Raw genomic sequence first — 72,089 nt, forward strand, 5'->3', positions numbered from 1 at the left:
AATAATTCATTCATGTCATGCTCTATGCTCGTTTTAACATGGATAGGCATTACATTTGTCGATATTTTACACTGAGTGTTAGCGAGGTATAAAATGCGGTCAATTATAATGCCTGCCCATGTTAAAATGAGCATAGAGCATGACATCAAGGAATTATTTCGTTTATAATAGGACAGTATTTTCAAAGGTCGAAGCGAACGAAAAAAGGTTAAATTGTTTGCCTGTTCCCGTTTCCTCTTCTAGGAGTCCGTACATTACATTTCATATTTGAAAACTACGAGCAGGGTAAATACATGTTATTCGATAAAAAATATATAATTAGAGTTTATGTTAGCTGCTTAAATGTTTATATTTTAAAAGATAACGATGGAAATAACGTTAATATAAACAGTAAGTTCCTGCGCATGTGTCAAACATATGTTGTGCTCCTTATAACACGGCTTTGTTTACAACGCGTAAAAAGGTCGTCATATTAGAATACAATACACTTCCATTTTAAAACACATGAGCGAATTAGAAACGAAAACAACAAACGAAAAATATTCGAGATTATTATGAAAGATTATATTCTTAGTTTTAACTTATTATAATAATGAATTGTCTTCCTTAAAACTTTGTATGAAACAGTTATTATCTCCCATGTCCGTTTTAACACGAAGCGTCCAAAACAGAAAAACTCCACTTTGATCCAATATATCACTTAAATTATAAAATTTCCTAATATTATGGTATATCCCATTTTTATAGCTGTTTCTATATATCTATATATTTTTATCATAAGTGTTGAGTAGTCCTATGCATTAACCACTACCTACACCACGGCTCTCTTTATAAAAATTATATTTAACTTTTTTATATATCTAAAAACATTTATAACTTCCCAAACCGCACAGGAAAGTCGGTACACAGTAGATTTTTTTAGGTGAAAATACGACTGTAATAGCCGATTTGTTATGATTAAATTTTGACTAAATGATTTTAATTGATAGCGCTGAAGGTCTTCGGTGAAAGAAATCTGACTCGAACGAACCATTTGTATTCCTGATCATCTACATCAATTTCATGTACTAATTCAGGGTCAGTTTTATGTCATTTTTTGCATATATTTTCTTTTCTGATCTTACTTTTCAAGTTTTTATATAACAGCAATATAAAATGAAGAATGAAAATGGGAAATGCATGTCAAAAATTTGCTTTCGAGTAATGCTTAATCATGACATAGTTGTTTTCACTGAGAAGACACATTTGGTTTCCAGACAATGACTTTAGTATACATGAATGGATCTCTGTGAAATTGTACTAGAAGGTTTAAAACACAAAAGGAAGATTAGAACTGATTTTGGGGTTATGGTCCAAAATTTCTGGGGGTGTTTTTTTTCTACAAAATATTGGGTTTTTCTTCAAAAATATACGATATTTACATTGATAATTACTCATCTAGTATATATATATGCACCAAATACTGATTTGGCAGGAGATGCACACAAAATAAGGTGTTTTAATTATGTTATCTGTTTATTTGTGCATAATTCCTACGTTGTGAACTCCTTGATAATGTCGACGTCAGTATCATGATAAAACAAAGGTACATTTGGTAGGTATATTCACAATTGGCATGCCCCAGCTGGCCGGAAAAGTATCTTATATCCCTTTAATTCCCAAAATTGATCATGATTTTTTTTCTCTAACAGAAACACATGAGTTATTTGGTAAATAAAACACTTGTCATTGTTTGAAACTTTCAGTAATAAAAATCAGTCTATGGAAGAAATGATTCGATTGAAAATTGTCTTATATCAATGAGCGATATTGTCTAATATCAATAGTAAATATGCAGACATTCCATGAGGAAAATGTTGTTTTCGGCAACAAAAAATTAAGAAAATACTAACTTTAAAACTTATTGTTCAAATATAAACATAAATATACATTCAGAAGTTAGTGAGAAGTACACGTTTATGTCCGTGTAAAATTTGAAGTGCTGTGTTTTTCTTATATTGTTACATAAATATACAAATGATATTAGTTCTATTATAAATGCGATCCTTTTTAAATGTCATAGCGATGTTTTTGTTGTTATCAATATTGTTATTAATATTTAACTGCTGTATCCATATTTTGACAATATTACCTATTATGTCTGTTTTGTTCACGCACCATTGTAAAAATGACAGACTTTGATGAGACTGTTATACACGTGAGTGGTTTAGCGCTATAAAACCAGGTTCAATCCACCTTTTTTTTAAAAAAATGAAAATGCCAGTACCGATTTGGTTTAATAAGCAATGTCGTAATCACATACTAAGTATAAAAATTATTGTTCACATATATAACATTTAGAAAATGTTATAATGAATGCATCGAAATTATATATATACTTTCTTTATTGATCACAATGAAACTAACTTGTGACAAAGATGATGATCAATCAAACTGACCTCTTTAGATTGATTCGACAAAATCTGACCTGTACTTTTGAATCTCCTTATTTCATACAAATTAGACCGCTGGTTTTCCTGTTTGAATGGTTTAACACTTATAATTGTTTGGTTCCTATATAGCGTGGTGTTTGCTGTGAGCCAAGACTCCGTGTTTAAGGCCCTACTATGATCTATAATGGTTTACTTGAAACAAGTTATTGCTTTGATGAAAAGTTGTCTCATTCGAACTCATGCACCATCTTCTTATATCTATAAATCTATTACTTTTCCCCTGATAAATAACTGCTTTTCAGTCCTCAAAAAACGCCATTTGGGTGCTGAATCTTTTATAAAGTGCGATATGAACTAGCACACTTCTAAATATTTAACGATAACGACAGTTATGATGGTACAAGAACGATTACATCAATAAAAATACCAAATAAACAGCACTGAACGATCTACATATAGAAAAGATATATACACATTTCTAACGTCAACAGACATTTACATCTTATTTATTTGTTTTCTAAACATTTTGTGTTAGTATTCATTGAAGAAATGAATTGATAACAAGTCATACGGATTGTTATTTTGCACTAAGAAATATTCGCTTATTTATACGATCGGTTACTATCCAAAAACGAAAGTCAAATCTCTTTGGCAACTATACATCGGAATGCCCTCAAGGTCATCGCGATGTAAAAGAGCGTCCACGCGGCAAGCTGATTGTATTCATAGAGATATCGATTTACTAACGGGAAAAGTTTTTGGTATCCAAAAAGAAATGTTTGCCTTCTCAATATTGTTTTCTGTGTTAATAATAAATACATTTTCTGTTTGACAAGATTTTTTATTTTTGATTTTCATTGTATCTGAAGTTGTTCAATTTATAGTCTGAGGCTATTTGAAGCTGTATTGGATTGGATTGTTTGAATGTTTTTTTTTTTAGTAGTGATATTTTTTGTCCATTTCGATATAACCATGTAGATAGGTTATAGCAGTGTGACCTCAAGGGCGGATCCAGCTGTTTTCAAAAGGGGGATCTAAAACCAGGATAAAGGGAGGTACAACCATATGTCCCCATTCAAATGCATTGATTGGCCAAAAAAAGGGGTTTCCAACCCCCGGACCCCGCCCCCTCTGGATCCTCCACTGGACCTATAGTAGAAACTAATGATATTAGTTCTATTATAAAAGGTAAAATCACAAAAATACTGAACTCAGAGGAAAATCAATTTGGAAAGTCCATAATCACATGGCAAAATCAAAAAACAAAACGCATCAAAAACGAATGGACAAGAACTGTCATATTCCTGACTTGGTACAGGCATTTTCAAATGTAGAAAATGGTGGATTAAACCTGGTTCTATAGCGCTAACCCTCTCACTTTAATAACAGTCTCATCAAATTCCTTTACATTTACATGATACGTTAAATAAACAGTCACAATCAATAAAATAGTCAAAATATGGGAACATCAGTCATCATCGTATAACAATTTAACAGGACACAACAACATCTACTATCTACGAACACATGTATAAATGCGATCCGTTTAAAATGTCATAGCGATGTTTTTGTTGTTATCAATATTGTTATTAATATTTAACTGCTGTATCCATATTTTGACAATATTACCTATTATGTCTGTTTTGTTCACGCACCATTGTAAAAATGACAGAATTTGATGAGACTGTTATACACGTGAGTGGTTTAGCGCTATAAAACCAGGTTCAATCCACCTTTTAAAAAAAAATGAAAATGCCAGTACCGATTTGGTTTAATAAGCAATGTCGTAATCACATACTAAGTATACAAATTATTGTTCACATATATAACATTTAGCAAATGTTATAATGAATGCATCGAAATTATATATATACTTTCTTTATTGATCACAATGAAACTAACTTGTGACAAAGATGATGATCAATCAAACTGACCTCGTTCAGATTGATTCGACAAAATCTGACCTGTACTTTTGAATCTCCTTATTTCATACAAATTAGACCGCTGGTTTTCCTGTTTGAATGGTTTAACACTTATAATTGTTTGGTTCCTATATAGCGTGGTGTTTGCTGTGAGCCAAGACTCCGTGTTTAAGGCCCTACTATGATCTATAATGGTTTACTTGAAACAAGTTATTGCTTTGATGAAAAGTTGTCTCATTCGAACTCATGCACCATCTTCTTATATCTATAAATCTATTACTTTTCCCCTGATAAATAACTGCTTTTCAGTCCTCCAAAAACGCCATTTGGGTGCTGAATCTTTTATAAAGTGCGATATGAACTAGCACACTTCTAAATATTTAACGATAACGACAGTTCTGATGGTACAAGAACGATTACATCAATAAAAATACCAAATAAACAGCACTGAACGATCTACATATAGAAAAGATATATACACATTTCTAACGTCAACAGACATTTACATCTTATTTATTTGTTTTCTAAACATTTTGTGTTAGTATTCATTGAAGAAATGAATTGATAACAAGTCATACGGATTGTTATTTTGCACTAAGAAATGTTCGCGTATTTATACGATCGGTTACTATCCAAAAACGAAAGTCAAATCTCTTTGGCAACTATACATCGGAATGCCCTCACGGTCATCGCGATGTAAAAGAGCGTCCACGCGGCAAGCTGATTGTATTCATAGAGATATCGATTTACTAACGGGAAAAGTTTTTGGTATCCAAAAAGAAATGTTTTCCTTCTCAATATTGTTTTCTATGTTAATAATAAATACATTTTCTGTTTGACAAGATTTTTGATTTTCGTTGTATCTGAAGTTGTTCAATTTATAGTCTGAGGCTACTCAGTTGGTATCTTCAAGTTCGAGACATCATCATGTGTACATTTTAATTTGTTTGGAATATTCATTTTACCATTTGAATATTCATTGTAATTTGAAGCTGTATTGGATTGGATTGTTTGAATGGTTTTTTTTTTAGTAATGATATTTTTTGTCCATTTCGATATAACCATGTAGATAGGTTATAGCAGTGTGACCTCAAGGGCGGATCCAGCTGTTTTCAAAAGGGGGATCTAAAACCAGGATAAAGGGAGGTACAACCATATGTCCCCATTCAAATGCATTGATTGGCCAAAAAAAGGGGTTTCCAACCCCCGGACCCCGCCCCCTCTGGATCCTCCACTGGACCTATAGTAGAAACTAATGATATTAGTTCTATTATAAAAGGTAAAATCACAAAAATACTGAACTCAGAGGAAAATCAATTTGGAAAGTCCATAATCACATGGCAAAATCAAAAAACAAAACGCATCAAAAACGAATGGACAAGAACTGTCATATTCCTGACTTGGTACAGGCATTTTCAAATGTAGAAAATGGTGGATTAAACCTGGTTCTATAGCGCTAACCCTCTCACTTTAATAACAGTCTCATCAAATTCCTTTACATTTACATGATACGTTAAATAAACAGTCACAATCAATAAAATAGTCAAAATATGGGAACATCAGTCATCATCGTATAACAATTTAACAGGACACAACAACATCTACTATCTACGAACACATGTATAAATGCGATCCGTTTAAAATGTCATAGCGATGTTTTTGTTGTTATCAATATTGTTATTAATATTTAACTGCTGTATCCATATTTTGACAATATTACCTATTATGTCTGTTTTGTTCACGCACCATTGTAAAAATGACAGAATTTGATGAGACTGTTATACACGTGAGTGGTTTAGCGCTATAAAACCAGGTTCAATCCACCTTTTAAAAAAAAATGAAAATGCCAGTACCGATTTGGTTTAATAAGCAATGTCGTAATCACATACTAAGTATACAAATTATTGTTCACATATATAACATTTAGCAAATGTTATAATGAATGCATCGAAATTATATATATACTTTCTTTATTGATCACAATGAAACTAACTTGTGACAAAGATGATGATCAATCAAACTGACCTCGTTCAGATTGATTCGACAAAATCTGACCTGTACTTTTGAATCTCCTTATTTCATACAAATTAGACCGCTGGTTTTCCTGTTTGAATGGTTTAACACTTATAATTGTTTGGTTCCTATATAGCGTGGTGTTTGCTGTGAGCCAAGACTCCGTGTTTAAGGCCCTACTATGATCTATAATGGTTTACTTGAAACAAGTTATTGCTTTGATGAAAAGTTGTCTCATTCGAACTCATGCACCATCTTCTTATATCTATAAATCTATTACTTTTCCCCTGATAAATAACTGCTTTTCAGTCCTCCAAAAACGCCATTTGGGTGCTGAATCTTTTATAAAGTGCGATATGAACTAGCACACTTCTAAATATTTAACGATAACGACAGTTCTGATGGTACAAGAACGATTACATCAATAAAAATACCAAATAAACAGCACTGAACGATCTACATATAGAAAAGATATATACACATTTCTAACGTCAACAGACATTTACATCTTATTTATTTGTTTTCTAAACATTTTGTGTTAGTATTCATTGAAGAAATGAATTGATAACAAGTCATACGGATTGTTATTTTGCACTAAGAAATGTTCGCGTATTTATACGATCGGTTACTATCCAAAAACGAAAGTCAAATCTCTTTGGCAACTATACATCGGAATGCCCTCACGGTCATCGCGATGTAAAAGAGCGTCCACGCGGCAAGCTGATTGTATTCATAGAGATATCGATTTACTAACGGGAAAAGTTTTTGGTATCCAAAAAGAAATGTTTTCCTTCTCAATATTGTTTTCTATGTTAATAATAAATACATTTTCTGTTTGACAAGATTTTTGATTTTCGTTGTATCTGAAGTTGTTCAATTTATAGTCTGAGGCTACTCAGTTGGTATCTTCAAGTTCGAGACATCATCATGTGTACATTTTAATTTGTTTGGAATATTCATTTTACCATTTGAATATTCATTGTAATTTGAAGCTGTATTGGATTGGATTGTTTGAATGGTTTTTTTTTTAGTAATGATATTTTTTGTCCATTTCGATATAACCATGTAGATAGGTTATAGCAGTGTGACCTCAAGGGCGGATCCAGCTGTTTTCAAAAGGGGGATCTAAAACCAGGATAAAGGGAGGTACAACCATATGTCCCCATTCAAATGCATTGATTGGCCAAAAAAAGGGGTTTCCAACCCCCGGACCCCGCCCCCTCTGGATCCTCCACTGGACCTATAGTAGAAACTAATAGGTCGGTAGACTATTTACAACCGCATTTGTTCCATCATTCCGCCGTTGTTTCATCACTTGAAATACAATTAGTCGGTTAAACCATTTGATGAACACAATAAACTGAACAGGTTGTTAACACTTTCAACTATAAATAGGGTCAATCAATATTTTCGATATGATAAGTTCATGTAAGCGTTAATTTTGTTACAGATACGAAATTTTAGTGTTATTGATCCGAAAACATTAAGCCGGTCATGATCTAAGTTTGTGAATTATGTTCGCAGTTTTCTTGACATGCATTGTGACGTGTCATCGTATTCATTTTATATTAGAAAACTAAAGCAGTTATATAAGAAAAGTATTACATTCATAAATTTTTTATATTAAAAAAACATCGCTATGATATAAGACAAACATCGCATTGATATAACAAAATATAGCAGTATCTATGACTTGGCTTAGCGAACAATTAAATTCATCTCAATAGCATTCCACTGAATTTGCTACATTATATTTATTGAATGTCTACATCCACAAAATGATAAATTGAGCATTTATGTTTCATTTATTCAAAAATTCAATGTTCTCGTTTAAATACACCTTCCTTGTTATTACATAAAATAATTCGTAGAAATTATACAGCAGACGAATGTCGTGTTGAATGTCACACTGTTTTTAGATAAGAATCATTACTTTATACCAAAAGTCTGCCTTTCTTCGTACAAAAGCTAACATTCGTCTGAAATTTCCCACAATGCAACTCGTTGATATAAGACAATATCGCTCGTTGATATAAGAAAAGTTTATATCGATTTGCTTCTTCAATAGACTAAAAATCAAGTTTAGCCTTTTTTGAACGTTTCACTGATTGTGAACAGAAAATGAACAAAACACTTGATAAACTTGCATTATCTGCAGAATTATTGATAACTTTTCTCACTATATATTCACAAGGACATATAACAAACATGTTGTCCATGGTATTCCGATCTGAGTTTTTATTCATATATATACTGGCATGGCTGGGGGCTGTTTTAATTTGTCTTCTTTTTCTGTTTCTTCAGAAGTATTTGTTTTACCTGTTCAGTCACTTTAAAGTGTTACATTCCTTAATTAGACGCAACACATAAATAGTGACTAAAAAGGTACCGCTTTTACATGAGAAAAGCTAGAAAAAAATTAAATGTACACATTTTCAATATTTTTGTAGGACATAATCTAAAGATAAGGAGATATGTAGTTAGAGACTGCTGCTGAATAGAAATTTTTGGGTTCACCTGATACCTGTTTTCAAAATAATCCATATTATATTTGAAGGGTCCAAAATTAAAATATGTTTAATTTCAACTGACATAGAACAACTAGAGGCTCCAAAGAACCTGTGTCGCTCACCTTGGTCTATGTGAATATTAAATAAAGAATACTGATGGATTTATGACAAAATTGTGTTTTGATGATGGCGATGTGTTTGTAGATCTTATTTTTCTAAACATTCTTGCTGCTTAAAATTATGTCTATCTTTAATGAACTTTGCCCAATAGCTTCAGTGGAAATGTAAGTGAAAATCTACAAATTTTACAAAAATTGTTAAAAATTTACTAAAAAGGGCTATAACTCCTTAGGGGGGTCAATTGACCATTTTGGTTATGTTGACGTATTTGTAGATATTACTTTGTTGAACATGTTTGCTGTTAACAGTTTATCTCTATCTATAATAATATTAAAGATAATAACCCAAAACAGCAAAATTTTCTTAAAATTATCAATTCAAGGGCAGCAACCTAGCAACAGGTTGTCAGCTTCATCTGAAAATTTTACGACTGATAGATCTTGACCTGATAAACAATTTAACCCACTGTCAGATTTGCTCTAAATGCTTTGGTTATTGAGTTATAAGCCAAAAACTGCATTTTACCCCTATGTTCAATTTTTAGCCGTGGCGGCCATCTTGGTTGGTATGCCAGGTCACAAGACACAATTTTTAAACTATATACCCCAGTGATGATTGTGGCTAAGTTTGGTTGAATTTGGCCAAGTAGTTTTAGAGGAGAAGATTTTACTAAAAGATTACTAAGATTAACGAAGTAGAGGCTCTCAAGAGCCTGTGTCGCTCACCTTGGTTTATGTGCATATTAAACAATGGACACAGATAAATTCATAACAAAATTGTGTTTTGATGATGGTGATGTGTTTGTAGATTTTACTTCTCTGAACGTTCTTGTTGCTACAATTATCTCTATCTATAATGAACTTGGCCAGGTAATTACAGTGGAAAATATTATCTGAAAATCTACAAAAATTTATGAAAAATGGAAAAAAAATTACTATAAAGGGCTATAACTCCTAAAGGGATCAACTGACCATTTCGGTCGTGTTGACTTATTTTTAAATCTAACTTTCCTGAACATTCTTTCTGGTTACTGTTTATCTCTATCTATAATATTATTCAAGATAATAACCAAAAACAGCAAAATTTCCTTTAAATTACCAATTCAGAGGCAGCAACCCAACAACGGGTTGTTTGATTCATCTGAAATTTTTAAGGCAGATAGATTTTGATCTGATAAACAATTTAACTCCTAACAGATTTGTTCTAACTGCTTTGGTTTTTGAGTTATAAGCCAAAAACTGCATTTTATCTTTGTTCTATTTTTAGCCATGGAGGCCACCTTGGTTGGTTGACTGGGTCACCGAACACAATTTTTAAACTAGATACCCTAATGATGATTGTGACCACGTTTGAATAAATTTGGCCAAGTGGTTTCAGAGGAGAAGATTTTTGTAAAAGATTACTAAGATTTACGAAAAAAGGTTAAAAATTGACTATAAGGTGCAATAACTCCTAAAGGGGTCAACTAACCATTTCGGTCGTGTTGACTTATTCCTAAATCTTTTTTTTTGATGAACATTATTGCTGTTTACATTTTATCTCTAGATATAATATTATTCAAGAAAATAACCAAAAACAGAAAAATATCCTTAAAATTTCTATTCAGGGGCAGCAACCCATCAACGGGTTGCTCGATTCATTTGAAATTTTCAGGGCAGATAGATCTTGACCTGATAAAACAATTTAACCCTTAATGCTTTGGTTTTTGGGTTATAAGCCAAAAACTGCATTTAACACCTATGTTCTATATTTAGCCATAGCGGCCATCTTGGTTTGTTGACGGGGTCACCGCACACATGTTTTAACTAAATACCCTAATAATAATTGTAGCTAAGTTTGGTTAAATTTGGTCAAGTAGTTTCAGAGGAGAAGATTTTTGTAAAAGATTACAAAATTTACGAAAAATTGGTAAAAAATTACTATTAAGGGCAATTACTCCTTAAGGGGTCAACTGACCATTTTGATCATGAGATTTTTTTGTAGATCTTACTTTGCTGAACAGTACTGCTGTTTACAGTTTATCTCTATCTATAATAATTTTCAATATAATAAGCGAAAACAGACAAAATTTCCTTAAAATTACCAATTCAGGGGCAGCAACCCAACAACGGATTGTCAGAATCATCTGAAAATTTGAGGGCAGATGGATCTTGACCTGATAAAAAAATGTATTCTTGTAAGATTTGCTCTAAATGCTTCGGTTTTTGAGTTATAAGCCAAAAACTGCATTTTACCCCTATGTTCTATTTTTAGCTGTGGCAGCCACCTTGGTTGGTTGGTGGGGTCACCGAACACATTTTTAAACTAGATTTTCCAAGAATTATTGTGGCAAAGTTTGGTATAATTTGGCCCAGTAGTTTCAGAGAAGAAGATTTTTGTAAAAGATTACAAAATTTACGAAAAATTGGTAAAAAATTACTATTAAGGGCAATAACTCCTTAAGGGGTCAACTGACCATTTTGATCATGCAGATTTATTTGTAGATCTTACTTTGCTGAACATTACTGCTGTTTACAGTTTATCTCGAAAAACAGACAAAACTTCCTTAAAATTACCAATTCAGGGGCAGCAATCCAACAACGGATTGTCAGAATCATCTGAAAATTTCAGGGCAGATGGACCTTGCCCTGATAAACAAATTTACCCATGTCAAATTTGCTCTAAATGCTTTGGTTTTTGAGTTATAAGCCAAAAACTGCATTTTACCCCTTTGTTCTATATTTAGCCATAGTGGCCATACTGGTTTGTTGACGGGGTCACCGCACACTTTTTAAACTAGATACCCTAATAATAATTGTAGCTAAGTTTAGTTAAATTTGGTCAAGTAGTTTCAGAGGAGAAGATTTTTGTAAAAGATTACAAAATTTTCGAAAAATTGGTAAAAAATGACTAAAAAGAGCAGTAACTCCTTAAGGGGTCAACTGACCATTTTGATCATGCAGATTTATTTGTAGATCTTACTTTGCTGAACAGTACTGCTGGTTGGCGGGGTCACGCCACAATTTTTTTAAACTAGATACATGTACCTCAATGATGATTGTGGCCAAGTTTGGTTTAATTTGGCCCAATAGTCATGAATAGTTTCAGAGGAGAAGATTTTTGTAAAAGCTAACGCCGGACGACGACGCCGGACGCCGGACGCCGGACGCCGGACACCGGACGCAAAGTGATGAGAAAAGCTCACTTGGCCATTAAAATTACCAATTAAGGGACAGCAGTCTAACAACCAGTTGTCCAATTCATCTGAAAATTTCAGGGCAAATAGATCATGACCTGATAAACAATTTTACCCCATGTCAGATTTGCTCTAAATGCTTCGGTTTTTGATTTATAAGCTTAAACAGATGTTTTTATATGCTTAATATACATCTTTGGTCGTATCAGGCTGTGCATGGGGAAGTATTTTAATGCCTTTAGGTTTGCACTTTTTTTTTATTTAGGTCATGAAAATAAATTTGTAGTTGTGAAGTTGATAACAGAAGAGTATCCAAATTGCATCTGTATTGTCAGTTTTTTAACCAAATTTTGTTTATGAACCAGACAAAAGTCAATTATGTGCTTATTATCTAGACTATCCTTGATTACAATATAGATACACCAATGTAATTTTGAGTCCATGTAGAGTAATAGAAAAATGGGTTTTACCTGACCTCCAAATAATCCATGATTCTGTAATGAGGTAAGAACCGAAATTACAATACATGTTTAATTTCAAATCCTTAAAACTGGGATATAAACAGATGTTTTGTTTTATTTCTTCATATATTTCGAACAATTTGACATTATTCCATGCTTCAACTTTTATTTGAAAAAAAGAATGCTGGTAACAAATTTAATTAGCTCATTTTAAAAAGATGATAATTACTAAGTAAAAAATATTTTTTCTTCTTCTTCTTCCGTTAATGAGTTGATCTCATATTTGAATGATTTACTAACTCCGATCTAAAACAGTATGCTTTTCCATTGATTAAAAGTACATATTAACAAAATAATTAAAACCATATACACTGTATAATTTGGCAAGCTGGTGTCTAGTTAGGCTGCATCTGGGCCCAGGGCACACTGCAGGCTAATCTGGCCCTGACCTCCTCGAGGGTTGGTGCAGCTGCTACTGTGTCTGGCAGTAGGTTACAACTTCTTATAGAGCGTGGGAAGAAGGAAGAGTTGTTGTATACTTCCTTAGTATCTCTTATCTGTCTAAGTCTGTGGCCACTCCTTGTTCTGTTGTCCCCAGGTGTGTAGTAGATAGCTGATTGTATCTCCACTAATTGGTTATGTATCTTGTAGCATAGGACGAGTCGCTGTTTAATTCGTTTTTGCTGTAGTGAATCCCACTGGAGATGGTCTAATAGTCCAGTGACGCATCGATCCTGGGGAAGTGTCTGTTTACTGGTTGTAAACAAATCGTGCTGCTTTACGCTGTACCCGATCGATGTCTTTGATCAAGGTGGTTTGATGGGGGTCCCACACTGTGGCAGCGTACTCAATCGATGGTCTAATGATTGCACAATAGGCTGTGTTTTTTACAGATGGTTTACATCGGCCCAGGTTTCTGCGGAGAAACCCAAGGGTCCTGGTTGCTTTTCTTGTGGTGTTTTTAATGTGCTTATTCCACTGTAGGTCTTGACTAGTGGTAACACCAAGGTACTTTCCGCTATCAACACCTTCTAGTTGGTGTCCGTGCAAGGTGTATGTTGTTTGCAGGGTGTTGAGCTTGTTAGATATCCTCATAACTGTGCACTTTTCTGGATGGAAACACATCTGCCACTAGTGTTCCCACTATTCCAAAGCAGTGAGGTCTCTCTGAAGATTTGCAATTTCATCAGGATTTCTAATTTTCCTGTACACCGGGTTATCTTCCGCAAACAACCTTACATCTGAAGATGTACAATCTGGCATGTCATTGATAGATGTCAGGAATAGTAGATGGCAAAAGACTGTCCCTTGTGGAACTCCTGATAGCGGAGTTGTATATGTCCTTCTTAAACAACTGACTGGGTTCTTCTGCTTAGAAAGTACTTCATCCAGATCAATGTTGATCCTTTCATCCCGTAGTGTACCAGTTTCAAAAGCAAGCGTTCGTGTGGTACCTTGTCAAAGGCTTTTGAAAAATCCAGTAAGATGATGTCAGGCTGGTGCCCCTAGTCCATGTTTTGGCAATCTGGTTTAAATTTAGTGTTACAACTAATTGGGTCTCACAGGAACGTCGACTTCTGAATCCATGGTGCTCGTCGCATAGAATGTTGTGTCGATTGAAGTCATCCATTTCTGTGCTATGTATAATATGTTAAAGCAGTTTGCATGATATATATGGATGTCAATGGCACAGGCCTGTAATTTGAGGGTTGGTGTTTCTCACCTTTCTTGAAGATTGGCACGATATTTGCTTTGCGTCATTCGTCTGGAATCTTATCCTCGTCCAGGGAAAGCTGGAACATCCGGGTAAGATAAGGAGCTAGTGGTTCAGCTGCCTGTTTGAGAATGTTTGCTGGAAATTCAACATGGCCTGTTGCTGTGAATGGTCGGAGTCCCTTTAAAAGTTTGTAGACACCTCTTTCATGAATGACGATATTGTCCATGGTTGGATGTGGACTTGTGCCTAGGTCAGGTAACGTACAGTTATCTTCTTTGGTGTACACTGACTTGAATTGCTGGTTCACTAGATGCATTAGTATCTGTTTCACTATGTAAATTTGGTTTTCATACACGTGAGAGGTTTGGCGCTATAAAAACAGGTTACATCCACCATTTTCTACATCAGAAAATGCCTGTTCAAAGTCAGAAATATTACCATGTTTTATCTTTTGATTCTCCCATTTGATTATAGTGACTTTCCGTCTTGAATTTTGCTCGGAGTTCAGTACTTTTGTGATTTTACTTCTACTGGACAATGATCAGCAGCAGAACCGGTCTGTCTACCAGCAAGTTCCTTATTTTGACAAGACTAGAAGCGCTGATGGTTATCGCATGTATAGAGCAAAATTTAATAGTTATGTATTTGCTTCAAATAGTGGAAGTCATGATAAAACTATAATTGAATTGTAAACAAAAAAGACGATATAGATAAATGCTTGTTAGACAAAACCCAAAGCACAGTGAAACCATGATCGCTGTATGCAGCTAGTATCCTAAAAAAGGACCCGCTACAATGTGAACGCGCGTTCTAAATTAGTTAAGCAAGATGTTTTCCTATGTATAAAGTCTACAGAAAAACGTTCATCGCAGATTGCATAATTAATAATGTTGATAATCATGTACTTAACATCTAGTTCGAAAGTTCAATAAGTTGATTATTTGTGTTATTCATCAAAAAATTAAATAGATTTATTTTTTCTATTGTTTTTTTTAATATTTTATTTCAACTGTTAAACCTTCATGAATATTTATATTATCTGAAATATGATTAAGTTTTAACCTTGATCGATACAAAACAAAACCACATGATTTTGTAGTACTCATTATTAAGGCGTTTAACGCACCTCCTCTTTTCTGTTTTAAAAGGAAATCGAAAGGCGTGAATGAATCAAAAGCTTCATTATTGCAGTAATTATTTATTTTGAACACGGATTGCTAAAACACAACTTCTAGGTATGACACATAATTAATTATATGTAGTATACATGGGTTATAGATATTGATTTGGAAATAATAAGAATTAGGTTTTAACAACACGTAGAATTACATTTATCTCGTCGTGTGTTTATTTTTATTTTTTTTATATCTGTTGGTATAATCTTTTATGACTTTAATTATTACCTATTTTAAAAAGTGCTAAGGCTCATACAATTTATTAAGTCATATTTTTATATAATTATTCGGGGAATTCGTTGCAAGTTGTCGATTTCCAGGAACATTGTTATTATTTATTTAAAGTTTTTTTTTTATTTAGAAATGAAGTTAAAAGCCTTTTATGGAAATCTCTATTGAAACTACTACGTGTCCATAGACTTATATGTTTTTGAATTGATCATTATTCCGTTGTAGTGAAATAAAGGTAGGATGAAATAAAAATGACACTGTTGATTGTTGTTTGGGCAATATTAAAACCGCGGTATCTTTGATGATTATAACATAATCAACATCTGAATAATTCAGAAGTTACCCTAGACATAAATGCATTGGATGTAATGTTCATATTCGTTCATATTTTTTAACGTTAACTATGCCGTTGGTTTTGGTTTTGTTTTGAATTGTTTGACAGTGATTTCGAGACCTACTTTAGCTGACTGTTATGTATAGACTTTGCTAATTGATGAAGGCCCTACGGTGACCTTGACTGTTTATTTTTGTGTCATTTTGGTCTCTTGTGATGAGATGTTTCATTGGCAAGCATACCACGTCTTCTTTTTTATATTAATATTTCATTAATTTGTATCCTAAACTTTTGGTCATTTTATCAAATGTAAAGCCCATGTTATCGAAGTTGGTAGGGTTTTGTCTGTCCACCGCCTGATATTACCCAACATTTAAATACTACTCTATAAAATTTAGGGATATGTTTGATAAATATTATAAAATTTTCTTTTCAAATTTCATCTTGGAAATCAACCAATTCAGTTATGTTCATTCTTGACCACCGTATGGTAACCTTTAAAAGGTTAGTTATTAGATTCTTTGTCATGTAGACTCCATTGTAGAGCTGTTACATGTATATTTAAACATTTGATTCACACTTCATAACAATTATTTCATACAAATCTTTAGTTATGTTTCCAATGATCTGATCACATTCTCCCATAAAATCACAAAATCGGTAAAATTCAGGAATTAGGGAACCTATGGGCAATAAAAAACATAAGCAAACGATACGTCTTATAAAAACAGATAACACAATGACCGATAAAAATGCAAACAACTATAGCAACAAAAGTCCAAGAAAACTAAATATTGCGTAGATTGAACTTGATCAAATGTATGAATGAACCCAGGTACAGCAGAAGTTTCACGAGTCTACACAATTTCGTAATATATCAGAGACCTGACAAAATTGTTGATTTTATTAATTCATTCTATCATATTTCAGTATGCTCTTTATGGTTTCAGATAAACAGAATCACTTTACACATACGTTGAAAGGCAATATGGAACTACCATTTTACATTTTTTGTATACTGTTCGCTTTCATGTTTCCTGGGCTACCAACTCTGCAGGCAGATCAATCTGTTCTTGACCTATTTCCAGATTTTCACGATATGAAATCAAGTGAGTTTGCGATGAATTGACAGATAAAGAGATGTGATAAAAGCAATATTTCGACTCCTAAATCTAAATCAAAAATGGTTAGAAGGAGACGCAAGCTATCAAGGCGAATTCAAATACCATTAAATAAATAGAAACTTACATTCATTTTCTCAGATATAGGAATGCTACAATAAAATGACAATCGTCCTTTCTGCATATTGCAATTTTTAATTTTCATTTATAATCAATAATGTCTCAATCAGAAAATTATTTAAACATAATTGCAACCACGGGAACAAAATTACAATCACATATTCTACATACGAAACAAAAGGCAATTTCAAATAATGGTTAAAATTCATGTTTGCATTTACTTAATATAAGAATTGTGAATGGTATTTACTTGCACATATCATATTTTTCTCCTTTTGTATTTTTATAAAAACCCTTTTTATAAAACACACAGTCATACTCAAAATCATAAAAATATTTACAAAAATAATAATCTTTAGTTTTCAAATATATATTTTCACAAAACTGGGACACAATAATACCTGTCGATCAGTTATAAAGACAATAATAGTGCATTGCCTTGACAAATCAACGATATAAGGATGAGGCTTAGAAATGGGGAAATGCGAGGCTCTGTTAAGATGTTAATTAAAAAATCGGTACTCAAGAATTTACATGGCAAATATGTCCATCAATTGATTTAATTGCATTAATTTCATGAAAATAACAACAGATACAATTTAAAAGTAATTATTTCAAGTGACTCAAATACTAAAATTGTTACAATTAGATGTAAAACATAGTAGCTCCTATGGGTTTGTATATGACACATGTAATAGTGTCCTCAACCTGTCGTCCTAATCTTAATATAGACTCTCAACCCTAATCTGATATGTAATTTTCATAATAAAATTCAAATAAAATGTTAAATTCTAAATATATATGAGATAAACAGCCATAAGAAGATGAACCTATTTGTTGAAGATCGCTGTATATAGTCTTGATCTTCTTTTTCTTTTGTTTCGTTTTGAATATATAGATTACATGTTTAACTATATTAAACAACATGAGGATCCAAATTTCAAACGAAAATAAATATATTTTCCGTTTTATCATCTAGACATTTTAGATTGTTCATGCATTGTCAGAAAACATTTGTAACATGGCATCTTGATTCAGCAGCCATTAAGACTTCTGGAGGTCTTATAGTAGAAAGAAATTATTATATTTGTTTTATGATGATTCTTTTCAAACAATTTTTTTTAGTGTTAATGTTAGTATAGATTATCGTTGATCATGTCAACGACATTGTTTTTCTCGCTTGAGCTGACGGCGAAATCGAGTAAAACAATCAAGTTGAGATGACCAATGATAATCTATTTATCGCTATTTTACCTATGACGACGTTGTCAGTTTCATTCAAATTTCATTAGCAACGCCACATGTCTCATTAGTTTCTAGCGATAATTGTCTATCTCAAGCCGATTAGCATGATATAAAATTATTAAAAAAAAGATCAAAGGAAAAATGCGGTAATGCGTTTTATTGAACAAGATATTTTTTTCAAATTATTCTTGTTTCTACTTTCAGAAATAAGCACTACATACATTAGATGGTCAAGAAAGCAGTGTCCTAATAATGACTATACGGAACTGGTGTACTCAGGTAATAACATATTCCATATACATTTTTCAACTCAAAAATGATCTGTTGTTAGAACTGGTATCAAAATATTCATCTCATATATTTTATAACTGCAAAACATTTTTTTTAACTTTCTTTGAAGATCAGGAGTCTGTTTAAAAAACACTTACGGCTAGATCGTAAATTGTTCATGACTTATAATCAATCTTAATGGTAAGATTTTTTTGTGAAACCAATTCCTGGCATTTAGGTTACATTATTATAATGTTAAAAGCCTAATATCATATCATTTTCGAAGAATTTTCAATTGTCGTCCATGAACATAGTAAACGATTCGTTATCAGTTCCTTTACTAATCATGTTAAAGGAGCACTTGCTGTTGAATTCGTGTTCACCGATGTGACTCAAATTCTCATATTTTATTTATACCAATATAAAAAATGTATCAATATTACAAAAAGTCACACTTTTTTTTTACAGCGAATGAAATCAATTATGTAATATACCTTCGTTTCGTGTGTAGTTTAGACGCCATCTTCATAACTATCGAGTCGACCTCCGACGACCTCAGATGACCATGAAAGCGATATAAGCATAAATAGTTATAAAATAGATATCGAAATTGTGCAGTTGGAATTTTCTAGGTCTGTTTAATTTCATTTTTATTGATTAAAAATTCTTTAACCTGTATACGAATGATTTTTTGTGGATCAAATCAGTCAATCAAATGATTTACCTTTGTTTCAGTTTCAATGTTGACATTCTTTTTCGTTAAATATATTTAAACGGACAATGCATGCGTTAATCATCTCTAGGGGTTAAATTAAAGTTCACACGAATACAAACTCAATTAGTGACTAATTCATAATCAAAGTTTCTTAATTTATTTTGAAAAAACTGAAGCAGACTATCTGCTCAAAGCGAGTTATTATTTTACTATTTGACTTTTATTTATGATTAAACAACACAAATCATAACTTTTTTTTTATATATCTCGTAGCTAGTGCCTCTTTAAAGAAATGATTTGAAAACAGAAACTTTTACGTATGAAAAAAATATTCGTTTTTCTTGCACCTGTTAGAAAAATATACTTCTGATTAAGATATATTGTTACAATCAAAATCGATTGTTTCCCTGTGCATTTGGAGAACAGATAGGAAGTTGATTGAGGCTTCAATTTTCTAGTTTCTTTATATTTCATATTAAAAAATTAGCAATTAGGCATATAACCGATTTTATGGAGACAGTATTCATTATGTTAACAACATTTAGAATTTGTTTTATAATTTAAAACTAGACGATTTATTGTCATCTCTCAACTTCTTCATTCATGACGACGAATATAGGCGGACAGACTAATTTTGAATTTAGGCCGGATTAAATTTTTTTAATTAAGTCCATATTCAAAAGGAGATGCACTTGATAATGTTACGAACACGAATACAGATACAGATCACACATTTTGACTTCCTGTTTATCTAGATATGCATATTCTGTATGTATACACGTGCACGTTTGGTCAATATGACAAAGATAGAAAAGAATTAACGGTATATTTTGTATATGAAAGGAGACAATGTTTCTGTACATTTCCATATTTATAATCAATATGTATTGTATTCATGCGGTGTTTTATATATTTCTGTACAGGCTATGTAGGTGGTGGAAATCATGATGAGAAAGGGTCAGCAGTAGAACCAGTCTGTCTACCAAAAGATCCTGATTTCGTCAAAACTAGTGGTGGTTTTGAGTATAGTCGTATGTATGGGGCGGAATTTAATAGTAATAATTTCTTTGCATCAAATAGCCAGTATCAGGACGTACCATGTGCTGTATGTAGAGTGAGGCAGGCATCCAGCATTATAATGATACCAGGGAAGAACCGATGCTATACAGGATGGAACATGGAGTACAATGGATATCTGGCTTCAAACTACTATTACTATCCTGCAGCTGGATCATATATCTGTATTGATATCCAACCAGAATACGTCGATGGGGGATCATCCTGGAACGGACAAAGTAAACTTTTTTTTTTCGTTGTAGCTAAATGTGGATCACTTCGTTGTCCACCGTACAAAGAAGGTTATCCCCTAACATGTGTTGTTTGTTCAAAATAGATGATGATTTTAATGATTTATAACTGTTAATGATATAAATTATTCAAATTAAATGTAATTAAACTGTGTCAACGTTCTTCTTATGTGGGTATTTCAGTATAATTTCTTTTTTTCAGGTTAGATTTTTAAATCGTATTTATTTTCACCTGACTATTTCTGCAGCTAAGATGATTAATGTGAATCAGCTAGATTTTCTGTATGAATGTAGAGGAAGTTATAATCAGATTCAAATATATTTTCTCTATTTCTAAAAAAGAGAAGTTGGTATAGTTAAGAAATGGAGAAAAATGAATGACATTTGTTTTTTTATCTGCTAAATACACCTGGGGCCGGTAACAAGAAATTTTATTAAGAGAGGTCATAAGTATTGAATTAAGGGGAATATAAGATAATTCTAAGATCACGCAAAGAGTGTAAATCAAAGCTCCCTCGGGTTGTTCGTAGATCGCTCTTATTTCTCCCTTAAGTTGCATCGTAAAGGGTTTCAAGTTACGAGTTCTTAATAATTTTCTGGTGACTCCGTTTTTGGTTCCTCGGAAAGAAATTAGAATAACCTTAAAGGAATCATAGAAACGTTTTAATGAACGATTAAATACGATATTAAACAACCAACTATCCATTTAACCATGGAGTAGTTGGGGCTTTTTTCCACCGGCTAGGATGAGGTTTAGATATTATTGAAATATGTAATTGATAGTATTGTTATATTGTATTGTTTAATATATTTCTATGTATATCTTATTAAAATCAATCGGGTCCAGGACCAATCCAGTATATCTTATCATAATCCTTTGTTTTTAAATCAATTTCCTATGTGCATATAGTTAGAGTAATTCAGAGCTAGTAAACTCAGTGTATAGTAAATATTTCCGGTTATGGAATACATTCGTCTGCATTTATTTCCATATTTTTCTAGAAGTTCACAATTGCATGATTGTAGTAGAATTGTTCTGTGTATACTAAGAAAATGGTGTTTCGGTTATGGTCATGTAGACCTAGGCTTATCCTCGTCAGGTATCCCTAGTCTATATGTTTCCTCCTTTGTAATATGTAGAATAGTTCAAATTTGATTTCTCTTATGGGGATACGACACCTGTTGATATCTTCGTTTTTTATCTTTTTTCTTCTTTCTATTTTTTTGGTATTTTCTTTCTTTTTTTTTTATCAATAAGCTCTTCAGTTAGTTTATTGTTCTTTATATTTTTTCTTTATTGATTTCGTGGTTATATATTTTTTTCCTTCTTTAAATTAGTTAAATACTCTTTTAGATTATTATGTCTCTTTGTATGTACAACGTTTTCTCAATGCTTTTAATACTCTATTTGAGAGATTAAATATCTTATTTTGTTATTCTATTTCAGAACAATTTAAGAGATCTTTATGTGTCTTTTTATGTGCCACTAACAACTAATACAATAATCATGCATCTAAGACTAAACTAAAGGTCACCGTACGGCCTTTAACAATGACCAAAGCTTAAACCGCATGTCCAGCTATAAAAGGTCCCGATGTGACAATGTAAAACAATAGACCACTTTCGAGTTCATCCGTCACCGGAAAAAACTCGTCAATTATACGCGCCTTTATGACGTCATTTACCAGATAGAGGGGGTCGCCTGTATCCCTACACTATTAATGTTCATCAAGCGTCTGAGTGATCGTCATTGTGCAGGATAAACTATAAATAATTGTTGTTCTGTAGGTACTTAAAGGAGACGTGACACAATTTTTTTTTTTTTTTTTTTTTTTAATTAATCAATTCAAATTGGTAAAAAAATATATTATAATTAATTTTTCTTGTCAAAACCTCATTAAAATGACTTTTTATGGTCAAAGAATCCAGCGCTTGTCGTCATCTTTGATTTTTAATGAGATACCGGTCACGTGATCGTGATGACGTCAGTGGATACAAGCTGAGAAAATGTCTCAATATGGACGAAGTACATCGCATTTTTGCGTAATTAAACAATGGACGGTGTTGACAGCAGTTTACAAGGCAAAATTTCTCAAAGTTTAGATATTCGACCGTATCAGTTTGAGCCGTTACTTGTGGAAAATAATCAAGAAGAAGATATAAATTCGTCATCCGAAGAGTCCTACATTGACGATCTTTCAAGCAATGTCGATCGCCTTGTAAACACAAACTGGTTCGTATGATAAATATACTTGTAACCAAACACTTTCAGAGTTCAATTGATGGCAGATGCATGTATAACAGTTAAAAATGTAAATGTCTGGGTTTTTTTACGATTTATTTATCCACCGAAAATAGTTTGTTTCCCTCTGCCCTAATCCAAAAAATTATGACGTTTGGCAAGGCTATTTTATTTATTTTTTCTGGGACGCCTTCCTACAACGTCGTATACAGTTTTTGTTTCATTTATATAAAGAATTACGAACTGTCAAATATAAGAAATGGACAGGGGGGGAGAAAAAATTGTCCAACATGTTATATTGTATAAACAGACCACCTGAAGTATTGGAGTAAACCAGTCACTAGAGACAGTAATACAATTTTGGCAATGAAAAGAAAAAAAATGTCCATATATATTTACCAGGCTCAAGCTAGCAGCCACTCGCTAGCAGCCACTTCGCTAGCAACCAGTTTTCAGATATGTCTATAAACCCAAAAGTTGCATAAGATTCAAACGTACTTTAAATGTTTTTATCAATCATATAATCACAAAATAATCTGTTTTTATATAAGAATGAGCAGCCGACGACACTATTTAATGTTATTTTTTTCAAATTAATTTGTAATTTCCTGTTCATTACTTAATTCGCTTTTCATATACCAAACAGCGTGCTGCGCGCACTTTTAAATAGTGTATGAACAATAGCTATGTACTTATTTAAATGCTGGCAAAATTGTTGTTACATGACATCGACTTTTCGATAAGAAATCAATGTTGTGACATTGTAAGAAATAGCTTTCCATAGTCTCGGCATCCTGTCAAGTAGTTCCAAAAAAGTATCAATAGTTTTGCATTACAAGAAAAATTGCACTGGTACTTTTCTATTTTTTTGTCAGACAAATTTGTTTTGACAAAAGATTCTTCTTCTGAACAAACGGAATTCGCTCACAGTTGATTATACGAAAGGTTTATTTGTTGTACTTAATGTATGGTGTGCACGGAAAATAAAAATCAGCATTTTATAAAAGAAACCTACCTTTGGACATATGGCACCTGGACCTTTTGACCCATTGGACCTTAGACCCTTACCTATCATTTGCACCTAGTGGGTAAAAAAGTATAACCGTAGGGAAATTTTGACAGACTTTTGAAAATTTGGGGTAGGCATAATGACCCTTAAGACCTAAGTTCGGACCTATGGTGAAGACAAACTATGAGTTGTCCCACCTGGACCTTTTGACCCATTGGACCCTAGCCCATTACCTACCATTTCCACCTAGTGGCTGAAAAAGTATTGCCGTAGGGAATTTTTTACACTCTTTTAAAAATTGGGGTACGGCATTTTTTTTAAATCTAACTTTGGACCCATGGTGAGGACAAACCATGAGTTGTCCCACCTGGACCTTTTGACCCATTGGACCTTAGACCCTTACCTATCATTTGCACCTAGTGGGTAAAAAAGTATTGCCGTAGGGAAATTTTGACAGACTTTTGAAAATTTGGGGTAGGCATAATGACCCTTAAGACCTAAGTTCGGACCTATGGTGAAGACAAACTATGAGTTGTCCCACCTGGACCTTTTGACCCATTGGACCCTAGCCCATTACCTACCATTTCCACCTAGTGGCTGAAAAAGTATTGTCGTAGGGAATTTTTTACACTCTTTTAAAAATTGGGGTACGGCATTTTTTTTAAATCTAACTTTGGACCCATGGTGAGGACAAACCATAAGTTGTCCCATCTGGACCTTTTGACCCATTGGACCCTAGCCCATTACCTACCATTTCCACCTAGTGGCTGAAAAAGTATTGCCGTAGGGAATTTTTTACACTCTTTTAAAAATTGGGGTACGGCATTTTTTTTTAATCTAACTTTGGACCCATGGTGAGGACAAACCATGAGTTGTCCCACCTGGACCTTTTGACCCATTGGACCTTAGACCCTTACCTATCATTTGCACCTAGTGGGTAAAAAAGTATTGCCGTAGGGAAATTTTGACAGACTTTTGAAAATTTGGGGTAGGCATAATGACCCTTAAGATCTAAGTTCGGACCTATGGTGAAGACAAACTATGAGTTGTCCCACCTGGACCTTTTGACCCATTGGACCCTAGCCCATTACCTGCCATTTCCACCTAGTGGCTGAAAAAGTATTGCCGTAGGGAATTTTGTACACTCTTTTAAAAATTGGGGTACGGCATTTTTTTTAAATCTAACTTTGGACCCATGGTTAGAACAAACCATGAGTTGTCTTACCTGGACCTTTTGGCCCATTGCACCCTAGCCCATTACCTACAATTTCCACCTAGTGGCTGAAAAAGTATTGCCGTAGGGAATTTTTTTAAACTCTTTTAAATATTGGGGTACGGCATTTTTAAAAAATCTAACTTTGGACCCATGGTGAGGACAAACCATGAGTTGTCCCACCTGGACCTTTTGGCCCATTGCACCCTAGCCCATTACCTACCATTTCCACCTAGTAGCTGAAAAAGTATTGCCGTAGGGAATTTTTTTAAACTCTTTTAAATATTGGGGTACGGCATTTTTAAAAAATCTAACTTTGGACCCATGGTGAGGACAAACCATGAGTTGTCCCACCTGGACCTTTTGGCCCATTGCACCCTAGCCCATTACCTACCATTTCCACCTAGTGGCTGAAAAAGTATTGCCGTAGGGATTTTTTTACACTCTTTTAAAAATTGGGGTACGGCATTTTTTTTAAATCTAACTTTGGACCCATGGTGAGGACAAACCATGAGTTGTCCCACCTGGACCTTTTGACCCATTGGACCTTAAACCCTTACCTATCATTTGCACCTAGTGGGTAAAAAAGTATTGCCGTAGGGAAATTTTGACAGACTTTTGAAAATTTGGGGTAGGCATAATGACCCTTAAGACCTAAGTTCGGACCTATGGTGAAGACAAACTATGAGTTGTCCCACCTGGACCTTTTGACCCATTGGACCCTAGCCCATTACCTTCCATTTCCACCTAGTGGCTGAAAAAGTATTGCCGTAGGGAATTTTTTACACTCTTTTAAAAATTGGGGTACGGCATTTTTTTTAAATCTAACTTTGGACCCATGGTGAGGACAAACCATGAGTTGTCCCACCTGGACCTTTTGACCCATTGGACCTTAGACCCTTACCTATCATTTGCACCTAGTGGGTAAAAAAGTATTGCCGTAGGGAAATTTTGACAGACTTTTGAAAATTTGGGGTAGGCATAATGACCCTTAAGACCTAAGTTCGGACCTATGGTGAAGACAAACTATGAGTTGTCCCACCTGGACCTTTTGACCCATTGGACCCTAGCCCATTACCTACCATTTCCACCTAGTGGCTGAAAAAGAATTGCCGTAGGGAATTTTTTACACTCTTTTAAAAATTGGGGTACGGCATTTTTTTTAAATCTAACTTTGGACCCATGGTGAGGACAAACCATGAGTTGTCCCACCTGGACCTTTTGACCCATTGGACCTTAGACCCTTACCTATCATTTGCACCTAGTGGGTAAAAAAGTATTGCCGTAGGGAAATTTTGACAGACTTTTGAAAATTTGGGGTAGGCATAATGACCCTTAAGACCTAAGTTCGGACCTATGGTGAAGACAAACTATGAGTTGTCCCACCTGGACCTTTTGACCCATTAGACCCTAGCCCATTACCTACCATTTCCACCTAGTGGCTGAAAAAGTATTGCCGTAGGGAATTTTTTACACTCTTTTAAAAATTGGGGTACGGCATTTTTTTTTAATCTAACTTTGGACCCATGGTGAGGACAAACCATGAGTTGTCCCACCTGGACCTTTTGACCCATTGGACCTTAGACCCTTACCTATCATTTGCACCTAGTGGGTAAAAAAGTATTGCCGTAGGGCAATTTTGATAGACTTTTGAAAATTTGGGGTAGGCATAATGACCCTTAAGACCTAAGTTCGGACCTATGGTGAAGACAAACTATGAGTTGTCCCACCTGGACCTTTTGACCCATTGGACCCTAGCCCATTACCTGCCATTTCCACCTAGTGGCTGAAAAAGTATTGCCGTAGGGAATTTTTTACACTCTTTTAAAAATTGGGGTACGGCATTTTTTTTAAATCTAACTTTGGACCCATGGTAAGGACAAACCATGAGTTGTCTTACCTGGACCTTTTGGCCCATTGCACCCTAGCCCATTACCTACCATTTCCACCTAGTGGCTGAAAAAGTATTGCCGCAGGGAATTTTTTTAAACTCTTTTAAATATTGGGGTACGGCATTTTTTAAAAATCTAACTTTGGACCCATGGTGAGGACAAACCATGAGTTGTCCCACCTGGACCTTTTGGCCCATTGCACCCTAGCCCATTACCTACCATCTCCACCTAGTGGCTGAAAAAGTATTGCCGTAGGGAATTTTTTTAAACTCTTTTAAATATTGGGGTACGGCATTTTTAAAAAATCTAACTTTGGACCCATGGTGAGGACAAACCATGAGTTGTCCCACCTGGACCTTTTGGCCCATTGCACCCTAGCCCATTACCTACCATTTCCACCTAGTGGCTGAAAAAGTATTGCCGTAGGGAATTTTTTACACTCTTTTAAAAATTGGGGTACGGCATTTTTTTTAAATCTAACTTTGGACCCATGGTGAGGACAAACCATGAGTTGTCCCACCTGGACCTTTTGACCCATTGGACCTTAGACCCTTACCTACCATTTGCACCTAGTGGGTAAAAAAGTATTGCCGTAGGGAAATTTTGACAGACTTTTGAAAATTTGGGGTAGGCATAATGACCCTTAAGACCTAAGTTCGGACCTATGGTGAAGAAAAACTATGAGTTGTCCCACCTGGACCTTTTGGCCCATTGGACCCTAGTCCATTACTTGCCATTTCCACCTAGTGGCTAAAAAAGTATTGCCGTAGGGAATTTTTTACACCCTTTTAAAAATTGGGGTAACGCTTTTTTTTTTAAATCTAACTTTGGACCCATGCTAAAAACACACCATGAGATGTCCCAATTGGACCTTTTTGGCCCATTTTACCTTATATAATTACCTATCATTTGCTTCTGGTGAGTAAAAAAAAGTATTGCCGTAGGGAATTTTTTTAAGATTAGGGTAGGCATTTTAGTCCACCGTCTGGGCAAGGATACCAATCGAACTTGGCAAATTGAAAGCTATAGTATGAAAAATCCGGGCGCACTGGGTATGATTGCCACGACTTTCCCGGACGGTAGGATTCACAGTGTTAAGATATGATTTTTAGGACCGAAAAAATGTGTCTAATAAATTGAATTAGGGATGGTGGTTGGGGTAACCTAAATTGATCTTTTTTTATTGTTGGGATGAACACATGGATCTAATAGCGGACAAGGAGTAAGTTGTTGAAAATGTCAAAGCCCTGTGACTTATTACCACAAGGAACCACTTTTGATGGTACTCCCGGTTTAGGAAAGATCAGTTGGTTGAGTTGATTGCAACAAAAGAAATTAACCTTAGATATTAGCGTCGTCCGAAACCCCAGACAAAAAACTTGGGTTGAAAGGTATTAGCAGGCTGTCTATAGTTCATCCGCCAACGAAAGCCTTGAAAGAAGCATTTAATACCTAAAAGATGACCCCCATTATTGATATGGATGTGCAGACTTTCCTTGACGTCTCTCAAATGTCACTGGAGGAACTTAAAACAAATTGGACATTGAAAGGAGCAAAAATCAATGTGGTGCTACACTGTACCTTTGTGAATATTAATCCAACAGGTAATGCAGATGATAAGAACAAGGAATACTTTCACTCGAAAGTTTCACCGAGGCCACGATCTTAGCTGAAACCCTTGATTAGATGGACAAAAATATCGGAGTAAAGATTGCCCAGTGAACCTCTGAAAAATATGGCTGAACATTGAAAGCAATTGTAAAACTTCAAGTCAATATTAACAAACACCGGCCACTGGAAGGCCTAGGGTCACAGTACTTTTAAAGAAGCTGTAAACAATACGAAAAAAAACCTGATGAGGATTGTTTTAAGTCGGCCATACTTTCGGCCATTACGAGGTAGACTCAAAACATACAGACATGATAACACAGTACCACTGTGGCAGGACGAGCTCAATCTGGAAAAAGATGTAGTTCTCGGTCAGCCTCAAAGGGTTTTGATAAGTTCTAGAAGGTCAATTCAACCCTGACAGTCAATGCATTATAAATTAACGACAATGAAGTATACCCGCTGCGCATATCAGACGTTAGCGAACAGCGGGAGAGAGACATCAACTTGCTGCTGATAAAAAAGTCTTGGCTAGTGTTGAGCCAGACTTCGGACCACAATTGTGAGACCCACCTGTGTTACAGGTGCATGAACCAGTTTACATTAAAGAAGTCCTGGAGGCCTGCAAAGAGTGTTGCGTCAACTACAAGGTGGTTAAGATCGAGCTGCCCAAGCTAATCAAGGAAGGAACCTACCAGACATTTGACAACACTCACTTGAGATGAGTCCCTGTCGTGGTGTTTGCGGAATTTTAGTGTTTAACCGAGAAGGTTGAAACTAGTATTGATAAACCACATACGAAAACCTACCAAAAGCACACGCCTTCGTGTTTCTGCTACCACATCAAATGCTTTGACGACAACGTGTATACCAAGGCACCAGTTCTGTATATCATGCAAAAGCCGGGAGAAGATGTGGCACAGGTCTTTATTAAATGCATTGAGAAAGAAAATCAAGGCATTTACACATTAAACTATCTTATGAAGCATATGGTCCTGACGAAAGAGGACAAGAAAACCACCAGGTGGCCACGCAGCGCTGGTTGTGTTCGCTTGGTGATGACAAGATGAGGGATTACTGCGACTTTACCGAAATACAGGGGCGCAGCACCTAACCAGTGTAACCTGAAGTACAAAATGTCAAAGTGTATACCTGTATTTTTAACAATTTGGCCGGGTATGTTAGTTATCTGTTCATTAAGAACCTGGAATCGAAACCGGGACAGCTCACATGCATTCCAAATTCGGAAGAAAAGTAAATTTCGTTTAGGAAGACATTCCAGGTGAGCGAGTACAAGATCAAAGACGGGGAAATGAAACCCCTCCATCAGAGTTTGAGGTTTGGACAGTCTCAAATTTATGATTGCGAGTCTGAATAGCTTGGTAAACTCAAATCCAACAGCAGCCTTCAAGAATTATCGGAAGGTATTTGGTAGAGGAGCGTTTGATCCCGAATTGTACCGGGTGATACCCGCGGAGTTCAAAAACGGTTGGAAAATCACACTGCGCGAGGTCACAAACAGGCGTTATCTAGAATACATTGTGTCATACCGCGAATATTGTGAGCTGGGAAGCAGGCTTATCAAAGGGAAGAAGCTGGACAAGAACGCACATCTGACACTCATACAGGGCTACCTTGCGCAGAAGTGTCCAACCTACATAGCTATCCTGGTACTGTCACGACAATGGTATCAACTGCGCCGGGCTCGACGCCTGCATTGCGAAAGGTACATGGCAGATAAGATTGTATACACGAGAAATGTCTGGGACTACGCCAAGGCACATCTTTCGGCCATCATTAATGGGACTGAGTGGGAGGCAGGCCAAGGTTGCACTTAAGGATCCGAAATGGTATCAGGAGTGAGACATATCACAGACTATGTTGTTGAATTGCAGCCGTACCTTTATGAGCAGGCGAAAAACTCAAAGGAATGTAAGAAATGTAAGGGCACCGACTACAACATCGATGGAAGTACGGTGAACTACTAGTATGTATTTTTTAGTTTGAAGAACAAGGCACTTACGGTGGCGTTTGATTACTTGACAGAACAGGATATTGAAGTTGAAACACTTGTAATTGACGGTATCGTGCTTTACAAGGACAATGTGCCACCAAAACTATTTGCATGGGTGCTCGCCGTTTGTTCATAGAATGTCAAGGAGGTCAAGTTATGTAAAATCATCTTCACCAGACATATGATATACCAGTTGAGGTGCCGGCCATAGACGAAAGTTTACTCTTGCAACAGAGTGTGTACCCTGTTGATTATATGGATGGGGTTCAAGCAACTTGAGTAAACCGAGCAAGACAAAAAAGCATTGATGGCAGCGTTCGATTCGCTGACAAGACAATGTATTAAATTTGGATCGCTGGAGGTCAATGGCAGCACGATCAACCAGGACAATGTGCTCACATAGAGTCAAGAAAGTCATGGATGAAGGTAATGATGAAGCTGTTGACGCGCCGGGGAAGTTTCTTGATGAATGTTTACTCTTGTGAAAGGGTGTGTACCCTTATGACTATGTGGATGGGTTTGAAAATCTCCAGGAGACCGAGTTGCCAACCAGTAAGAATTCTACAATACCATCACCGGTGAGGGAGTAAGCCATGCAGACTATGAACTAATACGCACAGCAAGTGTGTGAAAAGAAATGGATATCACAAGCATGAGAGAGTATCATGACTTGTATCTGAAAACGGATGTACTCGGTGCAATGTGTTTGAGAAATGCAGAGATGTATACTTGAAGCATTAGGAACTTAATCCCGCGTGGTACCTAACAGCACCAATACTTGCCTATGATGCGACATTGAAAACTACCGTAACAGTTGTGAAACCTAAAATTATCTCGTACCCTGATATGCTTCTGATGCTTGAAAAGGGATCAGAGGTGGGATAACAGTCGCGACGCAGCGGTTTGCCTAAGTCAACAACCATTATGTCGAAGGATTCAATGCCGACAAGCCCACCAACTACTTGATGTATGCGGATACCGATAACCTGTATGAATTGGATATGAGTAGCTATCCACCGACCGGTGGCTTTGAATGGATTAACACCGACTTAACCAACCTTGGAGACCCTTGCAGTGAAGACGACCAAGGATTTATATTGGAGGTAGACATCGAATATCTCATGACTACCACAATGACTACTCGCTTATCCCGGAAACTGTACAGCTGAACAAAGTAAAGAATCTGGTGCCAAACCTCGGAGACAAACTGAGGTATGTTGTACACTACGTCAATCTAAAACAGTACTTGCGCTCAGGCTCATGATCAGAAAACCACACGGTTTTAAGTTTAAACCAGATCATATGGCTGAAGATTTAAATAGATCTAACCACCGCGCTCAGAGCCGGTGGCACCACTAACTTTGAAAAAGACTTTTTCAAGCTCATGCGGTGTCGGAAAGGCAATAGAAAATATCCGCAAGATGGTTGACGTCCGAATGGTAACCAACGAGGAAAAAGTAATAAAGCTCGTCAACAAGCTCAATATTGATCGCCGAGTTAACTTAAGTGAGTATCTTGCAGCCATGCACATGCGTAAGACCAAATAGACTTTGACAAGCCAATTTACTTAGACATATCTAAGACCTTAATAGCGGACTATGTTTACAAGTACCTAAAGCCAACCTACCGTGACAAGACAACTATCTGTTACACCGACAGTATCGTTTACAATGCCGAACCTCCAGATGTCTACAACACGGGCGGCAGAAGTTCGGCACATTCAACTATCCAAGTGACCACACTTCCGGTATCAAAACAGGAAAATTCTTGGAATGTTCAAGGATGAATGAGCCGGAGTCCCCATGACTGAGTCTTGGATTGCGGTCAAAGATATACGCACTCAAGGTTGGCATGCGCGAATCGAAGAGGGTTTAATGGGTGAAGAAGTGCATCGTCAAAAATGACCTTTGAAAACTACAAAAGATGCCTTGATAAGCACACAGTGAGCAACCGGACTATGAATACACAATCAAAAGTCATAGGCATCAGATATATACACTTGAGTGTCACAAGAGAGCCCTATAAGCCAACGATGACAAGCGTCATATCATGCATGATGGAATTAGCACCCTTGCCCGTGGCCACTACAAAATCGTCAACCGTAAATAAATGAGCGGCATATGGGTGCATAATTTTGTTCTCCCCTACAAACCCCTTTCAAACACTCAGCTCAAACAGGCTGTAACCACCACAAAAATTCAATACTGTTGGGGTGCGGTCATGCCTGATACATTACTAACAAAGGTCTGACACACCAAATGTGGAACCTTAACCATGACAGCTGGAAGGATCGTGCAACGCACTTGGCGTGTTGGTAAAAGCGCAGACCGACAAAGTATTACTTTGACTTTAACAGATTGCCAAGCCCGACGAGATGGTAGACTATTTGTAGCCTGAATTCCTTTTCAAAACTGATGAACTTCAGACGCGAGGGGATGTGGTGTGTCGTCACTTCTTTCTGTCCGTGTTGAAGATGCTGACAATGGGAAAATCGTGGAAAATGCAATTTTTTCGCTCTATAAATAAATGGATAAGTTTGAATCCCATGCAAGACAGTGCATATCCGTCTGGTGAATCGTGCAGCATTTCGATATGAACGACAATCGCATTACTAGTCTATGATATCCCAAGGACAGCTCGGATGCTGTGACAAAACGGTGGGTGACCAAGCAGTTGAAAGATGGTATAAAAGACAACAATTAGCTAGAGGCTGCGCTAGAAGCGATCGTGAAATAGCTCTCGAGGACATGAAAAAACACCTTGTTGGTATCGCTAAAATGTGTGAAAGTGTCTACCTTGCGGCACAAGAACTAGTGACCAAAGGATGGTATATGCAAAGAACTATGTGGATCTAAGCATTACGGTTCTAGAGAAAATCAATATCATCGAATTGAAGGTGAAGTCTTATCACACGACGGACAGGAAACGGCACGAATCGAATCTCATATCTGGAGAGGACCTGCGCAACTATATTATAACACAGCAGTGTTTTCCAAGTCATATAAACTAGTCTATTCATCCGCAGCTTTAACCAAAGAGTTGAACGCAATTTGAATACCGTTTGGAAGGCATGCCGCACCGTCAACCCCTTCTTGTTTTTAAGTGGTATCAGTCAGACATTTTTGGAGAAGACATCGATAATGCCCCATTCGAATTTATTTTCCGCAATCAAAAGGTTTATCATTTGGAAGTCGGACAGTGGTAAGACAACGCTGTTGACCAACATAATCCTGTGAGATTGATGACTCGAGTACGATCAATTGTACGCCTTCTGGAAATCGCTTCACCAGCTCATATACCGGCTGTTGCAGCAAGCGCTCGGAACATGCTTCACTAAGGAAGATATCCTAAACCTTGTACAGTGCAAAGGCAAGTCTACCTACTCGTTGATCGATGTGGTCAACGCCTTACCACCACCACGACACCGGAGTGATATCGAAACTTTTCTTCGAGCAAAGGAGCGATGAACTAATCCCGGAAACTCGACCAAACCGCATTGTGTTCGACGACTTGATGCTTAGAAAATGAAGAATACTACGTGAGTGGTCGCCACAACATTGATTGTTTTCAATTGTGACAGAACTAATTCAACGGCCCCCTAGGCTATACGGGAGAATGCCAATGTCCTATGCTTCTTCTAGCATGATGCTAAGAATTTCGAAAAAATCCGATGAGATCACTGCAACAATCTCACCAAGGAATAGTTTGGCATTCAGTGTAAACATTGCTGGTCAAAAACCTATGGATGTGTAACCATCGATATTAAAAGCACCAAGGCAAATGGAAAATATCGATGCAATTTGAAGAGTTTTATAGTATCAATAATGAATAGTTACAAAGATAACCCATCGAAGTACAAGGATTCAGAGTTCCTAGAGTATTCATTGTCAGATATTGAAAAGGAACTGGATCTAGAGTTCGATACCCAGCCAAAGAAATACGAATGGCCCAGCAAATGTTAATTTGAGTCGACCCCGGACAAGGTATGAAGACTGTGTTACAAGTGTTGTTGGATTGTGTTTCATTATTTATGTCCCGATATGGATGAAAGTCTGTTGAATTGGCTATAAACATAATGGAAGTTCCCAACGCCCACAACAACACAAATGCCCGCCAAGACTAGTTTCGGTCAACAGTGCAATCACCGATACAAACCGCGTAAAGACGTATGTCTCAGACACAGGAATCTGGGCATTCGACCCACGCTTGAACCATCGCATATAAGCGATCGACCTGGGTCGATTTGGTATTCGAACCAACACTATTGGGGCGTTCGAGGCATTCAAAGGCGTTCACACCAACGCTTAGGTGCGTTAGAATGCGCTCTTTCAAACCTTTGAAGGCGTTCGAATCCGTTCACACCAACGCCTAGGGGAGTTTGTTCCAACGCTATGAATAAATGACGTTCATCAAAATTCCATTCCAAAAGCAGCGGGAGGCACTCTCAAAGGAGTTGCATGCATGTAACTAAACGGAGCATTCATTCCTGTAACATGCAGCACCGTCTTGACAGGATTGGACCTTTCCAAAGTGTTTAGGCCTGAGGTTGAGGCTCAGCGGAAAGCACTTTAAAAAAAATCACCAAAAACAATTGAAGATTTACCTCCAGTTGTGCCAGCCCTCCCTTCTCCAACGCCCGAGTTTGCCGACCCTCTTCCCATTGCACCACCTAAATACACCGTCCTCGGACCTTGAGCACAGCAGTATTTGCAGCTCAGTATGACTCCTTCTGCCGACCTCAACATTGGATTCTGAAAACGATGGTTACTTCATCCAAAGTTTATCAGTTTCTTTTGACGGCGATGATATTTTCGTGAATGGTGTGAGGTACATAGGAACCCTTGGCCGCTGTGAACTCATGGTGAAAAAGAAAACAGATTCGTTCGACGATGACGACCTTGACGACTGCAGAGATCCTGAAAAATTCCGGTGCCATGTATCACGGCAATTCCGCCCTTTGGAAAACCGCGAAGGAAATCGTATCCCACATCTACCGGATGGGATAAGTTTGGCAGTGGGCTGCCAGCCGTGTTTCTTCCTGCAAACTTCAATCAGCTTCTCGATCGTTTGGAACTGCGTGCTGCAGCCTACCGAGCAGTAAATAATGGTGTGCGCAACGAAATTGTGTCGATTATTGATGCTATGAAAAAGGGTAGACATATCAGCATTGAGGAATAAAAGGCGCTTCATCGTAGCATCCTATAAATAAGTGTTGCAAATAAAAAAAGGTTACGCACGAAAGTACGACTACGGTGATAGAGGACTGTTTGACACGGTAGCATTGAAAGGTGTTGAAAAAGGGGCCTCCTAAACCGTCGACCATGTGGTTGGTAAAGTGGTATAAACAATCTTCCACTTCGTCAACGCTAAAAATACATACATTATGTATGACATCCTTACAATCACCGAAGGATTGACTTTCGATGAAAGTCTCCAGGGATTTGTCAGGTTCACGAGTACTGGTGCCAACCTGAATAATCAAGGTGATATCCTAATCAATATCGAAACCCAAGACTTACAACTTCATCCCGCTGAAAGTTATCTTTTGGTAGAGGGGCAACTGCAAAAGAACGACAGTAGTGCATATGCTGATGCAGATCTAGTGTCTCTCTTTCACAATGGAATCATGTATCTCTTCTCTGAAGCCAGCTAATCGAACATATCAATAACCCAGGCGTTGCCACTACCATGTTAGAAATTTTGATTTATCACGACTATTTCTCCAAATATCAAGGTCTCAAACAGCTGTGGTGCAAGGATTCATCTACCGAAGCTGAGACCGATAACAGAGTAGTTGTCGTTTGTTTATGTAATATATACGTGTTTCTCGTTTCTCGTTTTGTTTATATAGATTAGACCGTTGGTTGACCGTTTGAATGGTTTTACACTAGTAATTTTGGTGCCCTTTATAGCTTGTTCGGTGTGAGACAAGGCTCCGTGTTGAAGCCCGTACTTTAACCTTTAATTGTTTACTTTTTAAATTGTTACTTGGATGGAAAGTTGTCTCATTGGCACTCACACCACATCTTCCTATATCTATTCGCGGCACGTCATAGTAAAATTATCCCCAAACCTGCCAACAAAGGAGCTTTTTCATTCACCATGCATACCCCTGAGACATATTTTCGCCTTTTCAGACGACTACGACAAGATGGTATACGTATTAAAGCATGCATTGTCACTAGTGTGCGTGATTCAGACGCCGATGCCATGCACTGAGCCGCCGCAGTCAACGATGTGGCAAAAAATATTCTGAGTCAGATCTCTTGGTTCGTTCTTCACGTCATCCCATCAGACGAAAACAAGATGCGGTTGTACAAAACCATACAAAGTAAAAGTAAAATCGACTGTGGATTTCGCATGAGGCAGTGTGATGCTATCGCCATTCTCAAAAACACACAATTCAACTGGCGCCTATTTGTCACAAGTGGTACTTAACAGACAAGATATACAATCGTTTCCATCCAAACCGACAAAAGTGTGAATAAGACCCATGACACCGCCGTGTGCGATCACTGTCGATTGCGGAACATCCATATTACTGTCAACGCTGAACGCTACCCAGCCGTCGTATCTAATGCCGGTTTCACCCAAAATATGGTAGCCAGAGTGTTCAAGGTGGCTGCAGACATCAGAAAGAAACTCTACAACATGGTCACCCTCCTCAGTTACAGCGGCGTCAACACCGAAACCTCTGATTTCACAGGCTTATAGCCGGTGTTTGTCATCTATGCAAGTCATCAGTCCAAGCGGCTGAAAGAATCCACGGTGGACATGCAGATACGGGCCGAATTCGATCACAATGTTTACGCCCAACACCGAAGCATTAGCACTTGGAATCTCCGACAGAGTTCTTTACTTCGAATCTGACGGACACAAGATGAACGTCGTGTTTGAAGCCTGAGAATAAATGAACAACATTATTTTGCAGCAATTCGTAAGTAAAACCGATCTAAAGCAGGAGTTCTCGTTCATAGTATCCGGGAACCATAGCCAAATTCATACCCGCTTCAATCCACTAAAAATTGGAAAGGATTATGAGGTGTCATTGGTAAATCATGAGACCAACTACGTATACTCCATCCCCAACATTCACACAGGTTCCTATGGCATCCACGATGAAATACAGCGATAGCTGCGGCTCAACAAACACAAAGCCAAAATCATTATCGATGCAAATCTAGAAACCCTAAGAACAACAATAACTCTCACCAGGCACTACGAAGTAGATTTCAACTTAACAAATAGCCGCAACACCGTCTTGGGATTAGAACGGCAAATTTACACCTACGATAGGGCTATACAGAAGGGGAACACGTTGTTAATATCATCAACATCATCAGCATCCAGCTGGCAAATAGCGGTATAATCTATGGGAGCTATGTTAATGGAAAGCAGTAATCCACCATCTGCAGTTTCTTTCGATCCTGGTATGAAGAACCCCCAAAAAAACTGGTGTACTTACCAGTGACCCTGAAAACCATCAATCGCATGTGCACTTATCTCACCGATCAGGATGGTGACCCCATCAAACTCCGCGGCGAAAACATACTATCCATTTTCATCTTCTAAGGGAATAAATAAATAACTTATCACGATAATGGTTTGAAAGGTCAAGTAAATAAACTACACTGGACTGCCAAGAAAGGTTGTCAAGTCTCCATTTGTTTGTCCCAGGCAAACCTGTAATGCGAACACAAGATGTGGCTCACCTCTCGGCAGGTTCAAAAGATTATCAAGCTTCTTCAAAAAGTTACTGATGTTATTTATCTGGGGCTGAGTACAACGCATATAAAGAAAACATGCAAAAAGTAGATGGATACCTACCCATGTTCGCAGGGTTGGCAATGCGGGCATTTCACATGGTATCTAAAACCATTCTATCTGCTTGGGTATTGGAGACTTGATTGCTTTGGGTGGTGACCATGTACCCGTCTACAAGGTATTGGGATCATATTAGATAATTTTTAGATATTTTAATTCTGGTATCTATCATGAGTTAATTTGTACAGTGAATCCCAGTGGTAACGATCTCTACCTCAAACCCTAAAAACGCCCGATACACCAATGGTGATGGTCTTTACTTGAGGCGTGCACGTGGTCAGCAACGACAAAGCCTGTCTGATATTAGGTGCTACCAGCACCTTTAAAGATACCCCTCCTCGGTATGCTCCTATAAATAAATGAATAGTTGAGATTCTGGGTACCGGCAACTAAAGATTTCTACCTTCTGATGCTTTTTCTCTCTCTGATCAGACATACCTTGTGTTTAATATGTGGCTTTTTTCTCTTTTCTTTCACAAAGGCAAATTGGTAAGTAATAATTCAAGGTCAAATTGGCAAAATGATAATAAATAATAGGTAAGGGAAAATGGGTCAAAAGGCTAAGGTGGGACAACTCATGGTTTGTCCTCATCATGCATGGATCCAAAGTTAGATTTAAAAAAAAATGCCGTACCCCAATTTTTAATTTTTTTTTACTCAATAGGTGGAAAGGGTAGGTAATGGGCTAGGGTCCAATGGGCCAAAAGGTCCAGGTGGGACAACTCATAGTTTTTCTTCACCATAGTTCCGAACTTAGGTCTTAAGGGTCATTATGCCTACCCCAAATTTTCAAAAGTCTTTCAAAAATTCCCTAAGGCAATACTTTTTTACCCACTAGGTGCAAATGATAGGTAAGGGTCTAAGGTCCAATGGGTCAAAAGGTCCAGATGGGACAACTTATGGTTTGTCCTCATCATGGGTCCAAAGTTAGATTTAAAAAAAATGCCGTACCCCAATTTTTAAAAGAGTGTAAAAAATTCCCTACGACAATACTTTTTCAGCCACTAGGTGGAAATGGTAGGTAATGGGCTAGGGTCCAATGGGTCAAAAGGTCCAGGTGGGACAACTCATAGTTTGTCTTCACCATAGGTCCGAACTTAGGTCTTAAGGGTCATTATGCCTACCCCAAATTTTCAAAAGTCTGTCAAAATTTCCCTACGGCAATACTTTTTTACCCACTAGGTGCAAATGATAGGTAAGGGTCTAAGGTCCAATGGGTCAAAAGGTCCAGGTGGGAAAACTCATGGTTTGTCCTCACCATGGGTCCAAAGTTAGATTTAAAAAAAATGCCGTACCCCAATTTTTAAAAGAGTGTAAAAAATTCCCTACGGCAATACTTTTTCAGCCACTAGGTGGAAATGGTAGGTAATGGGCTAGGGTCCAATGGGTCAAAAGGTCCAGGTGGGACAACTCATAGTTTTTCTTCACCATAGGTCCGAACTTAGGTCTTAAGGGTCATTATGCCTACCCCAAATTTTCAAAAGTCTTTCAAAAATTCCCTACGGCAATACTTTTTTACCCACTAGGTGCAAATGATAGGTAAGGGTCTAAGGTCCAATGGGTCAAAAGGTCCAGATGGGACAACTTATGGTTTGTCCTCATCATGGGTCCAAAGTTAGATTTAAAAAAAATGCCGTACCCCAATTTTTAAAAGAGTGTAAAAAATTCCCTACGACAATACTTTTTCAGCCACTAGGTGGAAATGGTAGGTAATGGGCTAGGGTCCAATGGGTCAAAAGGTCCAGGTGGGACAACTCATAGTTTGTCTTCACCATAGGTCCGAACTTAGGTCTTAAGGGTCATTATGCCTACCCCAAATTTTCAAAAGTCTGTCAAAATTTCCCTACGGCAATACTTTTTTACCCACTAGGTGCAAATGATAGGTAAGGGTCTAAGGTCCAATGGGTCAAAAGGTCCAGGTGGGAAAACTCATGGTTTGTCCTCACCATGGGTCCAAAGTTAGATTTAAAAAAAATGCCGTACCCCAATTTTTAAAAGAGTGTAAAAAATTCCCTACGGCAATACTTTTTCAGCCACTAGGTGGAAATGGTAGGTAATGGGCTAGGGTCCAATGGGTCAAAAGGTCCAGGTGGGACAACTCATAGTTTGTCTTCACCATAGGTCCGAACTTAGGTCTTAAGGGTCATTATGCCTACCCCAAATTTTCAAAAGTCTGTCAAAATTTCCCTACGGCAATACTTTTTTACCCACTAGGTGCAAATGATAGGTAAGGGTCTAAGGTCCAATGGGTCAAAAGGTCCAGGTGCCATATGTCCAAAGGTAGGTTTCTTTTATAAATTGCTGATTTTTATTTTCCGTGCACACCATACATTAAGTACAACAAATAAACCTTTCGTATAATCAACTGTGAGCGAATTCCGTTTGTTCAGAAGAAGAATCTTTTGTCAAAACAAATTTGTCTGACAAAAAAATAGAAAAGCACCAGTGCAATTTTCTATTCTTGTAATGCAAAACTATTGATACTTTTTTGGAACTACTTGACAGGATGCCGAGACTATGGAAAGCTATTTCTTACAATGTCACAACATTGATTTCTTATCGAAAAGTCGATGTCATGTAACAACAATTTTGCCAGCATTTAAATAAGTACATAGCTATTGTTCATACACTTTTTAAAAGTGCGCGCAGCACGCTGTTTGGTATATGAAAAGCGAATTAAGTAATGAACAGGAAATTACAAATTAATTTGAAAAAAACAACATTAAATAGTGTCGTCGGCTGCTCATTCTTATATAAAAACAGATTATTTTGTGATTATATGATTGATAAAAACATTTAAAGTACGTTTGAATCTTATGCAACTTTTGGGTTTATAGACATATTTGAAAACTGGCTGCTAGCGAAGTGGCTGCTAGCGAGTGGCTGCTAGCTTGAGCCTGGTTATATATTTGATGAGCATAGTATATATGAACAAGACATTCACCACATTTATGATATTTTTTTATAGAGTTTAATTCAAGATATATAAATATACCTCCACAATCAATTCATAATTTTGAATGGGGACACATAGTTGCCCCCTCCCATCTTTACCCATGGTTTGGCCTGCACTTGCTTATGATCAACCGTGGCCAAAAGTTTATTTGTGAAACCTACTCTTGTGTTATATTTTCTATATTGTGTATTTTGTACTTTTGTTTCACATAAATAAGTTTTTTTTTCATGTTATAGGTGTGATTGTGGAAACTGCAATTCCATGACAACAGCAGATGAATGTGTATGCTGTTCAGACATATCAGCTGTAAGCTATTTAATGCAACCAGATGACTTAAACTGCATCACAGAACATGAGGTCTTTATTGCCAACTGCTTAAACCGTCATGTGTTACAAGTCAGCATGTATGCATACATGGAGCATGTTGGTCCATTTGACGACAATGAACCCATCAATGAGTAAGTTTTGAAATAGTAGTAGGCTAGGTTCATGTTCATGTTGGATCAATTTCAAATCAATTATTGTTTTATTGAATCCAGGTTCATTTACTGTTTTCGAGACAATACTTAAGTGACTTCAATATTTTTAATTGTACAGAGTTAGTACAATCATTGACAATTCAATAAAGAAACTAACAGATGAATTCAATAATAATTTAATATCACAGATAAATTCATAATTCAAATATCACAGATAAATTCATAATTCAAATATCACAGATAAATTCATAATTCAAATATCACAGATAAATTCATAATTCAAATATCACAGATAAATTCATAATTCAAATATCACAGATAAATTCATAATTCAAATATCACAGAAACAATTTGTTTATACATAACATCTCTTTAAATCATTATTTTCCGGGCACCACTTATTCATATGTCTAGCTAAATCAGGAACGCTTTCAAAGACTACACCGCAATCATCACATGAAGGCATGATTTCTTTATCGTCTGGTAAATGCGTCTGCTCACTTTGAAATGATTCTCCAAACTGATGTGGTTCTAGTTCTTTTCTGCTAATATACTCTTTAGAATCACCCCCACCAACCATGTTCTTGCTTTCAAATATATTAAGTTTTAGTCTGTCGTCTTCCGGTGTATTCTGTTTCAGATCAATGAATAGACTCCCATATGGTTGTTGTGTCCCCTCTTTATATTTATTCATGAATTTCTTCTGGTTATTAGGATACATCTGTCTAGCAAATATGGCTGGCCCAACTTGATCACGTAGGTTTTTGAATAGGACTATATACTGACTATTGATGCTCATGGTTCGACTCTCCTTTCCCTTCGAGAATGCATTTTGCATTATACAAGCTACGCTAAGGTTCCTGTGATGGCTACCCTCCACAAAGAGTTCACACACATCCTTACTATTAGTGACGTCTCTCATTAAATCGTCTAGGATGATTAAACTCGGAAATCTAGAGTCCATGAATGAGTCATCATTCAAATTTTCAGGTAAGCCTTGAACAAACAAAATGTTTTTAATGGTCTGTTGCATTTCACTAAATAATGGCTGCCATCGTTTATAGGACCATATTATCCTCTCTGGTGATGGTGTAATCATAGTCCGTGCTCTCTCCAATAAAGTTTTCATCCAAAACGTCTTACCTGAACCAGTAGGTCCAGCCAGCATCATAGTGAACGGATGATGTAGTATCACATTCTTCGGCGGCGGTGGCGGCGGCGGCGGCGGCGGATATGCATCATTGATCTGCGGATATGGTTGACTGATTCTGTGTTTGTTTCTTTGGTGTCGCAACATGACATCTTTTCTCGAAAATTCTGAACCACAATCTGGACAAGTATTCGACATCTTTGAGAGTTGTTAAAACACGTCCGCTTCCTTCGAATGACATGCAGACGTAGAGTGATTTAAATATTGATTTTCATCCTGATTATATTCTCCAATGTCCATAAGCCAAACTTTGTATCCCATCATCTAGTAAGTATCTTTTATCATCATAAGGGGATAAGCCCAGTTTGTTGATTGATATATTCTATAACGTATGGTCATATGAACGGATCTGTGTCATGGTAGACATGTGGATTTCTTTGTTGAATAAACTTTGTTTATAATGTTCGTGTCTTGTGTCATGTTTGATCACACTCTTCTTTATACCCTTCGCTGTCTTCTTCTCGCAGAGTGTTTTATTCTCCTCATATATCAATGAGTACATCTTTGACTTGAGACCAACAAATTCCTGTATGGGAATACCATGTGTCTCGTCTTTCATCTTTCCTAACACCTTTTTATTTAAAGTGCTATAAAGCCGATGTTCGGGGTTATACTCTGACGTATCAAACAAGTCTCTCACTTCCAACATATCTTGATATATATCATCAGTGTTGACGCTGTAGCATAGCGAGTCGGTGTCTGTAAACAACAGTGTTGCTCTAGATCCATATTTATCTTTCATGTAATTATAATGGAAATCATACATAAGTGTCTTTGACAAATCGAGTATAGTGAATCCCACGTAGATGGGTCTGTTTAAGTATAATCGTTGTTTCAACATATGCACAGCCACCAAGTCGTCGTTGAATATTTTGAAGGCATGAAATGTTGGTTTGCTGATTAATTTTCTGGCCTTTGATTGGTCATTTAAAAGTTTTATATCTGTTCTCTTCCTTAAATTTTCCATCGTCTTTCCAAAGACTGCATTATTCATGAGTTTGAAAAAATCCTTCTCGAACTCATTTGTTGCAAGCTTTCTCTTCTCTGTATTGAAATCAATATATGTCTTTAACCAGGGTCGTTGTTCAAATGTCATGACTCTATGGATCTTTGTAAGTCTCATTCCAAGTGATAAGTAGAGTTTTAAATTTCTGTAATGTACCACGTATTTTTGCTTTGGATGTAAATTTGGTATCAATTTTTCTGTCGATGTTTCCTTTTAAGTTTAAATCATCCAATAGCTTTTCTGCATAGGGTGATAACATATCATTTGTAACTTTTAATTTTTCTGGAGCTAATGGATATTCGTTGTGGTCGTCGTGTAGTTCCTTAGGATATTCTAAATCAACTTCTAATATAAAACCATTTTTACTGTCATCTTCAACGTCACCTATGTGTAGGTTCTCAATTTCAGAATCGTTGAGCCATCTGAAACCTTCAACTGGAAGCGCTTGTGACATGGCCCATCCGTATAGGTTGTTGGCATCTAGGTACATCACGTGATTAATGGGTTGATTTGGATTGTAGTTTGGTACATGTTTATTGTTAGCTTTGGCATGGCGATGGGATATCATTGATATGCCCTCTCTTAAGCCTTTCTCTATAAACAAATGCATGTCTATGTCAGTGAGTAATTCCAACTTGACACCTGTCATTTTCAAGGCAGCGTGCCAGGCTAAACCGGGTGATGTATAAAAATGTGCAGCGTCCAGTCCATAGTAGTTGAGGCAGATCTCCCTGAAATTTTCAAAGACGTCGGCTAATGCAAGAACATCTGATAGTACGTATAGATCGTGATACTGTCCGAGATTCTGTATGTTAAACAATTGCCATACGTGTTGTGCATGTGCATAGTCCAGTGTGGTTATACCTTCTCCCGATAGTGTACTGTAAAAAGATTCAATCGGGGGTAGTTGAGATTCTAAAAACTTTGCCTCGGAATCAAAATACTCGTATGGGTATACTTGTTTTCGCAGAAGCAGGTGTATTTTTTCTTCTTCAAAGTGGCTTGTCATGTGTCGAAATTTGCTAGAACCTTCCTTGGCAAGGTTTTCTACAAGTTTTTGTAAAGATGAAGACATGAACTGGAGCGAGTCTATAAAATCCATACATCCCAATGAAAAAGATATATACTTTTCCATATTATTAGCAATGCAATTCAGCTTTTTCCCTTCAACTTTTCCAATAGCTTGCATTATTAAATGGCTATCGTATCCTCTAAGGTTATGAAACACAACTGGAATTCGACCCGTAAACTTGTAATTAATATTACAGTCGTTATGAGCAGCCCCTCGAAATTTTCCAGTCACGTGACAATGATCTCGAACTTTTATGTCTGCTAATTTCTTTTTACATATGTGACACAGGGTTGCCTTCTTAAAGGATTGCCAATCACTCCCAGTCATGATCATGGGTTCGCAATGCTTAAATCGTTGTTCTATTTCTTCCTGTTCTTTTATCATGCACTCCACAAATTTATCAGTAGCATCACCACCCCGATAAACTACTGGTTCATTTGATGTTTCAGGTGTCAGACCTACCACTTTGTAAGCAAAGCCACACGGTATGTGTTTGGTAGTCTTTTTCGTCTTCTGATCACATTCTTTACTATCAACTATTGGTTCTTGAAGGCACTCAAAATCTGCATAAATAACGTATGGAACCTTAAGCTGTTTACGAATGTCCTTATAATGTAACCACTTGTTGTCTTCAGTTGGTAGTTCAATTTTTTGGGGTCCATGGGTCTGGCAGTATGGTAGGTGGTTGCTTAATATTCTTTCTTTGGTAAATCCGTGTAAGCAGTATGGACAGTGAAAATGTCGTGCGCGATGGCTATGCTGGTCCCCTAATAACCGATTGAGATCCTTAATCCAGCAGAAATGTGACTTCTTGTTGTCCGATATCATGAGTAGATTAACATGCTGTTCAAATCGATGTTTTGAAATGTGTATAGGGAATACTTCGCCTTTGTTAAACCCAAACACGTTGATAGATATTGTATTCTGTTTTTCGAACTTGGGTATGTCGGCTAATTTCACAGGAAACATGATGGTATCAAACTTTAAACTTGAAGTGTGTTCCTTGTATTTCCAAACTCTCTCTGCATCACGTTTTGCTGGGTTCAATGCTGCCAAAATCGACCACATGAAACATTTGCTGTCTCTATTTTTGACATTGATAATGGCATGTTTTGATCTGAGTTTAATTGGAAGTGGAATATAACTTGAGCCTTTTAAGGGTCTGTACCGTGCCATGTGTATGGTAAGATTTACCACTTTATCCACCGTCCAATTGCTTCCTTGTCTCTGATATTCGATGAAAGATGTATACATCTTTTTAATAGATTCCTTTAATCCGGCTTCGATATCCTCCAATTTTAAACTGGTCTGGCATTTCCCCCGGAAATGCGGCTCTGCAGTTTCTATGGCATCTTCTTTTCGTCTGCTCATTTTAACCTTCATGGATAGATACCACTTCAATCCACCTCTTTCTTTAATTTTACGCTTGATGACATCTTTAACATCATCATACTGGCTTTTCAGGAATGACATTGGATCAAATTTATTCAATCCTTTTGCATCGATCGAATGTGTTTCAACGGTTCCATTGAGCGCTTTGAAGTTGCATGGATCGGTCTTTTCATTTGTTTCTGTACTAGTCGTAGTAACACCAGCACCATTTTGGACTGGTTGTTTATCATGGTTTCGCTTATGGCGTTGGTAGTTGTCTTTTCTTGAAAATACTACATCGCAGGTTGGGCAATGCCATTTCGTTCCAGTATGAACCGATCTCTTATGGCGCATCAAACTCTCTTTATGGGAAAACGATTTTCCGCATACACCACATTTAATTGGAGATTTTGCCATCTTTATTTTTTTCGATGCTGGTTCCATCTTTTTTCTTCTTTTTTTTTTTTCTTCTGAAAAGTGAAAGTGTATTCAATATAGGCATTTTTATTCTTATTATTCCTTATAATATGATACGGACAACCAGTTATTATTCATATCAAAGGAGCCTATCGCCACTGGTACTCGCCCACGGGTCGGAAAAACGACTCCTCAGTCTACCGACCGTATGGGTTCCCAGTCTTGATACTGATATGAATAACGATCTGATTGATATTCAAGAATGTTTGACTAAGGCTTTCGCCAAAGTAGTCACCGCCCGTCAACATTTCCATCACTGGAAACAGAGCTGCTCTCGCAGTTAAGCAAGACTGCAAAGGTTTTGGTCGGAGAGGTCTTCCTGACTATAGCGGGGCATGCCACATGACACTTCCTCTCCATTGTTAGCTAAATGACACTGCCCTAAGTCAGTACACCTTACCAGTGCAGGAGACTACTTCAAACTTTCGAGAACTCAAAATTGAAATACAACCTCCCCCTTTTATTTCTTTATTCTAAAGATATGCATCTGTTAATTCCATTTAATTGTTATTCATAAAATAAGTTTGAAATTTAAAAAACTAAATTATCAAGAAAACTTTAACTTATATCATATAATCCTTTACTATTCAATTTTAAAAAATGTTTAAAATAAACAAATTATTAGCCATGCCAAACCTTTAAATCCTTTAGATACTGCTAATGTAAACTTGATTTCACCTTTAGAGTGTCATCGATAAGACTGTGCTATCCCCGCAATTCACAGCGTTTATATAGCAGAAATTTCATAAATTGTGGAAATTCCGTAATTTACGTAATCTGATTGGTTAATTTCAAATCCGGCAAATTTTTTCGATCGATTATCAGTTCAGTCTAATTTACCTGTTGGATCGATCAGACGTATTTTTCTTTGCTATCAGGCAAATTTATATTTTCTGAAGTCTGATGTAACATGTGTAATACAGAATAATTTGAAATAAAAGTATTTATTAATGAATAAATTTATCAAAAATTAATATTACTTAAAAGTTTAAGTACAGCCTAATAAAAAAAAAGTGGAAATAATCATTATCTGATAAGATTTACTTGACATGTTTACATTAATGGTCATTCACCCATGTACTTAATCATACCAGGTTATTGGGGATCAACAGAAACTGTTGAAATGTATTGTTTATCAGTTTGGCATTTTTATAGTAAAAGGATTTCAGTTGAAAAGTGAATATGATCGAGGAAATAATAAAATAAGTTTTCAATTTATACTACTGAGTAAAATATATGATTATAACGGAGGGATTATTGTTGGATATTAAACAAAAGACGTATTTATATAACAGTATGTTATATCATCAAACACATTAAAATTAACTACCGGATAAATCTCATCTGTGTAAGAATAATACTATTCAATTCAATTAATATTATGATTTACTTATTTCAAAAGACTGCATAACGCGACAATGTCAAGTAATATTTTCAACATGGCGACTACATTAAATCGGATTATTGACAAGTCCAAACTTGATTATGACACAGATAAGTTTATGAACGCTTTCAGTGATTTAGTACAGTGTTAATTCAAGATAAAATGCTTTTAAACATTTCAAACATAAATATTAAAATACATTATACTAAATAGTGTCAATAATATAACGATTTAATGATTTCAAAAGACCGAAGCAATTTTTCAATAGGGCAGATTTATTGACACGTATCAACATGTTAAAGGTCATTACGTACACTACTGGAAAGTTTAAACACGATTTCAATATTGATTTAATAATCAGAGATAAATAGCCGTAGGTGAATAAATAATACCAGAGACATTTAATACAATAATGATCTGTTAATACTGAGGTGGGGTTTTCCTGTGTATCTATTTATAGACTGGGAATTTTCATCAACTATAAAGAAAATATATATTTATACTTATTCAATAACGCTTATTAATTAGCCGTAATTAATAACACTTAATAATGACCTTATATTCCAAAGTAATTAATTTAATTAATTAGTGTCATCAAACTTAAATTGACGTCATAAAAATTAGCCTCACATCGGGAGGCTACCTCTCAGGAGGCTACCTTTTTCCCATAGGGTTAACATTAGACAAAAGTCGCCAGAACCCCCACTTTCCCCACTACTTCGTTACATGTGACCAGTCCCGTTGGTATAGAAAGTCCATAGTATAAGTAATTAAATCCTTAAACTGAAGTGTATAAGTACATAAAACGTAACCTGATTTGTATAAGTAACTAATACGTAGTGTGCGCTCACGTATGGATGTTAAAAGCCGTAAGTGCGTTCTCAGAAAAATCATCATAAACGGATAAGTTGCATAAGTTGCATAAAAATATTAGGTTCGTAATGTACTTCAATCCTATCCAGTAATTGTAATAAGAGTGTGACAGGGTTTAAGATATACATAGAAATATATTAAACAATACGATATAACATTACTATCAATTACATATGTATGCTTAATGTCCGTAATGTATATCAGTCCTAACCCGTAATTGTATTACGAGTTCGATCCGTATTACATTTTTCAATAATATCTAAACCTCATTCTAGCCGGTGGAAAAAAAAAACCATTTAAGGTTAAACCTAAGAAAAACAATTCTGGCCGCAGACTACGGGGCACCGAATGGGACTCTTGTGGTTTTGTACTCAAAATTCAATTTTGTACGGACAAAAGTGACTTTTGTTCAACAAAAATGAGTTCAGTTTAACAAAATTTGTATCATACTACAAATTTAAAATTTTGTCATACAAAATTATCTATCAGCGGACAAAAGTCACTTTTGTCGGGACAAAATTCATTTTTGTTACACAGACTTGACTTTTGTTACCTAATTTGAAAATTGGGGGACAAAATTCAATTTTGTATTCAAATAAGTTTAGTTTGGTTCCTGTGAACTAATTTGCATACAAAATCGACTTTTGTTACACAAAATTGACTTTTGTGAGACAAAATTGACAAAATTGACTTTTGTGAGACAACATTGACCAATGTGATCACAAAAATTGACAAAATTGACCAATGTGAGACAAAATTGACTTTTGTCTCAACAAAATTGACAAAATTGAAATTTGTCTCAACAAAATTGATTTTTGTCTCACTACAGTCAATTTTGTCGTCACAAAAATGAATTTTGTCTCAACAAAATTGACTTTTGTCTCAACAAAATTGACAAAATTAACTTTTGTCTCAACAAAATTGACAAAATTGACTTTTGTCTCAACAAAATTAACGAAATTGACTTTTGTCTCAATAAAATTGACAAAATTGACTTTTGTCTCAACAAAATTGACTAAATTGACTTTTGTCTCAACAAAATTAACAAAATTGACTTTTGTCTCAACAAAATAGACAAAATTGAATTTTGTCTCACAAAAGTCAAATTGAATCTTACCTCACACAATTGACTTTTGTGATTTAATTTCCATATCTGTAACAAAAGTCAATTTTGTATGCAAATATATTTGCATACCTTTTAGACAAAATTGACTTTTGTCATGACAAATATGAATTTTGTCTACAAAAATGAATTTTGTCATGACAAAAATGAATTTTGTCTACACAAATGAATTTTGTCATCACAAAATTGAAGTTCTCACAAAACAAGTCTGTAGCACATAGTTTTGTAAGACAAAAATGATTTTTTTTTGACAGAATTGAATTTTGTACAAAACCACAAGAGTCCCATTCGGCGCCCCGTACAGATCACCATTATTCTTCCGGCGCTTTTTTGATAAAAGTAAAATTGAATTAACAAAATTTGCACCGCTTCAAACATGAAACTATTTTAACTGCTTATAAAACATAAATATTTTAATAAAAATATGCTTGTCTCAGGACAATTTTTCACCAGGCAATCATGGGTAGGATTTGAATCGAGTATAAATGACGAGTCTCAAATGACGTAGGCTTATTTTTTCTATCCTACCGTTCATTTCGTTCAAATCACTACTAGAATGGTTTACTTTTATAATTTGTAATCTGGATGGAGAGCTGTCTCATTGTCACTCATACCACATCTTCTTATATTTTTTCACATTAAATAAAAAAAAATCACATTTTAAAAAGCTTTCTTACAAAAAATAAAATTATAAAAATACTTAACTCCGAGGAATATTCAAAACGGAAATTGTGTCCTTAACCAAATGGCATAATCAAATGATTAAACACATCAAACGATTGGACGACACTTCTCATATTCATGACTTGTTACAGGCATTTTCATAGTGTAAAAAATGATGGATTGAACCTGGTTTAGAGAGCTGAACATCTCACTTGTATGACAGTCTTGTCAAATTTCATGATATTGATAACGATGCGTGAACAAAAAAGACACAATAGGCAAACATTTAAAAAAAATACTCAACCCACTAAAAACTGAAGATGATTTTAGATGATTCGGAAGGGTAAACAAATCCTGCTCCATCTGTGGCGCCCATCGTGTTGCTCATAATATTACAAAGCCGGTAAATAATTGATCAACCAACTCATGATGGCTTTGGTAAAATCTAAGAAGTGATGATTTAAACTTCACCATTTGGAACTCTTGGTTCAAAATTGAAAAAAGGTCACAAATTTCTCCTTGCTTTATATTTAACACCTCTCTCAGCAAGCCAAAATTGTAATGATTTACAAAAAAGAGAAACTACCATCCTCCACATACATGGCCAAGAAAACACTGATATATAATTTCCTATTCAGATGAATTAATAATTAGAATAAAAAAAGTTCTATGGTTGACGTATTAGCTATTTTAAGCAACTTGTTCTAATATTAACAAGTGAATGTACAGTTAAGAGCAGTTGGGACCACTCTTACAAAAAGTGAAGCTATTGCAAATTGTTCTTGGTACACCCTAAGTTGCTAAGTTCGTTTTAAGAACACTTAATAGGATACTACAGATACAGTTAAGTCGGCTTCATATCTTGACTTACATCTAGAAATTGACAATAAGGGTTGGTTGAAGACAAAACTTTACGACAAAAGAGATGATTTCAGCTTTCCAATTGTGAACTTTCCATTTCTAAGTAGCAACATTCCAGCAGCACCTGCATACGGGGTATACATCTCCCAATTGATACGATATTCCCGTGCTTGCATTTTCTATCATGATTTTCTTGATAGAGGGTTACTGCTCACAAGGAAGCTATTGAACCAAGAGTTCCAAATGGTGAAGTTGAAATCATCCCTTCGTAAATTTTACGGACGCCATCACGAGTTGGTTGACCGTTATGGAATAACCGTTTCACAAATGATATCGAATATGTTCCTTACTTCGTAACTACAATCCCCTTCCCTTTCATGAATTTGACCTACCGAATTAGACTATTTACCGGATTTGTAATCACATAAGCAACACGACGGGTGCCGCATGTGGAGCAGGATCTGCTTACCCTTCCGGAGCACCTGAGATCACCCCTAGTTTTTGGTGGGGTTCGCGTTGTTTATTCTTTAGTTTTCTATGTTGTGTCATGTGTACTATTGTTTTTCTGTTTGTCTTTTTCATTTTTAGCCATGGCGTTGTCAGTTTGTTTTGGATTTACGAGTTTGACTTTCCCTTTGGTATCTTTCGTCCCTCTTTTAATAACTGACCAAAATTTAAGAATGATTTTGTGTTACCGGAATTAGTAAGAATGCTTTAAGGTAGACGTAAGAATCGTTCTTAAATCATGCACGTTTTCAAAACATTAAGGGCTGTCAATCATTCTAAGATAGGTCTGAGGTAGGGTCATGTTACATTCTTAAATCTTAAGACGCCCTTTAACGTTCGTAAGAGATACGAATGCTTCTTGTTACCGGCCCCTGATCAATTTAAAAAACATAAACTCAATTTAGATTGTCCATAGTTTAGTGCAGTTACCATCTAATAACATCCAATGACAGCAGCACACGATATTATGTCGAGCAACTGAAATGTACGGTATTTATTAAGAAATGGATTGTTTGGTCTTTTTCCAACCACCAAACCGGAAGATGACGTGATAAAATGTTCGAGGCATTTTTCGTGTCAAACCTTAGTCTGATAATCAACGTCGGTTCATTGAGGACCATTCAAATATGATTTATCAACTAATAGATATTCACAATTAGTTTTGTATTATAAATAATATTTCACAAATGATATCAGATATGTTCCTTACGTCGTAACTACAATCCCTTCTCTGTTCATGACTGTGACCTACAGATTTACACTTTTATACCGGGTTTGTAATTACATGAGTTACACGAAGGGTGCCACATGTGGAGCAGGATCTGCTTACCCCTCCGGAGCAGCTGAGATCACCCCCAGTTTTTGGTGGGGTTCGTGTTGCTTAGTCTTTAGTTTTCTATATTGTGTCATGTGTACTTTTTACCGGGTTTGTAATAACATGAGCAGCACGACGGGTGCCACATTTGGAACAGGATCTGATTACCCCTCCGGAGCACCAGAATGATCACCTCCAGTTTTTGGTGGGGTTCGTGTTGCTAAGTCTTTAGTTTTCTATAATGTGTCATGTGGACTTTTTACCGGGTTTGTAATATTATGAGCAACACGACGGAGTGCCACATGTGGAGCAGGATCTGTTAACCGTTCCTGAGCACCTGAGATCACTCCCAGTTTTAAGTGGGGTTCTTGTTGATTAGTCTTAAGTTTTCTATAATGTGTTATGTGTACTAATATTTGTCTGTTTTTATGCCCCACTACGATAGTAGAGGGGCATTATGTTTTCTGGTCTGTGCGTCCGTTCGTCTGTCCGTCCGTTCGTTCGTCCGTCTTTCCTGCTTCTGATTAAAGTTTTTGGTCAAGGTAGTTTTTGATGAAACTGAAGTCCAATCAACTTGAAACTTAGTACATATGTTCTTATTGATATTATCTTTCTAATTTTAAAGCCATATTATACTTTTGACCCCAATTTCACGGTCCACTAAACATAAAAAATGAAAGTGTGAGTTTCAGGTTAAAGTTTTGGTCAAGGTAGTTTTTGAGGATGTTGAAGTCCAATCAACTCGAAACTTAGTACACATTTCCCCTATGGTATGATCTTTCTAATTTAATGCCACATTAGACTTTTTACCCAATTTCACGGTCCATTGAACATGGAAAATTATAGTGCGAGTGGGGCATCCGTGTAATTTGGACACATTCTTGTTTCTTTTTATTTTAGCCATGTCGTTGTCAGTTTATTTTCAATCTATGAGTTTGACTGTACCTTGGGTATCTTTCGCCCCTCTTTTAAACCTTATTGTCCATTCCTTATTCCTTATGTCCACCTTATTGTTATTCATTATAATTCAGTTCCGTATCAACGTTATATCCTTATTAACATTATTGCCTCCAAAATATATTGGATGCTGTCCCTGGAAAACAGAAGCTCAGCGGATACATAATTCTATTATAAGAAGCATATTATATTTGTAGTTGTTGTGTCGCTTATTTTCACCAAATGGTCGAAGTCTATGTCTGAAGCCATAACGAATTACTGGAATTACAATCAAAACTATCAAACTTTTCAACCTAAAAATAGATCAAAAACAGCAAAAAATCAAACAACATGATATACATTGTAACATATACATATTAATTACATTTTAGGATTATATCTTTTATTTTAATTGTGAGTGGGTGGTTATCTTTTGAGAGAACATTTGTTAATTCATACGGAACACAAATACCTACGCCTTCTCTCTGTGGTAGCGTAGGAAAGAAAGAATGAATGACGTCACAGTGATCAAGGTTAAAATAATCAATTCCACTACGTGTACAAAGCATTACAATCAAGTTTTGTAATAGTCAGCTAAACAGTTTGAGAGAAATTTAGTATTAAGATAAACGATAGCTACAGCAATTTGTAAAGAATGTCTTAAAAAAAATCCAATTCATGCCGCATCATGAAAGAGTATAGTGCGGACCAATAAACTCACTATTAAATGATCAAATGTTCATCTAATCTTCAAAAAAATAAACAATTGAATATAATACAAAAAATGATTATAAAATGATAAACACCGCTGATGTACTTCTTTGTTTTCATTATGAGGTATTTTTATATACATGTACCTCTCTCATTCTAAAGGAGTAGGTCCGGTAAGGGCTGATTTTGGCATAAAATTTCAGGTTCATCCAACAAAATATTTTGGACACTTTTAAACACTTTAGTATCTACTTCAATTGATTCAATTAGTTTATGTGAAAGATTTTAACTGATTAAGTCATTAAAACTTTCCAATTCAAGCTTCAATATAAAAAATCTATCAAGTATGCAAAAAAAATCGTCACTTTTCAGATATATTTTTGTAAAAAATGAAAGTGGCCGCATCCGTGTTCATCCTCAACCTTTCTTTATGTGATGTATTATCATCATATAAAACTTACATTTCAATAAAATGAATAAATTTAGTTTTTTTTAGTTTGTTTTTTTTTTTGGGGGGGGGGGGGGGATTTGTTACGATAAAAAATGTCCTGCATTTTTTTACTTGTAATCTGTCCTACATTTTTTACTTTCTATTCAATCCTACCTTTTTAATATGCTTACCTGGCCCAAAGGAACAAAAGAGCTTTTCTCATCACTTGCATCGTCCGTCGTCTGTTAAATATTACAAAAATCTTCTTCTCTGAAACTACTGGGGCAATATCAACCAAACTTGTTCATCATCATCAGTGGGGTATTTAATTCAAGTTATGATAATGTATTCGATGACCTGGCCTGTTACCAAGATGGTCGCCATGGCTAAAAAAAGAACATAAGGGTAAAATGTAGATTTTGGTTTATGTCTATAAAAAGGGAGAAAAGCATTTAGAGCAAGTATGACGGGGTCAAATTGTTTATCAGGTCGAGAATTTATCTGCCCTACAATTTTTAGACATATTAGACATTCCGTTCTTGTGTTGCTGTCCCTAAATTGGAAATTTTAAGAACAAATTGCAGTTTTTTGTTGTAATCTTAAAAATTATCACAGATAGAGATAAACTGTTAACATAAATAATGTTCAGCAAAATAATGATATCTTGAAATAAGTCAAAATGACCATAATGGTTAATTGACCACGTGAGGAGTTATTATTGCCCTTTCAAGTCAATGTTTAACAATTTTTTGCAATTTTTTGTAATCTCACAAAAATCTTCTTCTCTGAAACTACTGAGCAAAATGTAACAAAACTTATTCACAATCATTATTATGGTTTCTCGTCTAATAAAAAAGATGATAGCGCCTGTCAACCAACATGGCCTCGGTGGCTACTAGTATATATAAAGAGAACATAGGGGTAAAATGCAGTTTTGGGCCTTTACCTCTGAAACTAAAGCATTTAGAGCAAGTTGGACCAGAAGTTAACATGTTTATTATACATGTAGGTTGATATCTATCTGTCCTGAAATTTGAATCAAACAACCTGTTGTTAGGCTGCAGCACCTGAATTTTAAGGAAATTTTGCATTTTTTTTTTTGGTTTTTACCTTGAATGTTAATATAGATAGAAATAAAACTGAAAACAGCAATAATTATAAGGTTCAGCAAAGTAAGGTCTTCAAATAGGTCAACATAATCAAAATGGTTTATTGACCCCAAAAGGAGATGTTGCCCTCCAAAGTAAATTTGAACAATTTTTCATAATTGTTTTGTAATCTTTTACAAAAGACTTCTCAAACTAAAGCAAAATTATAACGGTTGCATGTTTCATGTATCAATATAGTACATAAAATAGCAGGTGAGCGACACAGGCTCCTTGAAACCGCTAGTTAAGTAAAGTTTATCCTACCTTTTTTATATAATTTGTCAATCTGCATTCTTTGGCAAAGTCACGGTCTCATCCTGCCTATTTTTTTGTACCCAAAATTGCAGTCTTGCTTTTCTTCAAATTTCATCATTGCCATGTTTTTAAGAGGCTTGGGGTAACTTTTTAAAACTGTTTTAAGGGACCAAATAAAAATAGCGAGATATTATGGGGGTGAGTCAGGACAATTTTATATGCTTCGCTTAATTTTTGGAACATTTTTGGACTCCGGGAGTGCCCAAAAGGAAGCTTTGAATCAAACATATATGTAGGACTATCATCACATAAGAACGTCCATTTTAAACCTGTTAAATTGTGATCTGACACATGGCAACACACGGTTCTATTAGCACTTTTTAAATCCACTTTTGCAAGAAAACTATTAGGTTTGATGAGCTTTAAAGCGTGACGCATATCCATATAAGCACAATTAGTATCACTAGTATACGAATTTAAGGAAATTCCGATCGGTTGACTCGCGTCGTGTATCAAACGAATATCTCCATTTGGCTTCGGCACGGTCCCTAATGAACTCACAATTGTCGGAATAGATTTTGTTACGATATAATTTCCTAATTCTATCTCTTTCTTAATTTGATTTTCAACTTTTGACCTGTATCTGAAAGGGGACGAATAGTTTTCTCTATTAACCGGATAATGCGGACCAAATTTTATACACAAATGAAAACCATTTTTTACTACATCTAAAATATATTCACGGTCTATTATGTCAATAGGCAAAAGACGACCCCAAGCCTCAAAATGCAAACAATTAATGGTAGAGGTCGCCTTTATATTCACGACTATTCCCGATTTTGAGGCAGTTCCAAGTTTTGTGGCTTATTTGTGGGTTGAGAATGACCGTTAAGCGCCGAATGCGCATTAGAGAAGAAAATCGAACATCTATGCATCATTCTGCAATCCGATCGAAAACAAGAATTCGAATTAAAATTTCGACAAATTCTCTCCCATCTGGTAAAAACGGATGGGCGTCAAGTTGGTTACCTATTCCCTATTCCCTATTCGTTACCTATTCCCTATTCCCTATTCGTTACCTATTCCCTATTCCCTATTCGTTACCTATTCGTTACCTATTCCCTATTCCCTATTCGTTGCCTATTCGTTACCTATTCCCTATTCCCTATTCGTTGCCTATTCGTTACCTATTCCCTATTCCCTATCCGTTGCCTATTCCCTATTCCCTATTCGTTGCCTATTCGTTACCTATTCCCTATTCCCTATTCGTTACCTATTCCCTATTCCCTATTCGTTGCCTATTCGTTACCTATTCCCTATTCCATATTCGTTGCCTATTCGTTACCTATTCCCTATTCCCTATTCGTTACCTATTCCCTATTCCCTATTCGTTACCTATTCGTTACTTATTTGATTTTTAATATCCTTCCCCTTTTAATTATGGCATGGAATAGTTTAATACGGCACAATTTTGAAAAAAATCAGTTTTTGGTTTTTGGTGAACTGTTTGGATATGCTTCAACTCAGAATCATCATATTTTAAAACAATGTAAGTGCCCACTATATACAGGTGTTGGATGATTTTGGCGATCATTGGAACTATTATGTTGCTTTGGAAACTACACCAAAATATTCAAAATTCTCCAAATGCTCAAAACTTCATAAAACTTCACAGTAATGATGAGCAACATTGGTAGATGTGACATTTCGAGTTGGAATTTCCAAAAAAAGGTCCTGTTACCATGGAAACAATGCAAAAAGGTCCTAAATTTAAAAAATAAGAATTTTCAGCAAACTGGATGAAACTTTACAGGAATGGTAACTGGCATAGGTAAAGTTGGATTATGAAGTTGGAATTTTCAAAATGGCCGCCGTAACCATGGAAACAGGAAAAATATCAAAAATTTTAAAATTTTCATTTATACCCTATTAGCGCGCATGTACCCGTTCCAGCGCTCGGTTAATACCCTGTTACCTATTCGTTACCTATTCGTTACTTATTCACTTAAATAAAACGTTTGTTGTACGTTGCACCTTTTAGAAAGGAATTTTCAAATGTGTCCGTGTCTCTGGTGGTAAAAATGTGTTCTTAGAGATGAAAATACCCTATTAGCACGCATGTACCCGTTCCAGCGCTCGGTTAATACCCTGTTACCTATTCGTTACCTATTCGTTACCTATTCACTTATGATACGTTTGTTGTACGTTGCACCTTTGAGAAAAGGATTTTCTATTAAATTCATATCTCTAGTGGTAATAATGTGTTCTTATAGATGAAATACCCCTATTACCGCGTATGTACCCGTTCCAGCGCTCAGTAATTACCCTGTTACCTATTCGTTACCTATTCGTTACCTATTCACTTATAATACGTTTGTTGTACGTTGCACCTTTTAGAAAAGAATTTTCAATTGTGTCCGTGTCTCTGGTGGTAAAAATGTGTTCTTAAAGATGAAAATACCCTATTAGCACGCATGTACCCGTCCAAATGCTCGGTTAATACCCTGTTACCTATTCGTTACCTATTCACTTATGATACGTTTGTTGTATGTTGCACCTTTGAGAAAAAGGATTTTCTATTAAATTCATATCTCTAGTGGTAATAATGTGTTCTTATAGATGAAATACCCCTATTAGCGCGTATGTATCCGTTCCAGCGCTCAGGTAGCAATACACAGTTAGAAGTTTAGTTTCGCATTATGGCCCCTGTGAATATTTTAAATATGAAAGTTTTTGTACAATAAAATTGATTTTTAGATAATTGAAGAATAATATAGCCTTCTTAGTGGGTTTATATGAACATTTAGATTGATTTTAACATGTTTTATAGGCCATTTCAATGATTGACAGTCCGTATTTTCCTATCCGTACCGTTCATAGGTCCATAAATTATTGTAGTGTTTATCAACAAAGATTTTGCGCTCGATCTTTTTAATTCAATTTTATGGAAAAACGAGCAGGAAGACATATGATTTTTTTTGGACCACTTGATAGATATAAACCTATGGATTCAGGAAAGGTATCACTGTAATTCATTGAAATTTTCCTTTAGACCAAATTTTGGAGACTTTTGTGACATGTTCACCCCCCTTTTTTGCTATATTTTGTATCTAAGAAATGCAGATTGTTGCCATGGTTACACCCAAAAGGGATTATATTTCACCCTTATGACCATTAGAAATCAAATCTATGGAAGATTATCTTTCTACAAGTATATACATGCATAACACACATATAAAGCCTTCTTTGTTAGACAGGAGGGGAAAGGGGGTGTTTAAAAATTATGAGTGTCAATTTTAGGTTTTTTTCCTAACTGTGTATTGCTACCTCAGTTAATACCCTGTTTCTTATTCATTCCTTATTTGCTTTTTATGCACGAGGTATACGTTGCACCTTGAAATAAATCGTTTTCTAATTGTGTTCATGTCTCTGGTGGTAACAATGTGTTCTTAGAGATGAAATGACCCTATTAGCGCGCATGTACCTGTTCGAGCGCTCGGTTAATATCCTGTGACCTTTTCGTTACCTTTTCGTTACATATTCACTTATAATACGTTTGTTGTACATTGCACCTTTTAGAAAAGGATTTTCAATTGTGTCCACGTCTCTGGTGGTAACAATGTGTTCTTAGAGATGAAATAACCCTATTAGCGCGCATGTACCTGTTCTAGCGCTCGGTTAATTCCCTGTTACCTATTCGTTACCTATTCACTTATATTACGTTTGCTTTTAGAAAAGGATTTTCAATTAAATTCATATCGCTGGTGGTAATAATGTGTTCTTTTAGATTTAATACCCCTATTAGAGCGCATGTACCCATTCCAGCGCTCGGTTAATACCCTGTTACCTATTTGTTACCTATTCGTTACCTATTAACGTATAATACGTTTGTTGTACATTGCAACTTTTAGAAAAGGATTTTCAATTGTGTCCACGTCTCTGGTGGTAACAATGTGTTTTTAGAGATGAAATGATCCTATTAGCGCGCATGTACCCGTTCGAGCGCTCGATCGAAACCCTGTTACCTATTCGTTATCTTTTTGTTACCTATTCGCTTATAATACATTTTTTTATACGTTGCACCTGTTAGAAAATGATTTTCAATTGTGTTCATGTCTCTGGTGGTAACAATGTGTTCTTAGAGATGAAATAACCCTATTAGCGCGCATGTACTCGTTCCAGCACTCGGTTAATATCCTGTTACCTATTCGTTACCTATTCGTTACTTATTCACTTATATACATGCGCTCTAATAGGGTAATTTTATCTCTAAGAACACATTGTTACCACCAGAGACATGAACACAATTAAAAAACGATTCATTTCAAGGTGCAACGTATACCTCGTGCATTAAAAGCAAATAAGGAACGAATAAGTAACAGGGTATTATCCAAGCGCTGGAAGGGGAACATGCGCGCTAATAAGGTAATTTCATCTCTTAGAACACATTGCTAACACCAGAGATATGAACTAAATCGGAAATTATTTTCTAAAAGATGCAACGTACAACAAACGTATTAAAAGCGAATAAGTAACGAATAGGTAACAGGGTATTAACCGAGCGCTTGAACGGGTACATACGCGCTAATAGGGTCATTCAATCTCTCAGAACACATTGTTACCACCAGAGACCCGGACACAATTGAAAATCCTTTTCTAAAAGGTGCAACGTACAACAAACGTATTATAAGTGAATAGGTAACGAATAGGTAACAGGGTATTTACTGAGCGCTGGAACGGTTACATGCGCGCTTATAGGGTAATTTCATCTCAAAGAACACATTGTTACCACAAGAAACATGGAGACAATTAAAAATCCTTTTCTAAAAGGTGCAATGACAGCAAACGTATTATAAGTGAATAGGTAACGAATAGGTAACGAATAGGTAACAAGGTATTAACCGAGCTCTGGAACGGGTTTATGCGCTCTTATAGGGTCATTTCATCTCTAAGAACACATTGTTACCATTAGGGAGACATGAACACAATTATAAAAAGATGTATTTGAAGGTGCACCGTATACCCCGCGCATTAAAAGCGAATAAGTAACGAATAGGTATCAGGTTATTTACCAAGCGCTGGAACGGGTACATGCGCTCTAATAGGGTAATTTCATCTCTAAGAACACATTGTTACCACCAGACACATGGGCACAATTGAAAATCCTTTTTTAAAAGGTGCAACGTACAACAAACGTATTAAAAGCGAATAAGTAACGAATAGGTAACGAATAGGTAACAGGGTATTAACCGAGCGCTTGAACGGGTACATGCGCGCTAATAGGGTCATGTCATCTCTAAGAACACATTGTTACCACAAGAGACACGGACACAATTGAAAATGCTTTTCTAAAAGGTGCAACGTACAACAAACGTATTATAAGTGAATAGGTAACGAATAGGTAACAGGGTATTTACTGAGCGCTGGAACGGGTACATGCGCGCTAATAGGGTAATTTCATCTCTAAGAACACATTGTTACCACAAGAGACACGAAGACAATTAAAAATCCTTTTCTAAAAGGTGCAACGTACAACAAACGTATTATAAGTGAATAGGTAACGAATAGGTAACGAATAGATAACAGGGTATTAACCGAGCGCTGGAACGGGTTCATGCGCTCTTATAGGGTCATTTCATCTCTAAGAACACATTGTTACCACCAGAGACATGAACACAATTAAAAAAGGATTTATTTCAAGGTGCACCGTATACCCAGCTCATTAAAAGCGAATAAGTAACGAATAGGTAGCAGGTTAATTACTAAGCGCTGGAACGGGTACATGCGCTCTAATAGGGTCATGTCATCTCTAAGAACACATTGTTACTACCAGAGACATGGGCACAATTGAAAATCCGTTTTTAAAAGGTGCAACGTACAACACACGTATTAAAAGCGAATAAGTAACGAATAGGTAATGAATAGGAAACAGGGTATTTACTGAGCGCTGGAACGGATACATGCACGCTTATAGGGTAATTTTATCTCTAAGAACAAATTGTTACCACAAGAGACATGTAGATAATTAAAAATCTTTTTCTAAAAGGTGCAACGTACAACAAACGTATTATAAGTGAATAGGTAACGAATAGGTATCAGGTTATTTACCAAGCGCTGGAACGGGTACATGCGCTCTAATAGGGTAATTTCATCTCTAAGAACACATTGTTACCACCAGAGACATGGGCACAATTGAAAATCCTTTTTCAAAAGGTGCAACGTACAACAAACGTATTAAAAGCGAATAAGTAACGAATAGGTAACGAATAGGTAACAGGGTATTAACCGAGCGCTTGAACGGGTACATGCGTGCTAATAGGGTCATGTCATCACTAAGAACACATTGTTACCACCAGAGACACGGACACAATTGAAAATCCTTTTCTAAAAGGTGCAACGTACAACAAACGTATTATAAGTGAATAGGTAACGAATAGGTAACAGGGTATTTACTGAGCGCTGGAACGGGTACATGCGCGCTAATAGTGTAATTTCATCTCTAAGAACATATTGTTACCACAAGAGACTTGGAGACAATTAAAAATCCTTTTCTTAAAGGTGCAACGTACAACAAACGTATTATAAGTAAATAGGTAACGAATAGGTAACGAATAGGTAACATGGTATTAACCGAGCGCTGGAACGGGTCCATGCGCTCTAATAGGGTCATCTCATCTCTAAGAACACATTGTTACCACCAGAGATATGAACACAATTAAAAAACGATTTATTTCAAGGTGTAACGTATACCTCGTGCATTTAAAGCAAATAAGGAACGAATAAGTAACAGGGTATTATCCGAGCGCTGGAACGAGTACATATGTGCTAATAGAGGTATTTCATCTATAAGAACACATTATTACCACCAGAAATATGAACTTAATTGAAAATTCTTTTCTAAAAGGTGCAACGTACAACAAACTTTTTAAAAGCGAATAAGTAACGAATAGGTAACAGTGTATTTTCCGTGCGTTGGAACGGATACAAATGCACTTATAGAGTTATATCACCTCTGAGAGCCCAAATCTTCCACCAGAGACAACAAAACAATTGAAAATGATGTTTTAAAAGGTGCAACGTAAGATACTCGTATTATAAGCGAATTATTAGTGAGTGATCGAACGAATTAAACAAGGTAATAGCATGCTCCGAAACGATGTACACCCTGCTTACATGTTTAACTCCACCACATTATGTTAGTATGTGCCTGTCCCTAGACAAGAGCCTGAAATTAAGTAGTTATTGTTTGTTTTTGTGTTACATATTTCCGTTTATTTTTTTGTATATGAAATACGGCGGTCAATTTTGTTGTTTGAAATGTATGAGGTTGTCATGCCTGGGCCTCTTATAGGTGACTACACGGTTTGGGCTATGCTTATTGTTGAAGGCCGTACAGTAAACTATAGCTGATAATTTATGTGTCATTTTGGTCTAATGTAGAGTGTTGTCTCATTGGCTATCATACCACATCTTCTTTTTTATGCAAGCGCTTACACGGTGATTTCATCCCGTCGAACCAAGATCCATCTTCAAACATACGGACATAAAGCAGTTAAAAGGTAGAACGTATAATAAACAAGTAAGGAACAAATGCGTATCGAACATGAAGTAAAAGGATCGGTTGAGCACAAACACATATAAATAGGTCATAAAAAGATCATTTTACCACAACAAATTTAGAACTATTACCATATGTAAGAGTATTAACAACTAGATTTGTAATTGCTAGCAATAACGGATGGCACCCTTCCCCCTTTTACCAGGTGAGCGGCAGCCATTTTGACAATTCCAAAGTCAAAGAGAGCATTTACAGATGTCTAGTAACATTTTTGCAAAGTTTCATTAAGTTTGAACATTTTGAAATGTTTGATATTTTTGCTGTTTCCATGGTTACGGTGGCCATTTTGAAAATTCTAACTTCAAAATCCAACTATGCCTATGCCAGTTACCATTCCTGTAAAGTTTCATCCAGTTTACTCAAAATTCTTATTTTTTAAATTTAGGACCTTTTTGCATTGTTTCCATGGTAACAAAACCTATTTTGGAAATTCCAACTCCAAAATGCCACATCTACCATTGTTGCTCATCATTACTGTGAAGTTTCATGAAGTTTTGAACATTTTGAGAATTTTGAAAATTTTGGTGTAGTTTCCATGGCAACATAGTAGTTCCAATGATCGCCAAAGTCATCCAACACCTGTATATAGTGGGCACCTACATTGTTTTAAAATATAATGATTCTGAGTTGAAGCATATCCAAACAGTTCACCAAAAACCAAAAACAGATTTTTTTCACAATTGTGCCGTTTCCATGGCAGCCATATTTAACTTTTCCATGCCATAATTAAAAAGGGGGAAGGATATTAAAAATCAAATAAGTAACGAATAGGTAACGAATAGGGAATAGGTAACGAATAGGGAATAGGGAATAGGTAACGAATAGGCAACGAATAGGGAATAGGGAATAGGTAACGAATAGGCAACGAATAGGGAATAGGGAATAGGTAACGAATAGGCAACGAATAGGGAATAGGGAATAGGTAACGAATAGGCAACGAATAGGGAATAGGGAATAGGTAACGAATAGGTAACGAATAGGGAATAGGGAATAGGTAACGAATAGGGAATAGGGAATAGGTAACCAACTTGACGCCCATTAAAAACGGACCTTTGCGGCGCTCGTCTATCCCTGGTCTAGAATTCCTTCCCCTACCTTTAGATGCTCCAACCGACGCTTCCGAAAATGCTGAAATTGTAATTTGTAGGGTTGTCACGTTTAGACACCAACTGGAAATCGCGTAGATCCTGGCGATAAATTCCCCATTCGAACAATTCATCGGCCTGTTTTTGGCGATACTCTTTATCATACAATAAAACGGAATACCAAACATTCCTGGCCGCTAAACGATAAATGTCATTTGTATAGTCAAGATAACCCTGATTGTGACTAAGACGCTTTTGCTTGAGCAATTCCTGCATAATTCTGATGTTGGCGTATCCCCATTCTTCAATCGTTACCTTATCTAGGGTTTTCTTTTTACCGACACGGAACTCGACCTCGCCTCCGAGAGTAAAAGTTTGGAACTGTTCAACAGGTTCTGGCCATATGAAAGATAAGATTTGAAGTGCACTTTGTTCCTTGTTAGGTTGGGAAAAGTTTATGGGCTCACCTGTTGTAGAGGGCTGTTGTAAGGATGATGGCTGCAGACCTCGGGAAGTGTCAAAGCAGACCTGTGTATTGTTCGCAAACTTTCTTTCTCCTTCTCGATTTGCTGGCGTAAATGAGCCTTCTTACTCTCAACTTGGAGTTCTTTCAATTGTTTTTCGAGTTCACTTATTTCCATTTCAGAATTAACATGTGCATTGTCCAATTTCGGATTCGCCGTTACACCGTTCTCCTGGTCTAGTTCCTCGAATGATTCTTTGAAGTCGTCATCAGATTCGTTCGAATCAAATTTCTTCTGTTTACCGCATCTCAAACTTTCGATAATGTCTCTTAACTTTTCAGCATCGTGTCCCTCGGCCTCGGCCATCGCGTTTTGAGAAAACTAGCGAAAAAGAAGCGTGCAGCCATGAGCAAGTTACTGAGAAAGCATGGTCCAATCTGAAACGAGGCTGTGCATTTGGTGTCTGCTGCAAGACCAAGCGGGAGCGCGCAAAATTTAAACATTCGTGCTAAAAACAAGCTGGCATGTCAGTTAACTGCTAGTAGTCTGTTGTTATTTATGTATTATTGTCGTTTTGTTTATTTTCTTTGGTTACATCTTCTGACATCAGACTCGGACTTCTCTTGAACTGAATTTTAATGTGCGTATTGTTATGCGTTTACATTGGTTAGAGGTATAGGGGGAGGGTTGAGATCTCACAAACATGTTTAACCCCGCCGCATTTTTGCGCCTGTCCCAAGTCAGCAGCCTCTGGCCTTTGTTAGTCTTGTATTATTTTAATTTTAGTTTCTTGTGTACAATTTGAAAATTAGTATGGCGTTCATTATCACTGAACTAGTAAATATTTGTTTAGGGGCCAGCTGAAGGACGCCTCCGGGTGTGGGAATTTCTCGCTACATTGAAGACCTGTTGGTGACCTTCTGCTGTTGTGTTTTTTTATTTGGTCGGGTTGTTGTCTCTTTGACACATTCCCCATTTCCATTCTCAATTTTATTACAAATAAATTAAACGATAATAGGGAATGCCGTGACAAGCAGCACTCTTCCCAGGTAAAAATGACCAGCCCCCTACTATATTAATTCAGCTTTATGTATCCTGTATAAGCAGTAAGCAGACAAATTCTCGTATTTTCACAACTTTTCTGAATTTACACATACTGTTATTTTGTTACTCTGGATACCATGGATACCAATCAGTGCAATGTTATCCCGTTGTGCATATAATACAGGAATAAGAATGATTTTTTAACTCGAATGTTGAAAATTCCCAGCCTTTTCGTGTATTTGTTTGAATGACATTTATTGATATTTATACATATTATTAGAAATCATATAAGGATAGTAGCGAATATGTTTTCGAACACATGGCCGTTTCCGTATCGTGATTTCATTAACTATATGACCCGACGATAAAATCAGCTACAATATTAGGCAGTGTCAATATATAAAACATATAAATACTATTGTATGTAACAATAAATTTGGTCCAACAGTAATGTGGTTTGGCCGCCGGCATTTTTTCCTAGTTTAACGAGTCCATGGCCACGATTTTACTTAAAATGTAACAGGACAAAGTTTCCTAGGAAAATAAGTCCATAGCTAGTAAAATATAAAAAAGAAGATGTGGTATGATTGCCAATGAGACAACTATCCATAAAAGATTAAAATGACACAGACATTAACAACTATAGGTCACCGTACGGCCTTCAACAATGAGCAAAGCACATACCGCATAGTCAGCTATACAAGGCCCCGATAAGTCAATGTAAGAAAAATTCAAACGAGAAGACTAACGGCCTTATTTGTGTAAAACAAAAATGAACGAATAACAAATATGTGACACATAAGCAAACGACAACCACTGAATTACAGGTTCCTGACTTGGAACAGACACATACATAAATAATGTGGCGGCGTTAAACATGTTAGCGGGATCCCAACCTTCCCTTAACCTGGGACAGTAGTATAACAGCTAGTATATGTGTAAGACTCAGATCGACGTCCAGTTTCTAATCGACGTTCGTTCATCAAATCGACGTCCAAATGTGACGTCACAATAAAATAAAATCGACGTCCGATTTTAAGCTTTTCTTATCAACATCCGTTTTGGACACAGAATACAAAACTAAACTGAACCGAAAGCAGCTGAAACATTTAGACCTTTAAACATATCATATTATGTGAGAGTGAGACAAATAAGATCTAGCAGAAAAACAAAGTCCAGTTATAAGTAAAATACGGAATAAATAAGAAATGTGTGGTTTTTTTTTCTTAAATTATTATACTAGACAGCTAAGTATGTAAACAGGTTGTGATTTCAATTTTTCAAAGATTGGTATGATTTTGAAAGGGACAACTATACACCAGAGTTCAAATAAAATGGATGTGAGCAATTATAAACCATACGGCTTTCAACAATGATAAAAACCTATACCGCAAAGGCTATAAAAGGCCTCGACATAAATAATGTAAACAATTCAAATAAGAAAATTAACGGTCTTATTTATCAAAAACAATTCCGGAAAACAAATATGACAGATATAAACCATCGAAAACCAATGTACTGCAGGCCCATACAGAATATGTCGGGGGCTTAACCTAGAACTGTGGTGTAACAGCATAACATGAAAACATAATTATTGCCAATTATCTTGCGTTTTCGTTTCACTCCTGGTGTAAAACACAGAAATTTGTTAAAATAAAAACCCGAATTACTTTCAAAACACCTGGCTGTGCTTCTTTATTTTGTCTATTGATGAAGACTGAATACAGCTCCATGTCGTTTGGTTTTCTTTGTCGCTGTGTTGCTTTATACTATTGCCTACATTTACATGCATGTAATTTATTTTTATGAATAGGAATGACACACGCTCCTTGAATAGACCACTTTCGAGTTCATCCGTCACCGGCAAAAACTCGTCAATTATGCACACTTTTATGAACAATTGGAACTACTCGGCCTTTCTGTTAACACGAAGAAATAACGTTATTGTACTGCATAGCGAGAATGGCCGAGTAGTTACGATTGCCTTTATGACGTCATTTACCAGATAGAGGGGCGCCTGTATCCCTGCACTATTTACGTTCATCAAGCGTCTTAGTCGTCTTTGTGCAGGATAAACTAGAAATAATGGTTGCTCGGTAGGTACTTACTGACAATTCCCTAATGACAGCAGTGTTGATTGTCAATTTTGAGAATTCAATTTGCCGAATAATTCGTACAATATAGAATTATAGTTTTCCAACCACTCGCTCAACATTGGAAAGGAGGTGACGACGCCCCTAAAAGCACAAATGACGTTCACTAAAACCAGAGTTTTTGACGGAAATGCATCGAACTCGAAAGTTGTCTATTGGAATATTTTTTTATCAAGATAAACTTTAATATGCATGATACCTACTTCGGATTGAAAAATAAATTATGTACATGTATAAGTGTAAACAATTGATATAAAAAAGATCTTGTTGTATGATTGCCAATGAGACAACTTCCACAACTAAGTATAAAGGATAAATAATTGATGCTCTGGTACTTTTTTTCGAGGAAAAATTGTCCTGAGACTTAGTTTTCTAGTAACATGAGTAACATTATGATCATGGACTTGATTACCTAGGAAATATAAGTCTGCATGGGACATACATTTTATCAAATTATCAATACACAATTCTTAAACATGCAATAGTTAAAAAAAAATTCTATTGTTTATCCGAGGGTATCTCCAGCCAAGTAGTCAGCACTTGTTGACATGAATTGTCATTGCTATGGTCTTATTTAACTGTTTACAAAACTTTTGATTTTTTGAAATAATAAGGCTTGTTTTTATCTCAGGAATAGATTACCCTGCCTTAATTTGGCAAAACTTTTAACAGTTTTGTCCTAACTGCTCTGCAACTTTATACTTTATTTGACCCTTTTAACTTGACTTATTATATTCGAGGGTCACTGATCTTTTGTAGACAAAACGCGCGTCTGGTGTAAATACACAATTCAATCCTGGTATATATGATGAGTTTATTTACATGAAAATATTTTGTTTCATCAAAATGTATCTTTTAAAATAAAGGACATACTATAAGACATTTTTTCCTAGGAATATTGGTCTGGGTACATGAATTTGATAATTCAGAGACATATATACACATATGTCTCTGGATAAACATATTAATATACAACCCTTTAATAGTATTTAAACATAAATTTGAATTTACTTTGTTTACATACTAACTAAATGACTCTAATCCATTAACATTTATCTTTTTAAAAAAAGGACATCCGGGATGTTTTTACCTAGTAGGAATATTAATGAAATAAACATGATGTCTTATAAGAATTAGTCTGGGAACGTGAATTTTATAAAAACATAAAAATTAAAAACACAACAATATTAAAACAAAACATTTAAATTTCAGTTGTTTTAATGTAAACTTTTTCCTAATTAAACCAGATAATGGACGTTTTACCTAGAAATATTAATGACTTAAACGCATAGGAAAATTGACCTGAGTACAGTCAGTTTTTTTTGTCGTTATACAATCAGTTGCCTCACTCAGTTTGTTCAATAATAATTTTCTGAATTTTAATTTCATGATAATATTTTTTAAATAATTGATGCTCTGGTACTTTTTTTCGAGGAAAAATTGTCCTAAGACTTAGTTTTCTATTAACATGAGTAACATTATGATCCTGGACTTGATTAACTAGGAAATATTACTTAGTCTGCATGGGACATACATTTTATTAAATTATCAATACACAACTCTTAAACAATAGTTAAAAAAATTCTATTGTTTATCCGAGGTTATCTCCAGGTATATTTCTTCGGAAAAACACGTTCTCATCTAAAATTAGAAATTCTCATATGCCACTTCACTTATTTTTGTGTGTAAAAGCTACATCGTTTGACATGACTGATATAATTTGCGTTAAAAAGTCACTGTATAGCATAATTTATATTTGTCTGTTATTTTTTTGCAAGATTGTTGTTCTTTTTGTGTAACTGCAAAATGCAAACTGCATTATTTTAGCATAACCTGTTTTTATAGGATGCTAGAATGATCTATTTTAAAACTCTGGAAATAGTTGAGGCGATTAAACCTTCATAAATTACTCAATCTACATTTTTGTTAGACTTTTATGCCATTTCCCTAACATATATATTACATAGCATTTACCAATCTTTATTTTAAATGCGTCAGTGAATAGTATGCTAACATCAGTCTTTTTTCTCATACTTCTATTTGTCAGGTCTCTTTTTTTGCATACCGACATAGAGTATTTTGAATTGTCATTTTATCGATTAATTTCCATATGTCAGGTCAGCATTCTTCTGGTGTATGCTGAAATGTCACTCTATCTAATTAATGATATATCTCAGGTCAGTATGCTAGCATACCAACCTTGTGTATGCAAAACCTCCAATTCTTTTTGATTATTTTTTTTACCAGGTCTGTATGCTAGCATACCAACCTGGTGTATGCTGAACATAATTTTTCTCATAAAATATAAATTCCAGGTCTGTATGCTAGCATACCAACCTGTTGTATGCTGAACCTCCATTATTTTTCAGGTCTGTATGCTAGCATACCAACCTGGTGTATGCTGAACCTCCATTATTTTTCAGGTCTGTATGCTAGCATACCAACCTGGTGTATGCTGAACCTAGATTATTTTTTTATTTAATTTTAGTTTTTCAGGTCTGTATGCTAGCATACCAACCTGGTTTTTATTACTGTTTCTTTTAATTGCAGCACTCTTCGACACGACGACTTTGTTTCAGACCAACTTCCATAACTTTATATACGATAACATTTTGCCCATCTCTAATCTGTATATCAGACTGATGCATACGTACACATTTTCTCACAGTAAGTATGGTTGTGATGCGTGTGTTCTTATAACCTTTATGTAAGTTAAACTGACTCGATATAATATTTATTGTCATGTATTGCCATGTCAATCTTGGTTGAATTAAATTAA

General features: G+C 35.9%; 4 protein-coding genes across 5 annotated transcripts; 2 read left to right on the forward strand and 2 right to left on the reverse strand.

Annotated features, from left to right (window-relative positions):
* Positions 1–15,463: 15,463 nt before the first annotated feature.
* LOC134719459 (short-chain collagen C4-like) lies at positions 15,464–21,022 on the forward strand. 2 transcript variants are annotated; one of them, XR_010107592.1, is made up of 4 exons: positions 15,464–15,585; positions 17,041–17,199; positions 18,781–18,855; positions 19,315–19,623. XR_010107592.1 is itself a non-coding variant. In XM_063582450.1 (4 exons), the coding sequence occupies exons 2-4, from the start codon at positions 17,079–17,081 to the stop codon at positions 20,952–20,954; spliced, it is 666 nt and encodes a 221-aa protein (XP_063438520.1). In that variant the 5' UTR covers positions 15,464–15,585; positions 17,041–17,078; the 3' UTR covers positions 20,955–21,022. The 2 variants fall into 2 exon arrangements, 1 of the variants encoding a protein (XP_063438520.1); XM_063582450.1 differs by lacking the exon at positions 19,315–19,623 and adding an exon at positions 20,485–21,022.
* Positions 21,023–22,714: 1,692 nt separating this feature from the next.
* Positions 22,715–42,088, forward strand: LOC134719460 (uncharacterized). Its single transcript, XM_063582451.1, has 2 exons — positions 22,715–23,101; positions 41,863–42,088. The coding sequence occupies exons 1-2, from the start codon at positions 22,923–22,925 to the stop codon at positions 42,086–42,088; spliced, it is 405 nt and encodes a 134-aa protein (XP_063438521.1). The 5' UTR covers positions 22,715–22,922.
* A 1,549-nt stretch (positions 42,089–43,637) lies between these two features.
* Positions 43,638–44,411, reverse strand: LOC134717661 (uncharacterized). Its single transcript, XM_063580158.1, has one exon. The coding sequence runs from the start codon at positions 44,409–44,411 to the stop codon at positions 43,638–43,640; it is 774 nt and encodes a 257-aa protein (XP_063436228.1).
* A 4-nt stretch (positions 44,412–44,415) lies between these two features.
* LOC134717662 (uncharacterized) lies at positions 44,416–47,181 on the reverse strand. Its single transcript, XM_063580159.1, has one exon. It carries the CDS (start codon positions 47,179–47,181, stop codon positions 44,416–44,418), a length of 2,766 nt encoding a protein of 921 aa, XP_063436229.1.
* Positions 47,182–72,089: the final 24,908 nt, after the last annotated feature.

This window comes from Mytilus trossulus, chromosome 5 (assembly GCF_036588685.1).
Source record: "Mytilus trossulus isolate FHL-02 chromosome 5, PNRI_Mtr1.1.1.hap1, whole genome shotgun sequence".
NCBI classification, from domain to species: Eukaryota; Metazoa; Mollusca; class Bivalvia; order Mytilida; family Mytilidae; genus Mytilus; species Mytilus trossulus.

Bases quoted from the DNA above. Each gene is read 5' to 3' on its own strand.
- LOC134719459 (XM_063582450.1), top strand. From the start codon at position 17,079: ATGGAACTACCATTTTACATTTTTTGTATACTGTTCGCTTTCATGTTT. The intron at 17,200-18,780 runs GTGAGTTTGCGA...TTCTACTTTCAG, and splicing joins TTTTCACGATATGAAATCAA to AAATAAGCACTACATACATT. The intron at 18,856-20,484 runs GTAATAACATAT...ATTTCTGTACAG, and splicing joins TACGGAACTGGTGTACTCAG to GCTATGTAGGTGGTGGAAAT.
- LOC134719460 (XM_063582451.1), top strand. From the start codon at position 22,923: ATGGACGGTGTTGACAGCAGTTTACAAGGCAAAATTTCTCAAAGTTTA. The intron at 23,102-41,862 runs GTTCGTATGATA...TTCATGTTATAG, and splicing joins CGCCTTGTAAACACAAACTG to GTGTGATTGTGGAAACTGCA.
- LOC134717661 (XM_063580158.1), bottom strand. From the start codon at position 44,411: ATGACATTTGAACAACGACCCTGGTTAAAGACATATATTGATTTCAAT.
- LOC134717662 (XM_063580159.1), bottom strand. From the start codon at position 47,181: ATGGCAAAATCTCCAATTAAATGTGGTGTATGCGGAAAATCGTTTTCC.